We start from the raw sequence: 72,089 nt of genomic DNA, 5'->3' as shown, positions 1-72,089 counted from the left end.
CGGTCACTGGGGAAGACACACAAACACATTAATTAACATCAGGTGCAGTGATTCTGCCACTTACCTTCCCTGACTCTGCCCTCCGGTCACAGACTGACGCTTGACCACGCCCCCGTTGCCACAATATAATTACATACATACAGTATATGTAATATTTCCCAGAATACCAGATGGGTGCTGCTGTATTGAACTGTAAAACACATTTCACTTACACTAGTAAGAACACATTGTTTCAGTGTTTTATTTCAACAGTATTTTGCAGTGTCGCAGTAGTCTATTTGCTGTTATGTATAATTTGTCAGGTCTCTACCCTGTCCATCAATGGAAAGGGACCACTACGACTGACCATTTTTTAGAGCGCTGGACCACATGGTAATGGCACTGATGGTGTGTGTTACTATTAATATGAAAATATTGAGCTAACAGAAATCTTTTAATCAGAAACAGATACTGCTGAGGGCTTGAACGAGCAATTGACAAAACTATACACTGGAGGTAAAATGAGTTTTAATGACTACAAATACAAGGTGGTCCAACAAGGTAGGTTTGTCTAATGCAGTTGTCAGAAGTATATTTAATGGGGAATAGTGATGTCAAGTGTCTTCTTTAAAATTCAGTAATTTGCAAAAGTACTTAAACTAGTTTTTGAAATTATTAAATTAAGCATATAACATTGAAATTCATTCATTCATTCATTCATTCGTTTTCTATACCACTTATCCATTGTGGGTCATGGGTGAGCTGGAGTCAATTCCAGCTGACATTGGGCAAGAGGCAGGGTACACCTTGGACAGGTCTCCAGTCTATCCCAGGGCTAACACAGAGAGACAGACAGTCATTCACACTCTCATTTACACCTATGGGCAATTTAGAGTAGCCAGTTGACCTAATCAGGGCTTGACATTAACTTTTAAACCCACTTGCCCTCGGGGGCAAGTGGGGGTTAATTTCCACTTTCCCCCCAATATTATCACTTTCCCCCTATTTTGCGAGTACTCCTTTTTTTTGTTTTTAGGAAAACCATAGAATAGTTGTGAATTGGAAACATAAAATGAAGATCACACATTGAGTTGAAGTTTGATTATTGATTAAGTTTCTTATTAACTTTGGCTATTGGTTACATTTTACTTTTACTTGTAACGAACAATAAATTTTATCCAAAATAGTTTTTCCTGCCTTAGTCGATTTATTTTCATTTCACATGCATGCAGCTGTTGTAAAGTTCAGTGTGTTTGTGTAGAACTCTCTCAGACTGTAGTTTACTCGATAATGTAGAAATCATAAAATAGAAATCTATAACAAAGTTTGTATGAAGAAAACAATAGGGTGCCAAGACTTTTGAACAGTACTGTGTATAAGAATATTCATGTATCTTTTTTTGTTATATCATTCACCTCTAGGTTTAAAGAAAAAAACCCATGCTGCGTCATGACAGACAGGATAATGTTTGAGTTTAAAATTATTGTTTAGTGTGTAGGTTGTGGGTGTTTTATACAGACCTGGCAACCTGTAACTGAATCAGTGCAGCCAGTTTGTCAGGATGCAGCACAGGTTTTTTTTTTAAACCTAGAGGTGGATGATATATAAATATTTTGCACAGGACTGTGTTCCTCTGATAACAGAAACAAAACTCCAGCTCTCTCTGCTCTTCATCTGTTCTTTCAGGATTTATCGTGCATGTCACTCCTTGTTGAGTTTTTTATGCCCGAGTTGTTTGAAACCAATCTGGGTTTCCTGTGTCAAATAAGGAAGCTGCTTCACCTTTAAGAAGATCAAACACTTTCATGAAGGAGTTAACTCGAATGCGAGCAGAAAAAAAGAAAGAAACGAGATTTTTAAGCAATCTCTTCCATTCTCACTTCCGACTTTCTGTTTTTGTAAAATACATTTTAAATACAATCGTGAAATTTCTCTGGAGTTTCAGGCTGAGCTCCTGTCCTCATGTTCTTTAACCACTCATTTCCTTGTTGTTCTTGAAGCATTTGCTTCTATTTGTTAACATTTTTCTTGATAGCGGGGAGACGGTAATACCTTTTATCTATCTGTCTGTTTGAACAAGCAAAAACAGTGCAAAAGTTAACCATATTGATGACAGATTAAGCCTTGCTTGCATGAAAGATGGTGTCTGTCTGACCCCAGCTGTAATTATCACATGATGTGTGAAGTCAAGCACAAGGGGTCTCTAAACAGTACACGTACTATACTACAACAGTGGGGGTATATAAAATAACTTGCAGAGCAGTAAATGAAACCGAGACTAAAAAAACAGCTAAGACATAATGGCGGATATGTAGTGAGGGACGCTTTTAAGAACTGAAATAAAAGATCAAAAAGCCTCATTTTTGTGGTGATAGTTCATAATATATGCTCATTCCAACTTGCCTGATTGGGCATGTCAGGGACATATCCCACTTGCCCGAATGCATGTTTCACTTGCCCCGGGCTATCGGGCAGTCCTTAATGTTAAGCCCTACTAATCCTCATGCTTTTGGATTGTGGGAGGAAATCAGAGCACTCAGAGGAAACCCACATAGGGACAAGGAGAACATGCAAACTCCACACAGAAAGGCCCCTGGAACCCAGAATCTGCTTGAATTTAATGTAATGTAATATTCATATTCAAAAGCTCATGCTCAGTCATAAGATTTAATAACTTGCAACCCTCCAAATGTTAACTGCAACTCCCAAAATGACACCTTTGAAGTCTGGGTCTGTGCTAGGCATTTCAAACAAAATTCACATTTAGAGGATTAAAGCCCCACACATTCAGTCATAAATCAGATTTCATCTATACAAACATTTCTGATGCCACATGAACCATAATCTTGGAGACTTCGAGACTTTCAGGACATTTGTCATGGGTGGACAAGTAAATGTCACACTTTGATACTGTATTTACATATTTTTACAGGAACAACACATATTACACAAGCCTGGAAAACAGTAGCCTGAAAACTCTGGCAAACCTTGTAATCATGGTGTTTGTGCAAGTGACAGTTTGAATGTGAAGCAGAAGCAGAATAGCCCTGAAATTAGCCGCATATGGGTGGCTTCTATTCAGAGGCTACTGTATGTAGGAGGGGAATTAGGTTAATAGCACAAAAAGAGAGCATTACATAGCACAGAGCCTCAAAGAACCAACTCATAAATGTATATCGGAAACTGGCAACTCAGAATACCCCATAAGAAAAGATTAGGCAATTGAAAGAAATGCTGAACTGTGTAGATTTTAAACTAAAAACAGCTTTCAATAATACCTGAGGGAATGATGTTCAAGCCAGGATTGTAATTCAAATCTATTCCAGTATTTTTACAGTGTGTCACTTAGTCCAAGTATTTTTATAGTATGTCACTTAGATGCCTTCAGAGACTCTGATGCTGGTATACCCATCAGATTCCGGTACGACAGAAGGCTCCTCAACCCCAGGAGACTCAAGGCCATCACCAAGGTGTCCGAGACTGCTATCAGAGGCTTTCTCTTTGAAGACAAATGTGCTCTCAACGCCTGCCTCAAGCAAGAGATGCAGTCTCAGGTGGACAGCTTTGCATCAGCCTGTGACAACTTTGGCCTCACCATCAGCATCAAAAAGACCGAAGTGATGCTCCAACTGACCCCAGGCAAACCGTACCAGGAGCCCAACATTGCAGTGAAGGGTCAGAAACTCCAGGCGGTTGACAGCTTCAGATACCTGGGCAGCACTCTCTCCCGCTCAGCAACTATTGATGCAGAGATCAACAACTAAGTCTCCAAAGCTAGCAGTGCCTTTGGAAGACTGAGAACAAACGTCTGGGACTAAAGAGGGATAAGGCTGACCACCAAGCTCAAAATTTATCAGGCTGTGGTACTCACAACTCTCCTCTATGCCTGCGAGACATGGACTGTGTACAGGAGACACAAGAAGCAGCTGAACCAGTTCCACCTCAGATGTCTCCACAACCTCCTCAAGATCCGCTGGCAGGACAGAGTACCAGAAACCGAGGTCCTGAGTAGAACAGGCATGACCAGTGTCACCACCATCATGCACAAGGCACAGCTCAGATGGGCAGGCCATGTCACTCGCATGCCAGACAACTGTATCCCCAAATGGCTCCTCTACGAGGAACTCAGCCATGGCAAGTGCTCTGCCAGCGGCCAGAGAAAGTGTTTCAAGGACAATCTAAAAGGCTCCTTGAAAGACTTCTCAATTGACACAGAGTCCTGGGAGTCTCTGGCAGCAGACCGATCAGCCTAGCACAGTCTCATCTGGCAAGGAGCCAAAGCAGGAGAAGAGTGACACACCTCCATGGCCATTGAGAAGCGGCAACTTCGCAAGGCGAGAGCTTCCAGCATCCTCAGCGCCCCACCCACCCACTGGTGCCCTACCTGTGGGAGAGGATTCCTCACCCGGATTGGGTTTATCAGCCATTTTCAGGTTCACACCAGATCAACCTCAACCTAATCAATGGACATGGTCATCTTCAAAACCAAAGGACAAACATTAACATAGTGTGCCACTTAGCAACCAGATTTGTTCTGGATTATTTAAAAAAAATACTCTATTTGATTCTTTTCTATTTTCAGCTTCCTGTAAGTCACTCTGATGAAAATACTTTGATTTGAGGAAATGCTTTATTGTAATCAGATTTTAGTTACTGCAAAGGACTATTGCGTCCCATTCAGGGTATATTCCCACCTCTTGCCCAGTATTCCTAGGATAGGCTCCAGATCCACCATGACCCCGACCATGATAAAACACTTACTGAAGAAAGCCAAAAAGATATAATTTTCTATTAAGTAGAGATGGCCTTTCAATTAAGTTCAATTTGAGTTCAAACACGGTACATAAATTAACATGCTTGGCTATGGAGCAAGTTCCCAAAAGAAAGGGAGAGTCAGTAAATATCCCTAATGCCGTCAATATTACAGAGGAGACAGAGTGTCTAGGCAAGGGCATTACTCACAGTGCGGTCAGAGAGACAGTATGGCCACAACAGCAGCTCTACAGTTCGGACTTAATAAAATGTTGAATTTTAATAGGCCCAAATCACTACCTATTTATTTACATGAATACGCGTATACATTTATACAAATCTTATGCACACAATGGTACAAAAGTATGACAAGAGTAATCTGATAAAAGTTTTTTTTTTGAGAATCTTCAACAAAAATCTACATTGGACGTATCCCTTAAAGGTATGAGAAGTCCTCTCATATGACGCAGTTAAAATATTTAAAGGTATGCGCTTCTTCAATCATGTATGACTTTTTTGATTTAACACTGAATCCTTTTCCTGATTTGAACACTAGCTCTTGTTGGTAATCACAATTTATACAATATTTGGGACTACAAGCTGTACTTATAACCTTTAACGTAATAAAACATATCACACACACTGTATATCGCCTTCTTATATTCACCATGACATCATTACATACTTCCTAATGTCTCTATGGCAATGTATGTTTCCTGGCAACTTTCCATACAGGCATAGGATATCGTTTGTCTTGGGAAACAACAGCGTGTCAGAAAGCACATTGTCTAGCACAAATGCTTGTGCACTGACTTATGATTCACAGACAGTGAATCATATGCTGTGCATGTAGCTCTCAGGGGAAAGGGCTTCTAATGGTTTTCTAGCACAAATTTCACTTTTTGCTCATATCTTTGTAACTCTTGATCCACCACATGCTTCTCAGTTGCTGTAGCGTTATCATTAGCTCTGAGGGTTTTTTGCAGTCACACAGCAGATGCTGGTTAGTCTGTGGGAAGCAAATAAGACAATTTCGCAATAAACTGTAAGGCCTAAAATCTGATTCGTTCTACTCCCTCAAGGGAAAATTTTCCCCAAACAGCTGTGCGATTCATTTCTCACATTTTGTCCTAGTTGATAGCATTGCACAGAAGTACTTAAGCATCTACACTGAATGAACTTTGAAATGAATGTAATGACTACAGATTGCATATTATTTCTCTGATACTGAGATAACTGTATGTGCCAAAGCTTCAAATAGAGGACAGAAACCCATGTTATTAGTTGAAACAACTGAGACAAATGCACATTGACAAATGCACAACCTATTTCCAGACCAGTCGCAGCACTCAGGACTATCACACTACTGCCTTGTGACAACTAACAAGGATGCACATGACTGCTTGCTTTGTACACAACGAAGTATTTTGGGATTTGTTATCCTGTATTAGGTCTGGCACAATAAAGACTTATGGCTAACGGCCATACCAATAATTATATAAAAAAAAAAAACAAATACAATGTCTCTTTTTGTTCAACATGATGGTGAAGTGGATAGCTTGCCATCTCACAGCTCCAGGCTCCCTGGTGCAATCCTGAGCTCGGGTTATCGTTTGTGTGTTGGTTTCCTTTAGGTTCTGTGGTTTTATTCAACCTCCCAAGAGCATGTAGGCAGGTGGACTGGCTACACTAAATTGCTCCTAGTTATGAATGAGTGGGTGAATATGTGCACAGTGGGCTGTGATGGACTAGCATACCATCCAGGTTGTATTTCTGCCTCGTGCCTAGAGTTCCTGGGATAGGTTCTGGATCCACTGCAGTCGTGAAAGTCTCATCTCATCTCATTATCTCTAGCCGCTTTATCCTGTTCTACAGGGTCGCAGGCAAGCTGGAGCCTATCCCAGCTGACTATGGGCGAAAGGCGGGGTACACCCTGGACAAGTCGCCAGGTCATCACAGGGCTGACACATAGACACAGACAACCATTCACACTCACATTCACACCTACGGTCAATTTAGAGTCACCAGTTAACCTAACCTGCATGTCTTTGGACTGTGGGGGAAACCGGAGCACCCGGAGGAAACCCACGCGGACACGGGGAGAACATGCAAACTCCGCACAGAAAGGCCCTCGCCGGCCACGGGGCTCGAACCCAGACCTTCTTGCTGTGAGGCGACAGCACTAACCACTACACCACCGTGCCGCCCCAGTCGTGAAAGTGTTACTGTGAATGAATGAATGAATGAATGAATGAATTTTTTGTTGACATTATGTTAGTCCTATTAACCCCATTTCCAGATAAGTTGGGATATTTTCCAAAATGCAATAAAGATAAAAATCTGTGATTTGTTAATTCATGTGAAACTTCATTTAACTGACAAAAGTACAAAGAAAATATTTTCAATAGTTTTACTGACCAACTTAATTGTACTTGTATTTTGTAAATATAAACAAAGTTAGAATTTGATCCCTGCAACACACTCAAAAAAAATTGGGACAGAGGCATTATTACCATTGTTACATCACCTTTCCTTTTAAAAACACTTTTTAATTGTATAGGATCTGAGGATACTAATTGTTGCAGTTTTGCAATTGGAATTTTTGTCCATTCTTGGTTGATACAAGACTTCAGCTGCTCAACAGTCCATGGTTGCCATTGTGTGATTCTTCTTTTCATGATGCACCATACATTCTCAGTAGGAGACAGATTTGGACTGGCAGCGGGTCAGTCAAGCACATGCACTCTGTATCGATGAAGCCAAGCTGTTGTAGCCTGTGCAGAATGAGGCACGGCATTGTCCCGCTGAAATAAGTATAGACTTCCTGGAAAGAGACATTGCCTTGATGAATATGCCTCTATAAAATCCCAATATATGCCCCAATATATCAATGGTACCTTCATGCACATGCAACTCATCCATGCCATGGGCACTGATGCCCCCTATATCATCACAGATACTGGCTTTTGCACCTTTCTCTGACAACAAACTGGATGGTCGTGTTCACCTTTGGCACTGAGAACTCAACGTCCGGTTTTCCCAAAAACTAGCTGAAATGTGGACTCATCTGATGACAGCACACGTTTCCACTGTCTTTTGATCCATCCAAGAGGAGTTTGGGCCCAAAGAAATTGGCAGCATTTCTGCACAGAATTGATGAATGGCTTCCTCTTTGTGTAATACAGTTTCAGGTTGCATTTCTGGATGCAGCAGCAGACTGTGTTAAGTGACAATGGATTTTCCCGAAGTACTCCTGAGCCCATGTGGCTATATTTGTCACATTAGTATGACAGTTTCTCAGGCAGTGCTGCCTGAGGGCTCGAAGGTTACGCACATTCAACAGTGGTTTCCGACCTTGCCCTTTATGCACTGAGATGTCTCTGAATTCCCTGAATCTTTTCACAATATTATGTACTGTAGATTTTGAAAGACCTAAATTCTTGCATTAATTTTTTTTTTTTGGCACAGTGGAGTGAGCCACGACCCATCCTTGCTTGCAAAGACTGAGCCTTTGATGCTGCTCCTTTTATACCCAATCATGATACCAATTAACCTGCTTATTGTGGAACCTTCCAAAATGGAGTTACTTGAATATCCTATCAAGTTTTCAGTCTTATTTTGCCTCTGTCCCAACTTTTTTTAAGTTTGTTACAGGCATCAAATTCTAAGTTCGTTTACATTTACAAAATCCAAGTTGGTCAGTAAAACTACTGAAAATTTATTCTTTGTATTTTGTCAGTTAAATAAAGGTTTACATGAATCGACAAAGCACAGAATTTTGTTTCTATTGCATTTTGGAAAATATCTAAACTTTTCTGGAAATGGGGTTAGTAGAATATAGGCATAATACTAGGGTAATATGGCACATACACCTTAAAATAGAAGAGCTAGGCCCTGGTGAAAAATAAATGTGCCAAGTGTACTAAAATTTAGCATACTTTTGTGTACTTGAAGCCACACTAATCATCAATATACTTCAAGTGTGTTTATGATTAGTTAACTTGAGGCATGCTATTTTGGAACAACTAATTTTGTACTAAATATATTTTAATTGTAATTAAATTATAGAAAAGTGCAACTTGAAGTGTATTTAGTGTGCTTTTATGTGCTAAATTACACATAACTTTCACTTAAAGTATATTTTAGTATAATATATTTCTATAAAGTGTAATATAGTATAATTATTTTAAAGTGTGTTAAAAGTGTTAGCGTGAAAGCGTGATGTTAGTATACTTTTTATATATTTACAAAAAGTACAATTTGTGTAAGTACATTTTCAATATACTATTGAAAATATGAATATACTTTAAATACAATAAAGTACATTTATTTTTCACCAGGGGGAACATTGAACATGTAAATAAATAACATTTCTGTCAGACTTCTTGACTGTAAAAATTGCAAAAGAGAGACATGGCACAAATAAGAAAATATAAAATCCTCTTACTGAAACAAAACAAAGAGGTTAATGAACGCTGAGCAAAACTCCATAAACATGGCCATATATTTGCCATTTAGAAGTATTAGAGACTGTTTAATTTACAATATCACTGTTAAACATAAGTATAGAATTACGGTAAATCACTGCACTCATATCATATGCTATCATATTTTAATTCGTTTTACTTAGTCATGTGGTTTGAACCATGAACACCAAACCTCAAACCTTAATTACAGAGAGAGAGAGAGAGAAAACAACTGATTAAAATATGATAGTATGTATTGAAACGTAAGCAATATATATATATATATATATATATATATATATATATATATATATATATATATATATTTTTTTTTTTTTTTAATTACCAGTGTTGTAGTCAAGTCACTAAACCTTGAGTCTGAGTCCAGTCTCGAGTCCCCAGTGTTCAAGTTCGAGTTAAGTCCAAGTCATTAAAAAAATTTGAATCGAGTCCACTATTGATCCGAGTCGAGTCCGAGACTCCAACTACACCGTTTGACGGTGGCTGTTTTGGCGCCATTAACATTATTTTGTTCCTGAACATGACGTATGAACAGGTGAATGTGTGTTCTCTTTGTCAGCGAGAGCGAAGTATTCTGTCAGAGATGGTTGGGAAACGGATGTAAGTGCAGAAGGTGTGTTTATTAATACAAGTGAAGACGTAAACAATCCGAAATGGCAGGCAAAATCGTAAAACAGTGAAACAGGCAATAGGTCGAGCGAGGCACAAACAGCCTATTGTAGACAAGGCAGAATCAAAAACAAGAAACAGGAAATCAGGGATCAGGAAACCAAACAAGGAAATAAGGCTCGGTAATATGTCAGCAACGCAACTCAATACTTCACAAAGTAAGTGTGTTTTCACAGTTTTTATATCGGCGCACTGATTGTGCCTTCATCCTGTGCAGGTGCGAGTCGTTTATGGCGTGCGCACGAGAGTCCGCTTGGCGTGTGCGCTGTCCAGAGTGTGCCCAAGAGTCTATCTGATGCACGCGCAAAGGTGTTAATGCACGAGTCCGAGTCCAAGTCATCAGTGCTCAAGTCCAAGTCAAATCACAAGTCCTTAAAATTAGGGCACGAGTTGGACTTGAGTACTACAAGCCTGCTATCTGCATATATTTTTATGTAAATGTACCTGTAAAATATAATCGTTGCTCATGTTCAGCTCAAATGATTATGATTCAGCAATTAGGTCATAATTATGACAGGTTTAACTTGTACTAATTTCTTCTTCATTTCATAATACAGATTAAGAGTTCACTTAAAAGGATTTCCAGTATCAAATCTCCCAAACTCCAACTCTCCTTTTAGTTTAAGATTATGCTTAAAAATCACATAAATAGTATGGTCTGACATGATAGATAATAAATTCAGTTGTACAGAAAATTCTTTGAACACGGAGGGAAAAGAAAAATGTAAAATAAGCAAAACAGCCCAACAGTGAAATGTACATTCATGTTGAAATCATTTAAAGTAGTTCTTAGTTTTTCATGGAGGATGGCGACTATATAAACAGATTGAATGAATGTATATATTAGCTCATGGTTGACTTGCAGACAAAAATCTGATCTGCTTTTAGTATGAGTCATTATATACTCACTGAGAAGGGAGGAGCAGCTACAATGCCACGTAAAATGCTGACACATGCAAAGGAGTCACAGGTTCCTGACTTCAGCAGCCAGTACAGCCACAATAAGACCAATTGAGCTGCTGAACTGCAAAATGATGTGTCTTACTAGAGTCCAGTCTTCACCGCATTTAAATCAATTTAAATCATATATCAACATTATCACTGTGTAGGCTGCAACTGTTAGAGAGAAAAAAATCTTCTACATCCTTCTCTGTCTGATGAAAAGCAACCGGCCTCTTTAAAAAATGCTCCTACTGTGCCGAGACTGCTGCCTGCATTGAAATACTCATTTTCTTAGCCGGGAAATGGACTCTTTGGCTGTTCTCCAACTCGGATGAATATTTTTACCTGGGCCTGAAGCTGAGGCATATGGTTTCTGAGGTCCATTACATTACAGTGTGCTGTAAAAGACGAGGAGATCCCAAATGCACAAATTCTAAGGATAATCTGAATCTGGGGGAAAAAAAACTGCAGTAAATTAAAACAAGTGTCACCTCATACAAAAATTATATTCAGCAATTGAAATGGGCAAAAGAAAAAAATGCATGACAATATTTTTTCTTACATTCAGTTAATATACAGTCTGTAGATTTGTACTGCTTTCTGTTTTTTTTTTAAACTCGACTAAGCCTTTGCTCTTTGAATGTCCATGCCTTCTGCACATTTACAAGGTTTAAGAGGAACGGCTTGTACCGTAACTTTAGCATTGCCAGGTTTTAATTATAGTCACTGCAATACTTATTTACACCTACTTCTGTCTCTCTCGAACTGAAGTAGTGTTAATGATTACAGGTTGAGTGGAACCTGAGACATGGAACCTACTACAACACATCCTCTCACTTTATTTTAATTTTTTAAATCACTGTCTACCAACCACCCACCTCACTAAACTGAGAGAGTTTTTTTTTGCAGTGCATCTCACCATTACAGCAAACTGAATCTCTACATACTGTTGCAAACCCTTTTAAACGTTTTCAATTCATACAGTGGTGCTTGAAAGTTTGTGAACCCTTTAGAATTTTCTATATTTCTGCATAAATATGACCAAAAACATCATCAGATTTTCACACAAGTCCTAAAAATAGATAAAGAGAACCCAGTTAAAAAAAATGAGACAAAATATTATACTTGGTCATTTATTTATTGAGGAAAATGATCTAATATTACATATCTGTGAATGGCAAAAGTATGTGAACCTTTGCTTTCAGTATCTGGTGTGACCTCCTTGTGCAGCAATAACTGCAACTAAACATTTCAGGTAACTGTTGATCAGTCCTGCACACCGGCTTGGAGGAATTTTAGCCCATTCCTCCATACAGAACAGCTTCAACTCTGGGATGTTGGTGGGTTTCCTCACATGAACTGCTCGCTTCAGGTCCTTCCACAACATTTCGATTGGATTAAGGTCAGGACTTTGACTTGGCCATTCCAAAACATTAACTTTTATTCTTCTTTAACCATTCTTTGGTAGAACGACTTGTGTGCTTAGGGTCGTTGTCTTGCTGCATGACCAACTTTCTCTTGAGCTTCAGTTCATGGACAGATGTCTTGACATTTTCCTTTAGAATTTGCTGGTATAATTCAGAATTCATGGTTCTATCAATGATGACAAGCTGTCCTGGCCCAGATGCAGCAAAACAGGTCCAAACCATGATACTACCACCACCATGTTTCACAGATGGGATAAGATTCTTATGCTGGAATGCAGTGTTTCCCTTTCTCCAAACATAACACTTCTCATTTAAACCAAAAAGTTCTATTTTGGTCTAATCCGTCCACAAAACATTTTTCCAATAGCCTTCTGGCTTGTCCACGTGATCTTTAGCAAACTGCAGACAAGCAGCAATGTTCTTTTTGGAAAGCAGTGGCTTTTTCCTTGCAACCCTGCCATGCACACCTTTGTTGTTCAGTGTTCTGAACATTACTGAATACGGTGGACTCATGAACATTAACATTAGCCAATGTGAGAGGAGGCTTCAGTTGCTTAGAAGTTACCCTGGGGTCCTTTGTGACCACGCCGACTGTTACACGCCTTGCTCTTGGAGTGATCTTTGTTGGTCAACCACTTCTGGGGAGGGTAACAATGGTCTTGAATTTCCTCCATTTGTACTCATTCTGTTTGACTGTGGATTGGTGGAGTCCAAACTCTTTACAGATGGTTTTGTAACCTTTTCCAGCCTGATGAGCATCAACAACGCTTTTTCTGAGGTCCTCAGAAATCTCCTTTGTTCGTGCCATGATACACTTCCACAAACATGCGTTGTGAAGATCAGACTTTGATAGATCCCTGTTTTTTTAATAAAACAGGGTGCCCACTCACACCTGATTGTCATCCCATTGATTGAAAACAGACTGACTCTAATTTCAGCTTCAAATTAACTGCTAATCCTAAAGGTTCACATACTTTTGCCACTCACAGATATGTAATATTGGATCATTTTCCTCAATAAATAAATGACCAAGTATAATATTTTTGTCTCATTTGTTTAACTGGGTTCTCTCTATCTAATTTTAGGACTTGTGTGAAAATCTGATGTTGTTTTAGTTCATATTTATGCAGAAATATAGAAAATTCTAAAGGGTTCACAAACTTTCAAGCACCACTGTATATGGTGAAATAAATGATGATGATAATCAAACTACCACTACTTCATCTTCAATAAATGCTTTATCCTAGCCAGGGTAATGGTGGATCCACAGCCAATCCCAGGAACACTGGATGTGAAGTGGGAATACACCCTGGATGGGACACCAGTCCATTGCAGGACACCATGAACACACATTCATAGCTGGGGCAATTTCGCATACCCAATCCATCTGTATGTTTTTGAAAGGTGGGAGGAAAACCAACGAACCTTCAGGAAACCAACACTAACATGAGAAAAGCATGCGACTCACCACACAGACAGTAACCTGAGATGAGGTTTGAACTGTGGACCGAGGAGCAGTGATACAGCAACACCACACGCTGCACGACCATGCTGCACACCACTATTTCAATAGAGACATAAATGGATGAACTGAGGAGAACAATATAGAGATAACATGCAGAGTTAAGTTTCAGCATTGTTTGTCTGAAATTGATCTCAGTATGGTGGAATGAACCTTTTTGCCAGGTTCACTCTGAAAGGTCTTCAGGCAGAGCCAGAAGTCAAGTCAAGTTTGTTTCTATGGCACGTTTAACAATAGACATTGTCGCAAAGCAGCTTTACAGAATTTGAATGACTTGAAACATAAGCTAATTTTATCCCTAATCTATCCCCAATGATCAAGCCTGTGGTGACGGTGGCAAGGAAAAACTCCCTCAGACGACATGAGGAAGAAACCTCGAGAGGAACCAGACTCAAAAGGGAACCCATCCTCATTTGGGCGACAACAGACAACATGACTATAACATTAACAGTTTTAACATGAAGTCAGTTTCATTGATGTTATAAACTCTTCACTGACGGAAACTTGAGTGCAAAACTGTTCATGACAACTGCAGTCCTAAAGTTAGCAAGTCAACTGTAGTCCTCAGCCATAAGAGCATTACTGTATGTGTCCAGAGCATCTTCCAAGTGTGACTTTCAAGTGTCCACATGGGGCCGTCCTCCACAGGAGCGATGTGATGTGACTCTGACCAGACATGGAGCATCAGGATGGATCAGGCAGGTCCAAAGTGAGTATATGTAGTGCCGTAGTACTTGAGACTGGTCTTGGTATCAAGACCGATCTCAAGACCACTTTTTGCAGGTTTCAGTCTGGTTTCAGAATCGACTGCATTTTTACTTGGTCTTGTCTTGGCCTTAGACATAGAGGATTTGGAATTTTATTCAAATACTGGTCAAGACCTCAACTGCAGCGATTTCATTAAATTGCCTCTGCATTGCCTGATTTAATTGTTAACATTGTTACTCCGATTGGATGTAAATTTTCCTGCTTCAAATACGACCAATAATGTGACTCATTGCTAATTTAAAATTTTTCTTCCTGTTAACGTCTGTCACCCTCCCCAACCCCGTTCACACACACTGGTCTGCAGGGGCGCCGCCAGAAATTTTGGGCCCCATAAAAGATTAGAATTTTGGGCCCCCCAACTTTGCCCACCCTCGTCACAATTGCACTATTGTCATTATTTGACTTTTGATAGCCCATGGACCTTGAGTTTGTGACTTTATTACATTTTATGTATTAACCTACCAGGGACTAGATGAAAACTGGTCAGTGACTAATTCTGGTGCATTTACAATCACAAATGAAAATTCAAGATTTTACATTTAATTTTGATCAATTATGTACGTATTTCTTCATATGTTGTAACCTCTATCCCTCTTTTGTGTGTGCTGCACTTTCTCCAGCTCCTCAATTTGAAACCAATGGTTTAGAACGTGTGAACATTCCACACACGTAACCATACCAAACACTTGACTGGTGTCCGTTATTAGCAACACTTTAATCTAGCAAACTGTATATGGCGCTCACTCATTAAAAACTTCAATCCTAAAGCATTTATGGGTTGTATTGCTGCTTACCTCCTTCTCCAAAGGGGGGTTCAGTGGTTTGGTAGGGCGGAGGTCCCCCTGAGGCTGAATCTGTGCATATTTAGGGCACCCCATTAGTTATGAAACTGGTTATTAGCACTAGTTATTAGCACCAGCATAACGTAATATTTCATCTTATCACACAAGTCAGTTCAGTTATTAAAATGGAAAAAATGTCACTGTACAAACTGTAAAAGTGTTCTCTTGATAGGCTAATCCAACCACGTTCATACTGTTCATTTACCATTCGCTAATATTTTGAACACACATGTGAGCGATAGCTACCTTTCTTTGGGAAAAACTGAGTGACCAGTTGCCTGCCTCTCCGGTCCCTCTCAGCTTTCAGCTGCCTTTCTTTACGATTTTGACAGCCACTCTTCATATTTAGCGATCATAGACTGTGCGCACTCCACTGCTGGCTGGCTGGCTGCTGCACCGCGACACAGCAGCAAGTAGCGTTGCACTGATCAGCACACAGATTTAACGCATCGCGCTTCTACCAGAACTGGACCGTACCATTTCGCAAAAGGAGGAGGGTTAAATGACAATATGTTGAAGAACTCAAGAAATAGACAACCTTGTTCAATTAGCTCATTTTACCAGATGGAATATTGCATTGTTGTTATTTCAAAAGTCTTATTAAAATCATTAAAAGCATATTATCAGCCCCTTAAAGGGCCCCATGGCAGTGCTGGGCCCCTAGAATTGTTCTAACCTTTCCCCCCCTGGCGGCACCCATGCTGGTCTGATCCTTGTCTAGACTCGGTCTCGCCTTGCCTTGATCTTGGTCTTGACTCGATATCAGCCCTCAAAGTCTTGCTCTTGTCTTGATACACTTTGGTCTTGGTTTTGACTACAGCACTAAGTATATGTGAAGGATAGCTGGTCTGGTGGACAAAAGAAAATCTCGAATGAATGAGACTGGAATTAATGTAACATTATTATGTCATGGCCTAATCTAGGAGGATTTGACATTGGAGATAAAACAGAGTAGGATATAGTCTGAAACCCTTTGGCAAGTAAATATAGTTGTAATATAACACATTTCACATCCTGTGTCTGAAAAAGAGAGACAGGAAATAAGGGGAATGGTCACTGAAAGCTTTGAAAAAGGGTGTGTCTTGCTGAAGGCAGAACATCTAATCAGTGATTAAGGGCGCCTCCTCCTGGCCATTTTCGAAAACAACAACAATACACCATCACAACAGCTGTAGGGCTACGAACTAAACTATATTTTAAACTACATATAGGACACCACCTTTGGGCCTGAATTAATATTTTGACAGAGGTTACTTTTTCATAGACTATGTGGTTTCTACAATACAGCTACTGCTTCCTATCATGTAAATAACGCAATATGACAGCCATATATGATCATAACATTTAGATTGAAGTATATTAGCATCACACATTTTTCTAGTTTAAAATGAAGATTTGAGGCAGATTACATCAGTATGCTGTTTTGTCAGGATAGTCACAATTCATTTAGCCTCTAGCTTATATATATATTTTTTATTAGATCAAGTCAAAAATCGTAATACATACATCAACATACATGAGGAACAAAAATACAAAAAATAAATCACAAAGAGGAATGCAAATCTGCAAGCACGCAGAGAGTCCTGTCTGCTTTCTGGTTGTATAGTCCCATTAAAGTGTTCAAATAGGATTTGATTTCATTGTTAAATGCAATGATTGAGGGTTCCCCCCCACTTACATTTGTGGATGTGGAATTTTCCTAACAGGATAAGAAGATTTATGGTGAAAATGTGATTTTTACAAAAGGCTTCTTTCTCAAAAAAAACCCCAAACATCTTTTTGATTAAGTGCAACACTGCAGGACCATAACACACCACACATGTTCTCTACTTCAGTCCAGAAGTACCTTGTGTAAACGCATTCGTAAAATAAATGGGAAATAGTTTCAGTCATATTCTCACAGAAAACACAGGAGTCTGAAGTATCTCTAAATTTTTTTTAACAAAGAGTTGGTAGGATAGAACATGTGTATTATTTTATAGTATATTTCTTTTACTTTGTTATTTAATATAAAATCATTGACACAACACCAGACCCTGTCCCAATGGATTCCATCAAAGATGCCGTCCCAATAGATTTTGCAACGTGGAATAGCAGGTAGCTGCACTATTCGTCTTAACCATCTATTATTGCATTTTGTATTTTTTATGCTAACACCATTCAGTGATATCTCACTCTGTAGAGTAGACTGCTCGTAGGGAGCTTGAGGGCCTAGTATTCTAAGAAAACCATCAGGAAGTACAGCAAACACAATACTGTATTCTCGAGGATGTATTGGGATGGCAAATTTGTTTAAAAATTCAATATATGTAAGAAATTGGCCTTCGTTATTAATCAATTGAGAAATAAATAAAATGTTATTGGAGACCCACTTTTCAAAGTACATAGATTTATTTTTAAAAGTGATAAGTTTATTTTTCCAAATTAAATGTTTGTGTGGTGAAAAATTACGTTTGTAAGTCAGAAGCCAACAAAGGAGAGCCTGTTTATGAAAGTTAGATAACTTAATAGGGAGGTTATCAACCTGAAAATTGCAACGAAGCAAAAGTTCTATGCCACCGACTTTCTGGAAAATAAGATTTGGTAAAAGGTACCATAACTTGTTTTTGTTTTTTATATAATCTTTAATCCAATTCACTTTGAAAATTGTATTGAACGAATGAAAGTCTAGAGCATTTAACCCTCCCTGATCACATGGGCTACCTAGAACTTGTTTGTTTAAATAATGAGGTTTATTCCTCCAAATAAAATTGAATGAAGTAGCGTCTGGGACATTCCACCGAATGGGTGCCATTTGCTTGTTGTACCACTCCCAAATTAAACTTAATTTGTTATATCTTTTAAACACTGATTATAATAACACACATATTTAACTATTCAAAATGTGTATTGGTCAACATCAGGCTACGTTATTTATTTTTTTTACAAGGTTTGGAAGTCAAAGATGGCTGCATTTTTTTCAGTCCTGTTACCAAAACAGGACTGAGTTTTTAGCCTAGGATTAGCTAATACATAGAATTAAGCCACATGGCGTCATCGCTAATAGCATGACCACACTTAGCACATTATAGTGATTTACCAAAAATCTGTATTTTTAAAATAAACAAATATCATCTAAGAAATAATTTAAGGAACAGGACAGTATGTTGACATTGGCCTTATCAGTCAAAGTTAAAAAATCATCAGATATACAGAAAAGTAAATGAGAGAACTAACTTTTGGTCTTCCCATGGCCTTCAGAAGACACAACTGATGTAACTTCCTGTTGAGCATGTGATTTATGGAATGTTCCAAATTTGTCAGATGGGGTAATATGTTTGGGTAACAGGACTGAGTGAAAACCCAGGGACACAATTAAAATGTGTATTTTAACTAAGATATTGTGGATTTCTTATGAAAAAAAATATATATTTAAACCATGGATAGGATATGGAGTCACACAACAGTGCAAAAGAAATACTGTTTCTGAAGGATTTTAATCATAATATTTCATAGTTAAGTATAAAGTTAGAGTGCGGGGACAGGTAACACATGCTTTTTTCAGTATTTTAGGTAGTTTTTATTAATCCTTACAATTATATATCTTAAATTTGAAATCAGATCAATGTGCAGGACATTCTGCGTAATAAGGAAATGTATTTTAAAGTACATTTTTATGTGCATTTATACATATAATTTTCTAGGGACAGAAATGGCACTGATTCGGTGAATTGGCTCGTCTATTTCTTTGATAATAGATTTTGGGATGTCAAGAACTCTAGCGGGGTAAACTAAACGAGATAAACCTTCTGTTTTAGAAAGTAAAATGCGGCCTTTGATAGAAAGGTCACGCATTAACCATAGGTTAAATCTTCTTTTGATTTTAGGGATAAGAGGGTTAAAGTTACATTTCACTCTTTCTGACTGATCTTTGCAAATGTCAATACCCAGGTAGGTCACTTTGTCTGACACTGGAATACCTTCAAGTTCAGTTAGAGATAAGTCATCTTTTAGAGAGAAGAGAACACATTTTTTGAGATTTAAATGCAAGCCTGATATATCTGAAAATTCCTTGATACATTCAATTCCCTTTTTGACCTGCATTTCATCTTTGAGAAAGATAGCTGTGTCATCAGCTGACAGCATTTTATTTCTCTTCCTGAAATGCTGATACCCTGAAAGGAGTCATTAGATAAATGCAGAGCCAAAATTTGCATAACTAAAGTGAACAAGAATGGTGCTGCAGGGTCTCTGCTTTATTCCTGTAGATATGTTAAATCTCTCTAGCAGCTTATAAATGGGGCTATGATAGTCATCTGCCTCTACGCACTTCCGGTATAGAGCTGGTTAAGGACCGCCCACTTTTTTAAGTGGACTTATGGAAGTAAAATGTCGAATTATCTTCTCCATAAACGTTTTAGAAAATTATTTCAAAGTTTAAAGGGTCAAACCAAAGCAGGAAACACACCATAACCTGAGAAAAACTGCTTCAAAGCAAAATGGAAAAAAAAAAAAAAGGTGTAAGACTGCGGAAATGCCTTTACGGAGAAAAGAACTACCATTCCCATGATGCATTGCGTATGACGTCAGTCAGTTTCCCTGTCGCTTTCAGCCTTACCAACGCACTGTAGTAGATATTTCGCCATTACTAACGTATTAGTATCTCAGAATATTCCGACCTGAAGTCAGAGTTCTCACGGCTCATTTCATAAAGCGAACTTTTCAACAAAAATAGCGGATCTCACAAATCCCACAGCGTGACGTCAGCAACATACCATAGTAACAGCGACGGCCCTGATTGGTGGGAGTCGCTGTGAGCTTCTGGGAAATGTAGTACTGAAACGAAACTCCCAATAATAATAATAATAATAATAAAAATAATAAGTTTGACATCAGACTGATTTGTGGCTCCCATAACAGCATATACACTCATTTACAATACAATACTTTTAACTCATGATTCTATCGGGTTTAAAAAAATTTAAAAATCAAAGAGGAAATTGACTGTAAAAATGAATTGCATTCCCTCCTGTTGAGATACAGGACAGATTTGTGAAAAGCCTGAAGCACTTTCAGTCCATCACCTCAGGGACACAGCAGTACAGTAAAGTGCCCCTAAAACCGGAAGACACGTGCTGATTGGCTGCCATGTAAGTGGCCCCAATATCAGAACAGCAAGTGATAACCTTCCAGATACACCAATTACCCTCAATTATAAAGCCATCAAATCAGCAGGCTAATGGAGACAGAATCTAAACAAATGTCATGAAATACTCATGAAATAAGGGGCATGATGGCGTTTGGTTATTACAGTCGTAACTAAATTCCACTCAAAACAAATGAATTTACTTACAGCAATATAATGAGCTGGGATCCTGCCAAAGCTATTGTTCTTTAAAATGAAATCCAATAATTATGCATTTTCCATAAAGCAGAAAATAACCTCAGTTCTCTCCTCTTACACCAAATCAACACACCGGTCACTCGTGTGCATGTTGATGTACAGCTGCAACCAAAACAATGGCTTATGTGTTGACCACTGGGCACTAGAAATACTCTCTCACACACACACACACACACACACACACACACACACACACACTGAGGATGAGTTTCAGACCCTCTGTCTCTCTTCGATTGAAGGATCACATATCAAGCCTATATCAGGTATTCCCTGTAGATGTGTGATTCTCAGAGCTGGCTGAAGATGCAAGAATTAAAAAAAAAAAAAAGGCAGAAACGTCCAGATATGACTTTTTATTGTATGAGGGTAGTTTTCTGGTATATTTACATGATATGATTTATGGCCCAGAATCCCACTGTACATTAATGGATTCTTTCCTTCCAGCTGTGTATAATGGAAACTATGACTATTACTCAAGCATACATTGTCCTAAAAATTCTGTGGATTACAGTCTGTTCAACATATTGTGTCACAGACGTTAATCCACAGCCTGGCAGTACACTTTATCCTGTCTGTTCTAATAATGAATCTGTGTTTGACACTTCCACTTAGGGATACCTTTTCATCAGCCTTTGAACTTTGTTAGATTTAATATGTATGGTGGCTTGCTGAAACCCTTCACATGGCCAGATTTTGAAATTTTCTACTATATATAGTTTATATATAGTCTTCTTCAGTATTCTACTTTCTACTGAGGAATGGCTAGATTGACACATCACTGCAGAAGGAAGGCATTCTAGGAGTCCTAGGTTGCCTGGAGCATATGGGTGTACTCAAACAAGTCATCAGGGAAGCAAGAGAGGGCAGAGGAGACATGACTATGCTGTGGCTAGATTTGATGAACACATATGGCTGGAGAGTAGATCCCCACCATTACAAAAAAAACAACAACCCCCCCCCCCCCCCCCCCCCAAAAAAAAAAAAAAAAAAACGCAAAGAGCCTGGGAAAGATTTTTAATGGTAGCCTGAAGGACACAGATTCTATCCAAGCTACCTGTGCCAACCTTGAGAGCTGGTTGAAGGCTCACAACAGATCTGGTCTCCCTGGAAATTCAAGGCCTGTCTCTATCAGCATGGGATCATTCCAAGAATCCTCTGGCCCTTGCTGATCTATGATGTCCCCATCTTAGTGATGGAAAGCTTTAAGAGGAAAGTCAGCAGTCACCTTTGTAGGTGGCTGGGATTGCCTCGCAGCTTGAACAGAATCACACTATATGGAAACATGAAAAAACAACAAAAACTGAAGCTCCCTATCAGCTCTGTTAAGGAGGAGTTAACTGTGGTGCAGACATGAGAACATCTACATTCCTCCAGATCAGTTGACCCCAGAGTGGCCAGGACATGCATCGTAGTGAGGACTGGGAGGAAGTGGCACATGGCTGATGCAGTCCTGTCTGCAACACAAGGTCCTCATGGGGAGAGTGATAAAAGAGAGAGATGATCTGGGGAATACAACCGCAGTCTGTTATGACATTACCAGTGGGAAGGACAAATGGAGAAATTATTTTGGTGCAGGAGAAAGTGCGAGCTACAGTGGAGGAAAAGAGAACAAGCAGGACACTGGCCATGAAACATCAAGGTGCCTGGATGAGGTGGGAACAGGCTTTGAAGTGGAGAATTGCCTATGGAAGTGGAACACCCAAAGGATAAAGTTTTTATACCTGGGAGTCTATGATGTGCTCCCAAACTCATCCAACCTGTTCACATGGGGAATAATTGAAACACCTAAATTCAAACCAGGGACCTTGGAAAACATTCATCCATCCATCCATCCATCCATTGTCCATAGCCGCTTATCCTGCGCAGGGTCATGGGCAAGCTGGAGCCTATGTCAGCTGACTATGGGCAAGAGGTGGGGTACACCCTGGACAAGTCGCCAGATCATCACAGGGTTGACACATAGAGACAAACAACCATTCATATCTACTGTATGGTCAATTTAGAGCCACCAATTAGCCTAACCCGCATGTCTTTGGACTGTGGGGGAAACCGGAGCACCTGGAGGAAATCCACACAGACACAGGGAAAACATGCAAACTCCACACAGAAAGGCCCTCGTCGGCCACTGGGCTCAAACCCAGAACCTTCTTGCTGTGAGGCGACAGTGCTAACCACTACACCACCATGCCGCCACCCTGGAAAACATCCTGTCCAATTGTTCCAAGCCATTAGGAAAAGGGCACTTCCACTGGTGCCATGACCAAGTCCTCAAGACTATCTCTGAGGTCATCAGTAAGGGGATCCACACATTGCAGGCAGGTCCATCTGACAGCCAAGAGAATTTGTCAGGCAAGGAGAGCAGCCAAAGCAGAAGCAAAAGCCCTGCCCTGTTGGTCTGCTTACCTCAGCATGGGACTGAATGATGATAGTCGACTTGAAAAGGCAGCTGAAGATTCCACCTCATATCACCCCAACTTCATAGAGGTCAGACATTACTCTGAGCTTAGAGACCACCAAACAGATCATCCTGCTGGAGCTGACTGTGCCTTGGGAGGAGAGGACGAGGGATTCACAGGAGAGGAAGAAGCCAGATATGCAGAATGAGTAGAGAACTGACACAGGAATAGGTGGAGGTTAAGGAGCATGCAAATCAATAGTGGGCTTTGGGTTTTTTCAGGCCAGTCCCTCAGTATGGCCTATACTACTCTGGGCATTACTGGGTTAAGCAGAAGGAGAGCCATCAGTTCTAACTCAGAGGCAGCAGAGAAAGCCTCAAAGTGGCTCTATCTGAAGAGAGGAGGGTAGTGTGGAGGTAGCATGCTACTTGGACACAACTTGGGGCTTAATCACCCCTGGTTGGGTCACCTGGACAACTGGTGTATGATATATTTCAAAAGATACATTCTTCAACTGAAAACTAAAGGACATTCCTAAACTGAAATGTGTTTTCCTTTTGCATGGGTCTCAGACAGAAATTATAGCATTTTTAGTATGATTATTAAATCTGTTCTTTTTTTAAGTGGGGAAAAAAAGGAAAATCTAAAATTTATTTTAAAATGTAATTCCAATTTCACTGAAAGATGCCCGACCTCTACACTTATGACCTCTTCTTTTAATGGAAAATATTAATGCCCCAGATTTTAAAGAATTAGTTTGCAATGTTTGCAACGTGAAATGAGTTACCATTTTGACTTACAGCATCATCCCCATCAGTCTCTGCCTCATCAGCTGAAGTAAAAGTCATGCATTTAAACATGAGCCTCATTGTCTCTTCATGCCACTGAGCTCTGTTCACACTAACATCGGTACAGAAATAATTACTAATGAAATCGGTCAGTTCTGTACTGATGGCTGAAATCTTTGCTTTGAATGTCTTTTTTTTTATTAGGTAATTTCAGCATTTTATAACTTTGCTTGCAGTCATGTGTACAGAGTGTGTCAGTGCTCTGTTTGATGACGTGATGGAAAATTGAGCAACCGATATCTGATCACAAACTGATTTGATTAAGATTACTGACATTTCACTTGACCAAATCCTGAGGAAAACACACTTGGCTGGCAAGGTTGTAGGCAGACTGATTGCATTCACCACAGTGGTTGTTAAAATGGCTCCTTACCTGACATGATCTTTGCAGGTAGGAAGACATGGCAAGGTTATGAAAACATTTCCACATCATTTTTATGTTTTCATAAGGTAGAGATGTCAAAATTTATTTCCTATGCCATTTTATTAAAAAAAAAAAAATATATATATATATATATAACAGTTATTCCACAAAATCAAGCTGTACATGAGCTGATAGTCGACGAGGCACGTAGCAACGAGTTGGCTGTAAGCCATGTATGATGAGATTGAGTGGAATAATTGTTTTATTCTATCCACATTCACTGGATTTTGAGAAACAGAACATTTTTATTTTTTGCAAATTTGATAAATAAAAACTTTGTACAAAACATCCAACAAAATAATTTCCACTTAGAATTTAAACAAACCGGTGAAATGACAGGAGCAATTTGTGAAAAATGCAAGATAAGTCTTGAAAAATAAAAAAGATATATTCTTACCATCACATACTTTTATTCCATATTTTGTTGCTTTTTTTTGTATTTTTTTGGGGTTTTGTTTATGATCTCAGTTGGTTCAGCAACATGTGCTGCCATTTTGTTTTTCTCTACTCATGGTATATGATCTGATAGCCTAGTAGTAGAGTAGCCAATCAGAGCATGCAGTTGCTCATATCCAGTGAATGTGGATAGAATACACACACACACACACACACACACACACACAGTGCGGGAAATAAGGCCGGACTGGTGGACACTGACTGGTAATTTTCACATTTGTCCATCTGTATTTCAAAAGCATCAAACCGGATGGGCCATGAAAAAATTGTAATGCTATGGGTCTAATCTACTCTAATTTTCTTCCAAATGCTACACTGGCATGTCGTATCACGGCCTGTGAAATGGGCGGGCGCGACTTTAAAAATTCATAACTTGGCTACTGATGGTCCTAGCCCCTCCAAACTTTACAGGCACCTCCCTCTCCCCATGACCTTCTGAACCAGCCCAGGCTCAGCCTGATCCAATGCCAGGAGTGAGCGCTGATCATGGAAAGCTTCAGCACAAGCCCTAGCTCCAGCCGCTCGCGCACGCATGCAAATTTAAAATTTCATAACTTGGCCACCGAAGGTCCTAGCCCTGCCAAAATTTACAGGCACCTCCCTCTCCCTGAGTAGCACACTAAATAAGACAATAATAATACACTCAATATTCACTGTTGTTTTTATTGCACAATGCAGGTGAACGAGTGTTTTAGGGTTAACAGTATCTGATTGATCCAGTCAGGTGATTAAGAGTTGAGTTTATATGAAGCTTTGCAGTACAGTATTATGTTAAGTGCCAAACTGCCAATCAGTGGTTATGTTTTTGTTGTTATTATTATTATATACATTTTTTATGCATAATAAGAATGACAGTCATAGTCATATGCTTTGTAGGATGTAGATTTATATTTTAATAGAGTTTTTATTTTCTTCCATTTTCTGAGTTCTAGTCAAGCAGATTTTAGTCTGAATGCCAAATGATGTGACCATGTCTAGTTCTGAGTAATTTTAAAAGGCATTTTGTTCCAAAGTTACTTGGAATCTCGTAATCAAAATTTTGGCTTTATTATATCATAATAGTTGTATTGTTAATTACTAAATTTCTTATAGACTTATTCTAAATATAGTATAAAATAGTCATTGTTGACATCATGTTTCATGAGTGTTATTATAGTACCTGTATACGAGGACCAGTAAGTTGTACCCAACTGGAACATCCTTGCTCCTCCATATTTTTTCCTAGACCTGGAACTGACCTGTGTGTGCTCCTGTTTTCTTGGGTCGAACTTTAAGCGTGTGTTTCTTGAATCTTCTGACATTTTCTTGTAAATTATATTCAGTTTGTAGTGTAATTAGCAACTAATGTCTAGTGTAATTTGATCACAAAAATGTGCCTGGAAATAGCTGAGAAGTCATCTCCAGGCATCTAAAGCCCTTCAGCTTCACCCCGGACCCCCGGGTGCATTGTTCCAGGTCTTTGGCCCATCATTCGGACAGGCTGAAATTTGGACGGACATACAACATTTCAGACTTGTCTGTCCTGTGACAGTCTGTTTTTTCCGTCTATTTTCTTTCATAGGCTAATACAGGGAATGGGGTAGAAGAACATTTTCACGTGCAGCATGCATATGCAACTCGGAGTGACCTATGGTATTTCAAAAAGAGCAAGTATTAAATGGTTTGTCGTGGAATGACACCTTTAAAATATTTTATTTCCCACACTGTGTGTGTGTGTGTGTGTGTGTGTGTGTGTGTGTGTGTGTGTGTGTGTGTGTGTACAGCTGTTTTCCAGAATTCAGCCATAACGACATTTACATACTATTTAAACTGCTTTTGCAAAATATATCATGGTGTATTCTGTTCTGATGCATTTTCTTATGTAAAAACATCTACTTAGCTTGAGACCACATCTCCCCATACTAGGAATACATGATGAACTAGTCCTTGTTTGGACATGGTACTGGTCTCCATGAAGAACAGTATCTTTAATTTACAGCCATCTTTTTGCTTTGAGTGAAACGATTAGTATTACCGTATGTGTAAACAGGTTTTTATCTCATGGTGGGGACACAAGTCTTCACAGGAATAGGAATAGCTGACAGTTGTGACTTTTTGGGGACAGTTGGCAGACTTTTAACACCAGAGAGAAAGCTGCTTTTTAACCGCAGCTTTTTTTTTTTTTAAAGTGTGCTGTCTTGTCCTCTCTCTCTCTCTCTCTCTCTCTCTCTCTCTGACCATTTAAATACCCTTCCATTTCAAATGAAATATGTCTGCATCCAAGTGTTGAGCTTGTCACCTGAGCATAAATCAGGTTTATGCTGTGGACAAAATGTTCTAACATGTCGTTAAATCTGGCAGATGATTTCCTCTTGGTACTGTGTTTTTCTCCTTCTGGAAAGAGCACATCTAACAAAGAGCCTTATTATTTTCAATGACAGGGTCCCTGCAATGATTTACTTCTGACGTACAAAAAAATCTAAAAACATTTTTGCCAAGAATGCTAAATGTCTGGAAACTAACTCTGAGTCCTGAAATACCTTCAGCCAGTCTAAAAGAGCTTTATTCACACCGTCATACTGAAAGCACCAAGGTTGCGTCCTCTCCTCTGGCTATTCGAATGCGTCAGGTAGGAAAATATAGTAGCACAACAACTATCCTGGAATGGTTATCTGCTGTGTGAATGGAAGAGATAAGCATATCTGTGTGGTGTCCTGTGGAAAGAGTGAGTAAGTGGATCAGTGTGTGATGGATTCATACTGAGTCGGTTTCACATAACAAACACCTTGTATGGAAATACAGGCAACCCTCAAGCACTGATTACACTAATACAGCAGGACATCCTCTGCTCAAACTAGAGTCTAATATGTCATCGGGTAGTACCAGATCCTTCTGTCCTTCTGGCACAAGACTACTAGTAATCAATCTTCACTGAATACTGCAGTGATGGATAATTAATGATGAATATCTAGCGGTTGTTTATTTGAGCTATATTCAAAATAATCATAACTCTGACTGTATGAAGAATTAAAAAAACATTAAAAATGAAGGAAGAAAAATCATAAGAAATTAACGTTAGGATCTTTATGCAAAGCCAGTTTAGGAAGGCAGTATAGCTGTGTTTAAAAAAAAATAACTGTGAGAGGAACCAGATGAAGACTGGAATGAAAGAAATTTGCGTCATAACAGGGAGTTGCTTCTCTCTCTCTCTCTCTCTCTCTCTGTTGTCCTGCCCACTCTGTCCCACCCTGGACCCTGTCTCTCTGATATTACTACCATAAGCAACAGTGAACTTTTCACAACTCTTGCTCAGCTGCATCCAGCCACAACACTAACACTACACAGACTGCAGGTAAGTGACAATGATGCCCCAAATATAGACATTCTTCCAGTGTCTATTCATGTTGGGCTACATTTTGAACTCTAATATTTATTTCTTCGTATGTGCTGCCACTTTTGAAAGACAAATAAATACCATGTGTCTGTTGGGATTTTGATAAGTGTCTGTGTGTGCTGTAAAATATGTGGCTGAGCTGAGGCTAAATAAATAAAATGAATAAAATGAGTCACAGTGTTACATAAACATAAAAATATGCCATTGTTTATTTGACAGTTTACTCAGAATATCACTATGTATGTCCATCATATTTCAAGATGAATTGTTTGTTGGTCTAGTGTAGATATTTTACCATGTATATTTGCATTGTATGGATTGTGTGTGTGTGTGTGTGTGTGTGTGTGTGAGTTCAGGATGCCCCTCGGAGGGGGAAACAGGTGTGGCTGTTGCCAGAAGACTGTATACTTTGCAGAGGAAGTCCAGTGCGAGGGGAAGTATTTCCACAAGTCCTGCTTTCTCTGTAGTAAGTCACCAACTTCAGAATTTTGTTTCAATAAGGAAGGGCTTCCAGTCGACTTATTATTGTCTAATCTATTTCAGAAACTCTGAGACATCCGTGCAGAAAGATGACATGTCTTGAATTCCTAGGTTGCATGTGAAGAAGACTAACATGTCTACTTTAACAAGTGTGCCCATATTAGGAATTCAGAAAATGAACGCCATCGTGGTAGTGGATGCCTTATATGGGACTCCAGTGTGTGCTCCTCCTCAATATGTCTGTGTTGTCCACAATATTGAAGCAGTGCATCAACGATATGAACAGAGTGCTGTTGAACTCTCCCTGAACCAAAAAGGCTTTTGCCAGTTATTTCCTGAAATACAGAAATGTTTTCTTAAAGAAAAGAATTGGCACAGACTGGAGGCAAAAGAATGCTTGAATGAGACACACATCACATGCTGTGTTATATAAGTATTTAGGGCAAGTTTTATGTACAGTGAGGCTAACATGCTTTTCATTAAATATCATTAGCACAATGCTTAATCTGTATCTTGTAAAAGGCTGGTTTCTGACTTGACTATGTCAATTTAGACCACCTAAATATAATCATATTACTGCATCTCCGACTTCATGCCTACTGATTCTGATAACATCTCACTAAAGGACATTATAGTGGGCAACTCAGCATCTGTCTCTCTCCTGCGTTTTGTTTCCTCTCAGTGGTGTGCAGAAAGAATTTGGACAGTACCACAGTAGCTGTACATGTGGATGAGATCTACTGCAAATCGTGCTATGGCAAGAAATATGGTCCAAAAGGCTACGGTTATGGTGGTGGTGCTGGAACCTTGAGTATGGACTCAGGTGAAGGACTGGGGATCAAACCTATGGAGTAAGTGGAGGATCTTCTCATGAAAGTTCTGCATGGAAATTTATAAGTGATGAGCTGAGGGTTTTAAATGGACTTACACATTTTTATATGAGCAGTTTTGTTTAAATACTTCTATATGTATTAAATAATTATTTCTCACACAGGCAAGCACCACATCATCCTACCAACAACCCCAATCCCTCCAAGTTTGCACAGAAATTTGGCAGCTCAGATGTGTGTCCTCGCTGTGGCAAATCTGTTTATGCAGCAGAGAAAGTGGTGGGAGGTGGGAATGTAAGTGACGTCTATCCTGTTTTTTTTCTAAATTAATAAATACCTTGATGCACGTTCATTAAAAAAGGAAAGACAGTGTAGAGTGAAGGACAGTCCATTGTTTAGTGCACGAGAATAAACGTCTATCAAATGATGCGAAGTGAGTTTTTTTTGTGTGTATTTTCTTCAAGTCATGGCATAAGAGCTGCTTTAGGTGCGCTAAGTGTGGAAAGAGCCTGGAGTCCACCACACTAGCTGATAAAGATGGAGAGATCTACTGCAAAGGTGAGCATCTGGTGAACTATCAGTCAGAAATACACACTAATCCATATACGGTATAATTTTAGTCATACAGTATGTTGTTTTTTCAACAGTGTGAAGGAAATTATATGTTACTACACTCACCTTCCACTTTACTAGGAACACCCATCCACCTGCTGTTTGATGCCGTTCTCTAATCAGCCAATCCCTTGACAGCAGCACAATGCATAAAATCATGCAGATACAAATCAAGAGCTTCAGTTAATGTTCACTTCAAACATCAGAATGGGAAAAATTATGATCTCAAAGTGTGACTTTCACTGTGGTTTGGCTGTTGGTGCCAGATGGACTCGTTTGAGTATTTCCAAAACTGCTGATCTCCAGGGGTTTTCACACACAACAGTCTCTAGAGTTTACACAGAATGGTGCAAAAAACAAAAAAACATTGAATGAGTGACAGTTCTGTGGGTGGAAATGCCTTGTTGATAAGAGAGGTCAGAGGGAAACGGCCTGATTGGTTTGAGCTGACAGGAAGGATATAGCAACTCATAGCAACTCTTTACAACCATGGTGAGCAGAAAAGCATCTCAGCATGCAACAGCATAAGACCACATTGGGTTCCACTCCTGCCAGCCAAGAACAGGAATCTTAGAGTCAAGAACAAGTTCCTATTAAAGTGGCCAGTGAGTGTATATCAACTCATCCAGCATTTTGTAATCTTGATCTTGGAGTACATTTGTGATTATTATTCAGCTCCAGGACTCTGAATTAGTTCATTAATAACCATGAGGTTAAAATAGCTGTGTTAGAACAGGAAATTAACAGTATTCTGATATTCCTGTACCAGTACTGGAAAACACTATGGTATACCATATGATCCTGTTCTAATAACAGTGTACATGGAATAATATGGATATAAATGGATTACAGACCTGCCAACCTTCATGTATTTTGTATAGGAGCTCTGCATTTTAACATTGGAGTATGTTGCGATGAGGTATCACTTAAAAATTTACCAAAAGAGTCTTCCATTTCCCCCCAACAATAAAAATGACAGGCAAGCCAATCTACATATGAATTTGGAATGAGTGCCAGTTGTGTAGGTGTTTTCAACTCTCTGATATTATTATGTTAATACCCCCTGAAAGCCCTGCCCCCATTTCCCCATCTCTGTTGGTTGGTGCTGTCTTCTCCACTCTCAGTTTCTCACTTGAAAGATGCAGCTTCGTTTTCTGTCAAGGTAAATGGAGAATGTTTTGAATTAATGAATGCAAAATAAAATATCTCAGTGTATCTTTGACTTAGCTAACATTAGACATGTACATATGTAACATGCTTATATTTATTCATGACTACCCCATACCCTCAAACTGGCCCCCATCCTCATCCTGGCAGAATTACACATTATTCCTCTTTGGGGTTGGCAGGTCTGGGATTTAAAATGTATAGGTCAGGTCTGACGATTTAAAATGTATAACTCTATCATTGTTTTTAATCTACAGGTTGCTATGCTAAGAACTTTGGGCCGAAGGGTTTTGGGTTCGGCCAGGGGGCAGGAGCTCTAGCCCATGCCCAATAGGAAAGCAGTACACAAGATCAAGAGGATCTGCTCCATCTCTCTGCTTCGATTTCTGCCTACTACACCTACCACGGAGTCTCACATGCTTGCGATTTGCATGCGGAAATGCTTTTAAAGCTTTAACTACTCATTAAAAGAGCATTATTTTACATGGACTGAATTCCAGAAACAGCATGGTTGCACTTTCAATGATGGGTTTATCAAACAGATGAAGTTTTCATACTGTTTTATATCTACTGGGGTTTAAATGTTCTTAATGAATCTTAAAAATAATGGGAGGTTAACAATCCTTTAAAAGTGCTACAAAAGAGCTAATTTATTAAGGTGACTAAATAAATAGTTTCTGTGGTGAACCAGTAGTGGTTTAAAACACATTACCTTTCTGTGTAATACTACACATATTACTATACATTATAGTTTATGCTTCTTTGGGACCTTTATACATGAAACTAAAAGAAACATGCTGCATGTCTCATAGTGAAGAAAGTAATTGTGGAGAAATGGTTGTGATTACACTAAAATGATCTCTATAGACTGCTATAACCTTCCTACATAGAAGCAAGATGAAATATGTGCAGATGACCTGATTGTTTGTTTACCTCTGACATCATTGAGACATCAAGAAGCAGCGAGTATTGTTAATGAACAATGAGGGGTTATGTCTCTGAGCCTGTCAGCACCCTGACAAGGAGCATGTGGTCATGAACACACAGACTCAGCTGGATGAGCGAATCAGGGAATGAAAGAGTGACAGGTTGTCTCGTGCTAATCTGAAACGAAATACTCCAAATGCAGGTTTAAGGCTTTAAATATACAACAGAAATACATACATCAGTAAAATGTACATCAGTAGCAGACTTGTCTTTTTTAAGTCATGTGTTGTGTGTGGAAAAAAGTGGAGCATGCTTTGCCACCAGAGGGAGTCCTTATGGGTAATGCCCAATGCTCATTTCACTTGTTGCTGGCATATAAAGGCATAAAGGTTGATAGTAAAACTAAATCAAATCAGTATTTGGTGTGGTATTAGTTTTCTCATGTACACCGTCATGCACATTTTGGCTTTCATTCATGTCAGTCTCTACAGGTCCCAGATAGCCTCTATAATTTTTTTTTTTAATGTGCTACATTACTTATTGTTACTTTTGTTAATGACAAACAAAAATCTATCTAACATTTGACTAGAGGTGCAGCGGCGGGGCATAGTAGGAGAGGATGAACATTTGGAAATATAAAGTTTGCTCTTATCAACAACCTGAAAGAAAGATTAGCACTCTGTTCATTATAAGTGGTTATTAACTGTTCGATGACCTTGCTGGACTAATGAGGGGGTTTTCAAGCTAAAAATAAATGTATTTTACCCTTTGGAAATAATGCCATGCCAAAACACAACTGTTTCCATTTGGGATTTACCAGAGAGTGTTAGCTGGTTGGATCAGGTACAAGACACTGTATATACACACACAAACTGAGTGCCTGGAGTCCTGCAGTTTTCAAGAAGCATTAATGAGGAATGTCTGTCGAACTATAAAAGGATATATTGCATAGGTCCTGAAATTAACTCCAACAAAAAGTTATGAGTCTTAGTAACAAAAGATTTATTAGTACACAGAGAGACTGAGGTATGATGAAAAACTATGATTAAAAAAAGGCCAAGCAAATGTCTAAGCAAAAAGGCGTGTCGCAAACAGCAAGCAATAGATAAGCCCGTGCCAGTAAATATAACAGGCGTTTAACACAGTTGAGGGCATTTTATATTCTCTTGAATGAGTAATATCTGATCAACAGTCCACAACAGATGTAAGGTTCTAACTCATATTCCATTACCCTCTCACCTCTCTTGCAGCATTAATGGCAGGGTGCAGTAGCCAAAGGTGATGTGATATGAACTGCCAATCTTCTAGGTAATCTTTGTAGGTTTATCATAGAGGAAATAATACTCACGCACAATGATCAAACAAATGCCCACTCTTCCATGCAGCTACAGTGGCTTGTTAACAAGGGCAGGAGTATCCAAGTATTGTGACAACAGAGAAATAAATCTACAAACAAACACGTATGCAAGATATGTGGCGTTGTACAAGATAGAGGTTAAGTTCAGTGATAGACATCAATCAAAGTCATACATTCAGAAGTCTCCCAGCACACATATATTATACACACAGACACGAGTGGCAGCATCAGCTGGTATGCTGCACTATGTTTAGCCACACCGTTGTATGAAGAGTATTATGTTCCTGTCATCAAGACACAGAGATGTGAGCTGTCTACAGTTAATATTTTAATCAGAGGCAGTGTTATGGGACAGGGTTGGGATGGGGTGACACCGAGATGGAGTGCATCTCTAATAGCACAGTCATTAGTCTCTCTGTGGAACACAAGGCCCTACAGACTTGTTAAGCCAAACCTTGCCAAACTCCTAGATGTGAGATTCTCAACCTTTTTTAGCTACTTTCAGCATAGAGCAATTTAAACAAGTATCATCCAACTTTTTAAATATCCAACATATGAGGCAAATGTATGAACAACTGCATTTACTTGGTTACACTATGGGGTTTTAACCATTTTATCTCAGTATGTACTTGCAGATCCAGGATGAGTTAAGTATTATAACTTTTGTAATAAATGGCAAAACATGGTACTTTTCATAAATATACAACCCTAATTCCAGAAAAGTTGGGACTCTGTGTAAACTGTAAATAAAAAAAAGAATTCGATAATTTACAATTCATGGAAACCCTATATTACATTGAAAATAGTACAAAAACAACATATCAAATGTTGAAACAGAAATTTTATTGTGTTTTGAAAAATATATGCTCATTTTGAATTTAATGTCAGCAACACGTTTCAGAAAAGTTGGGATAGGGGCATGCTTTACCACTGTGTTGCATCATCTCTACTTTTAACAACACTCTGTAAATGTTTGGGAACTGAGGAGGCCAATTGCTGTAGTTTTGAAAGAGAAATGTTGTCCCATTCTTGCCTGATATACAATTTCAGTTGCTCAACAGTTTGGGGTCTCCTTTGTCATATTTTGCACTTCATAATGCACCAAATATTTTAAATGGGAGACAGGTCTGGACTCCAGGCAGGCCAGTTTAGCACCTGGACTCTTTTACTACAGAGCCATGCAGTTTTAATATGAGCAGAAAGCGGTTTGGCATTGTCTTGGTGAAATAAGGAAAGCGTTCCCTGAAAAAGATTTTGTCTGGATGGCAGCATATTGTTCTGAAATGTGTATATATCATTCAGCATTAATGATGCCTTCCCAGATGTACAAACTACCCATGTCATGTGCACTAATGCACCCTCATACCATCACAGATGTTAGCTTTTGAACTGTGCACTGATAACAAGCCGGATGGTCCCTCTCCTCTTTAACCTGGAGGACGTGGTGTCCATGATTTCTAAAAATAATTTATACTTTTGATTCATCAGACCTTGGGACAATTTTCCACTTTGCCTCAGTCCATCGTAAAAGAGCTCAGGCTCAGAGAAGATTCAAAGATTTTTTTATTGTCAATTCACTATATATCCAGGACATATAGGAGAATCAAAATGCCGTTTTTCTCTCACCTTACTTGTAAAAACAGATAAAGATTACAAAAAAATTAAGAAAAACAATATATATATAAATATTTATAAATATAGATAATATAGATAAAAATACACTCTAAAATCAAACAATGTACAAAATAGCAGTAGTGCAAATACAGTACAATATCTAACAGAGAAGGTGCAAGAAGAGTAGCTTATGAGGTGTATATGAACAGTAGTGCAAATGAGCAATAGCAGCAGATACAGCAGTAATGCAAATGATATTGTTTATATCTGGTTTTAACTTGCATTTGTGGATGCAGTAATGAACTGTTTTCACAGACGATGGTTTTCTGAAGTGTTCCTGAGCCCATACAGTGATTTCCACTACAGACATATGTCTGCTTTTAATGCAGTGTCACCTGAAGGCCTTAAGATCACAGGCATCCAATGTCAGTTTTCAGCCTTGTCTCTTGCATACAGAGATTTCTCCAGATTCTCTGAACCTTTTAATGATATTATGTACCACAGATGATCTCATCTCATCTCATTATCTCTAGCCACTTTATCCTGTTCTACAGGGTCGCAGGCAAGCTGGAGCCTATCCCAGCTGACTACGGGCGAAAGGCGGGGTACACCCTGGATGAGTCGCCAGGTCATCACAGGGCTGACACATAGACACAGACAACCATTCACACTCACATTCACACCTATGGTCAATTTAGAGTCACCAGTTAACCTAACCTGCATGTCTTTGGACTGTGGGGGAAACCGGAGCACCCGGAGGAAACCCACGCGGACATGGGGAGAACATGCAAACTCCGCACAGAAAGGCCTTCGCCGGCCACAGGGCTCGAACCCGGACCTTCTTGCTGTGAGGCGACAGCACTAACCACTACACCACCATGCCGCCCACCACAGATGATCTGATCCCCAAATTCTTTGCAATTTTACATTGAGGAACGTTATTCTTAAATTGTTGCACTGTTTACCCACGCAGTCTTTCACAGAGTGGTAAACCCCTTCCCATCTTTACTTCTGAGAGACTCCACTCTCTGGGATGCTCTCTTTATACCCAATCATGTTACTGACCTGCTGCCAATTAACCAAATGAGGCTTTTTTAGCATTACACAACTTTTTCAGTCTTTTGTTTTGTTGTCCCAACTTTTCTGAAACATGTTGCTGACATCAAATTCAAAATGAGCATATATATTTTTCAAAAAACAATAAAATTTCTCAATTTCAACATTTGATATGTTGTGTTTGTGCTATTTTCAATGAATTACAGGGTTTCCATGATTTGCAAATTATTGCATTCTGTTTTTATTTATGTTTTACACAGTGTCTCAACTTTTTTGGAATTGGGGCTGCAATTAACATCCTCACATTTTTCTGTATTTTTATTATTAGAATGTCTATGATAATTTAAAAAAAATACACTATATGGCCAAAAGTATGTGGCCACCCGATTATTAAACCCATATGTTGACCTTCTCAAAACGTTTGCCACAAAGCTGGAAGCACATAATTGTCTAGGATGTCTTTGTATACTTTAGCATTAATATTTCCCTTCAGTGAAATCATGGGGTCTAGCTCAAACCTATTCCATTGTGACAATGCCCCATGCATAATGCGAGGTCCCTAAAGACATTTTTTTGTCTATGTTGGTGTTGAAGTGTTGTATGCCCAAATGACCTGCACAGAGCCCTGATCTCACTTTTGGGATAAACTGAAACATTAATTATCAGCCAGCCTTCTTGCCTGACATTAGTGCTTGACTTCACTAATGCTCTTTTGGCTGAATGGGCAAATACCTTCAACAACGCTCCAAAACCTCGTGGAAATCCTTCCCAGAAGAGTGGAGGCTGTTACAGCAGGAAAGTGAGGAACAACTCTATATTAATGCCCATGGTTTCTGAACGGGATGTGCACTATGCAAATACTGTGTGGGTGTGATAATTGGGCATCAACATACTTTTGGCAATGTCGTGTATTTTTACATCCTAATTTCATGTGACATTGATATCTCTATCAATCTCATGAAACCCCTGTAATGCCACTACAAACCCTGTTTTAAAACCCTCCTATTATGTTACGGGTCAAATTGACCCGTTTTAAAGTTTGAATATCTAGGAAAAATAGTTAAAAGTATTTTTTCAGTATGAAACTTCTTCTGCTTGCCTTAATTAGTGTAATCAACATATAATATGAAAATGGTTCATCTCACATATTTGCAACCACCCCCTGCATGTTTATATCACATAGATACTGTTTGGGTCAGTTTGACCCAGCAGTCAAACTGGAGGTAAAAGGGTGTCAGAAACGTGTCTATTTCTTTCTTTGCAACTGTGAGACATGTTTCACCCCAATCACACACAGGCGCGCACACACACACACCTTGTTCATATTGCAATTGCTTGTTTGTTGTATTGTTGTATTGCGATTTTGTTCATTTCTGGTTCACAAACAGTGCATGTATGTAAAACAAAATTTCAATGTTATGTTTCAATGTTGTGCAAAACTATTGTGTTTTATATGTTGGTCTTTCAAAAGTAATAAAGTGGTGAAACATGAAAAAAAGTTTGAACATGTATTTTATTTTTTTTTTGAAAAATGAGTTAATTTTTGGACCATTACCTGTTAGAGGTAAGGAACACCATTGCACTAAATATTGATAGAATAGTTAGTAATTGAGTTAGTAATGAAATATTAACAATGCTTGTTAGGATTTTTTTGGTTTTGGACATCTTTTGGATAATTAAACATGCACCGGGTCAAACTGACCCGAGAACAGCATTGCTGTTCCTGACAAATGAACATAAAAGGGGGGGTTAAATGAAAACTGCAGCTGAAACATTTTAGTTTTAGTGGTGCAGTTAGGTGGATTTTTCTTTTACCAAAACATTGCCCAACATTGCTCACCTCTGGGCAAACTAGATCATCATGAAAGCAAGTTTACGTATAGGCAAGCACATACAAGATACATATAGTACCAGTCAAAAGTTTGGACACACCTTGTAATTCATTGTTTTTTTCTTTATTTTTATTAATTAAAAGTCACTTCATGTCTTAAAGTAATGATGAATGTCATTTCTCTTTACTTAGTTGAGCGCTTCTTGACATAATATGGATTACTGCAGTTGTGGAATAGGGCTATTTACTGTATGTTTATTATTATTTACTGTTTGATTTCAAACACATTAAGAAGGCAAGAAATTGCACTAATTAACTTTTGACGAGGCATACCTGTTAATTGCAAAGCATTCCAGATGACTACCTCATGAAGCTGGTTAAGATAATACCAATAGTGTGTAACGTGTCATGAAGGTAAACAGTGGCTACTTTGAAGAATCTATAATATAAACAAAAATTTTGTTTTTTCAACACTTTTTTGTTGACCACAAAATTTCATATGTTCAATATGTTATTTCATAGTTTTGATGTCTTCAGTATTGTTCTACAATGTAGAAAACAGTCAAAATACAGAAAAAAACAATGAATGAGTAGGGGTGTCCAAACTTTTGACTGGTACTGTATAGATAGATCCAATAAGACATTCAGTTACAGTAAGAAGTATTATTATAGCATTATTTTAGTTTTCCATACATCTAATTCCATGCTTATTGCTGCTTACAGCGTTTTTAAAATACAAAGTGAAAAAAAAATCCAGACTATCAGTACCACAGATAATAGTGAATTATTGGAAATGAGACAAAGACAGTGATAGACAGAGTGATAGAGCAGGTGCTGGTTATCGTTGACCAACTCCAGAAGCAAAAACATTAGAAACACAAGTGCTGGACAAGAACTGTGTGTGTGTGTGTGTGTGTGTGTGTGTGTGTGTGTGTGTGTGTGTGTGTGTGTGTGCACGCGCACTCTATTAATATCTCCCAGTGAGAAGCAAGGCAAGAACAATAAGAGGTTGGCTTAAAAGAAGGAGATATTGTTCCTGAGCATCATTTTGTGGTACATCCCTTCTTCCATCGCTGTGTTAGAGGTAAGAGCATACCTTTACTTTAACTGTTTTTTTTATTGTCAATACGCTTAAAAATTAATACTCTTAAAAATGATTAATAATTTCTGAATAATTCTGAAAGTTGTATTTTTTCTGTGTCAACTTGTCTTTTTTTCTCTTCTATGTGATACAACAAGCAGCCCTGTCTCATAATAGTCTAAGTTCTGATACTTAAACTTCAAATGATTGATAGCTCCATACCTAATATTTAAAATGCTGAAATTAGAATACTAATATTTCCCAGCTTTATTGCAAAATGCTGTACAAGCACTTTTATTTATACACCGGTCATTTTTAAAACTTAAAATGTAAAAAGAAATCATTTGATATTCCCAAAATTGATTATTTACCACAATATAATTAGCATGTTAGTGCTGTTTGTTCAATGTGGATTCTTAATAGGGTTTCTGTAAAAGTCACAGCTCTTTAAAAGGCCTGATGCAGGTCTATTTATGGCATAGCACTGGTGGAAATAAGCAGGAGAAAGCCGGATTGTTATCTGAAATAGCTGGCATGCCATTAACCCTGACACACACTGTGTCAGCCAACACTTTCTTTATAGGGTGTGTGTGTGTGTGTGTGTGTGTGTGTGTGTGTGTGTGTGTGTGTGTGTGTGTGTGTGTATCACATCAAAGTAGCCCAGAGATGCAGAGCAAAGCGATTTAGTGAGTATAGGTTCATACTGAGCACAAAGTGTATTGCTGTAGAAATGTTTGATAATCAGATATTTGATATTACACAAATGTGTGTCTAATTTTAGTTTGAAAATGAATAATCAATTTACAAGTTACAGCTTTTTCCAAACGAAAGTGTGCTGACATTCAGAACTACTCTTCAACAGTTATTCCAATACACCAATAAACGGGAATTGGTTTTCACTCTGTACTGTATTTTATAATTTACATTGTTAATCGAATTGATTAAAATCAGAAATTATTATCATTTTTACCTTCAAGACCAACTTTAGAAAGTTGCTTGTTAGACTGAGTTGTCTCAGTAATGCTGGCAACTGAAACCTGACCTCTGCTATCAGTCTCAATGGCTAAAGCACTTAATTCTCCCTATGGTGCTGAGCTTTAGTAACAAAAGCTTTTATTTTTGTCCTCTAGGTTGTATCCACATTGTAAAGATGCCTGAGTGAGTTGGGTTTTTTTTTTCTTCCTGTTTTGTTTTCCAGCTCATCTTCTTGTGGTTGCTCACACAGCAAATGAAATCTATTCTTAGTTGGAACTGTAACAGTAGTAAAAGGAACATTTTAGTATCATTTTCTAGTGCAGAAAATTGATTTGTTACCAGTGTTTAATTTAATTTTTTAAATTAATTAATTAATTCCTTTTTTGGGGGGGGTATACTTTTGATTCACATAATCACATTAATCATGATTTAATGACTTTTTTTCACTTTGCAGGTTGGAGGTAAGTGACATGTATATCGTCATGTAATGTAATTCTGTATAAACGCTACAGTGCTACACTTGGTTTACGGTTACTTAGCACAAAAGTCTTTTAGCACAAGCCTTTTAGCACAAATCCAAAGTCTTTTAGCACAACTCTAAGTTCTTTAGCACAAGATCCAAGAACACTTAATTTTTATCATGAATACTTACTGATCATGTTTAAAGATGTTTGATGGATTAGTAAGTTTCTTTTGTTGGTTTACATATTGCAACTGTTGGTTACTAAGGAGATATGATTCTCATTTTTCTCACTGAAATTGGTCTTTTTTCGGTTAAAGACTTTGTAGCTTTATTAGTCGAATACATATGAAAACGGTAATATGTGATATCAAATGGACTTTAAATAATTTGAGTAAGTTTTTGGCAAAACGTATGTTGTCAAGCAGGGCAAGAGACATAATCCCTGGTTAATTAATTTGGCAAATGTGTAATTATTGAGTCAGTTGAATTTGTGATATGATCAGAAGTGACTGAAGTTATCTATGAAGGTGCCCACAATTCAAGGTTTATTATGGCTTAACTACAAATATCCAAAGACACCAAAGAATCGGATTTTCAGTCCATGTTTCAGGGATCAACAACTGATCCTTAACATGCATAGCAACAGAAATTCCAGTTTCCAGTCCCTAAGCAATCATAATAAACCCCTTCCTATATCAAGATGAGTATATCGACAAAGAGGTCGAAGCTATTTTCCTCGACTTATCCAAAGCATTCGTTAAGGTATCTCATGATTTGCTATTGCTAAAATTGGAACTGTGTGGCATCAATGGATCACTGCTTTCTTAGTTTCGAAGCTATCTTACTGACAGGCAACAAAGAGTTGTCATAAGATGGCTGCTATTCAAATTGGCTTCCCGTGACATCCGGCGTACCACAGGGGTCAATCCTTGGCACACTCATGTTCCTTGTGTACGTCAACGATGCTCCTGAGTACGTCTGTTCCAACTCAACCATCACTCTTTTTGCGGATGACTCTAAACTGTATTGTGCAATTGATCAGCCTGGCGCTGAGAATCTTCTTCAAAGTGACCTTGATTGCCTTCTCAAGTGGAGTCAGGACTAGGCAATGGACTTCAATGCAACCAAATACAAAGAGCTGCAGAGTTCCAAGAAGAAAACTCCAATTACTAGCTGGAATTACACCCTTGACAGTCGACCGCTTGAATGCATGTCATCCATCACTGATCTTGGAATTACACTGTCTAACAACATATCCTGGTCAAGGCACATAGAGGGCACTGTTGTGAAAGCTAATAAGACTCTTGGTCTCCTTAAAAAAGTTTGCTGGGACATGCAGAACTCCACCATTAGAAAGCTCCTCTACTGTGTGCTAGTTCGACCAAAGCTTGAATATGGTAGCAGTTTGTGGTCGCCCAATACTAACAAGCACCATGCACTCTTGAAGAATGTTCAGAGAAGAGCAACAGAATTTATATTAAACTATCTCCAAAACATGACTTATAATGAGAGACTGATTAAACTTTACTTATTGCCTTTAGAATATCATAGGGAAATACCTGATTTATTACTTTTTTCAAGTCTAGAAAGGACCTCATGTCTACTGATGTCAATAATTATTTAGCTATGTTTGAGCCACAATATAGAACGTGTAACTATGATCCCAACAATTACAACTTTATATATCTATATAAACAGGATTACTATAGGAATTCATATTTTATCAGAACTGCTGAATTATGGAATTCGTTAGCATCTAGTATTAAAGCAATTGATTCACTTAGTTTATTTAAGTTCACTCTAATTAATACTTATGTATCAAAGCGAGAAACATACGGTACAGTCCTCCAGGTTAGAATTGAGTCAGATATACAGTGGTGCTTGAAAGTTTGTGAACCCTTTAGAATTTTCTATATTTCTGCATAAATGTGACCCAAAACAACATCAGGTTTTCACACAAGTCCTAAAAGTAGATAAAGAGAACCCAGTTAAACAAATGAGACAAACATATTATACTTGATCATTTACTTATTGAGGAAAATGATCCAATATTACGTATCTGTGAGTGGCAAAAGTATGTGAACCTTTGCTTTCAGTATCTGGTGTGACCCCCTTGTGCAGCAATAACTGCAACTAAACATTTCCGCTAACTGTTGATCAGTCCTGCACACCGGCTTGGAGGAATTTTAGCCCATTCCTCCATACAGAACAGCTTCAACTCTGGGATGTTGGTGGGTTTCCTCACATGAACTGCTCGCTTCAGGTCCTTCCACAACATTTCGATTGGATTAAGGTCAGGACTTTGACTTGGCCATTCCAAAACATTAACTTTATTCTTCTTTTACCATTCTTTGGTAGAACGACTTGTGTGCTTAGGGTCGTTGTCTTGCTGCATGACCCACCTTCTCTTGAGATTGAGTTCATGGACAGATGTCCTGACATTTTCCTTTAGAATTCGCTGGTATAATTCAGAATCCATTGTTCCATCAATGATGGCAAGCCGTCCTGGCCCAGATGCAGCAAAACAGGCCCAAACCATGATACTACCACCACCATGTTTCACAGATGGGATAAGGGTCTTATGCTGGAATGCAGTGTTTTCCTTTCTCCAAACATAACACTTCTCATTTAAACCAAAAAGTTCTATTTTGGTCTCATCCGTCCACAAAACATTTTTCCAATAACCTTCTGGCTTGTCCACGTGATCTTTAGCAAACTGCAGACGAGCTGCAATGTTTTTTTTGGAGAGCAGTGGCTTTCTCCTTGCAACCCTGCCATGCACACCATTGTTGTTCAGTGTTCTCCTGATGGTGGACTCATGAACATTAATATTAGCCAGTGTGAGAGAGGCCTTCAGTTGCTTAGAAGTTACCCTGGGGTGCTTTGCGACCTCGCCGACTATTACACGCCTTGCCCTTGGAGTGATCTTTGTTGCTCGACCACTCCTGGGGAGGGTAACAATGGTCTTGAATTTCCTCCATTTATACACAATCTGTCTGACTGTGGATTGGTGGAGTCCAAACTCTTTAGAGATGGTTTTGTAACCTTTTCCAGCCTGATGAGCATCAACAACGCTTTTTCTGAGGTCCTCAGAAATCTCCTTTGTTCGTGCCATGATACACTTCCACAAACATGCATTGTGAAGATCAGACTTTGATAGATCCCTGTTCTTTAAATAAAACAGGGTGCCCACTCACACCTGATTGTCATCCCATTGATTGAAAACACCTGACTCTAATTTCACCTTCAAATTAACTGCTAATCCTAGAGGTTCACATACTTTTGCCACTCACAGATATGTAATATTGGATCATTTTCCTCAATAAATAAATGACCAAATTTAAACTTTTTTTTCTCATTTGTTTAACTGGGTTCTCTTTATCTACTTTTAGGACTTGTGTGAAAATCTGATGACGTTTTAGGTCATATTTATGCAGAAATATAGAAAATTCTAAAGGGTTCACAAACTTTCAAGCACCACTGTATATCATATAATCCTTCTATTTTAAGTAAAAATTCTGAGACTGTGTAACCCATTGCATGTCGGTGCCTGCTTAAACTTTCTCAGTGTGATAATCTGCCTCCACAAGTGATTTTTTTGCATTTCTCATCTCATCTCATTATCTCTAGCCGCTTTATCCTTCTACAGGGTCGCAGGCAAGCTGGAGCCTATCCCAGCTGACTATGGGCGAAAGGCAGGGTACACCCTGGACAAGTACTCAGGGATGTGTAGCCTCAGTTATGGGAACTCATTTATATCAGTATGCACAAAATAGCAAGTATACTGAATTATGTAATAAATATCAAAGTATCAACACTAAGTTTAGCAAATACACTTTTCAGAAAAAAGGAAAAACTAATGCTGGATCTCCACAGTGTATTGTGATTAGTTTGGCGGTCTTTCACAATTGAAAAAGAGAAGATGCTGGGATAGTTTACAGTTCAACTTCAGAATTGTTTCATTTGGTCATTCCATGAATGGAAGAGGTGAAAAATGACCAGGAAACTGTGGGTGGCATGGTGTTTAGCACTGTGGCTTCACTGTAAGAAGGTTCTAGGTTCAAACCTCATGGTCAGCTGGGGCCTTTCTGTGTCTCATCTCATCTCATTATCTCTAGCCGCTTTATCCTGTTCTACAGGGTCGCAGGCAAGCTGGAGCCTATCCCAGCTGACTACGGGTGAAAGGCGGGGTACACCCTGGACAAGTCGCCAGGTCATCACAGGGCTGACACATAGACACAGACAACCATTCACACTCACATTCACACCTACGGTCAATTTAGAGTCGCCAGTTAACCTAACCTGCATGCCTTTGGACTGTGGGGGAAACCGGAGCACCCGGAGGAAACCCATGCGGACACGGGGAGAACATGCAAACTCCGCACAGAAAGGCCCTCGCCGGCCCCAGGGCTCGAACCCAGGACCTTCTTGCTGTGAGGCGACAGCACTAACCACTACACCACCGTGCCGCCCCTTTTTTTGCATTTATTGTCATTATTGCTTTTATTTATGTAATGTATTCCTAAAGTTTTTCTGTAGTTTTAGATTGTCTATTTTATCTTTTATTAAGTAGAGGTTAGGTCGCAATTGGGACAAGAGTTCTGTTCCTTTCCACTGTCACCCCCTTCTTTTTACTTTAGCAATTTATTATGTGCAAGTGTTAAATTATTGTTATTGTAGTTCGTTAGTATTGTGTTGTATGATTTTGTGACAAATTCATTAAACTAAACTAAATTTTTTTCGATTATTGTGACCATAATCCAGAGTTGTGCTAAAAGACATTAGATTTGTGCTAACAAAAAAAACCTTCTGTGTTAAATAACCGGATACCGTTACACTTATAGAGATTTGTACCCTTATCAAAAGGAAGTATACTTCAAGTTCATTTTATTAAGTATACTTAAGTAAAGTTAAAGTATATTCTCTTAAGTATGCTTTTGTGTGCCAAGTATACTGATATAAATGTACTTACAGTATACTTGTAAGTAAACTAATCTAATACTTCTTGGGACTAAATTGGCCCACTTTTAGTTTATAAAAAGTATACTTTAAGTCTAAGAGAAGTAAACTTTGAGTATACAACTAGTATTTTTTTTATTTTGTACTGCAAGTATACCACAAATAAACTTATACACTAATAGTTTACTAGTTCTATACTTGTAGTCCACTCTTTAGTTTACAAAAGCATACTTCATAGTATACTGGAAATATACTACGAGTTTACGTGTTTTATACTTCTAGTCCACTTTTTAGTTTACTAAAGTATACTTTGTAGTATACTGGAAGTATACTATTGGTTTACTCGTTACACACTTCTAGTCCACTTTTTAGTTTATAAAAGTATATTTTATAGCATATTGGAAATAAACTATTAGTTACTGGTTATATACAACTAGTCCACTTTTTAGTTTTGAAGTTTACTGCAATTACCCTTCTAGGTATACTATTAGTTTTCTACCCCTAACCCTTACCTCATGCACAATACCAGTAGACGACTTAAGTGTTTTGTACCTTAAGGTACGATGAAGTTATAAAGGTAAGAATTCACAAAATAACAACAGATACTCAGGATTAAGAACATATTCATTTTCTTTAAAAATTAAAAATTTACTACAGGGCAAGTACACTTAAACATAAGGCACAAACATTTTAATACTTTATTACACTTTTGTTAAGTATATCTTGATCAAAAGTTTAAGTACAAGCTTAAAGTGCATATCACGGATAAATTCAGGAGCAAGATCAATGTAATTCTCCTATTTTATATTAAACTTTGGTCAAATATCTGTCACATTTTGCATTTTGTGCAAGTTTTTACCTTGCGCAATACCAGAAAAATTCAGTTGAAATCAAGCCATTTGAGGCGAATTGGTCCGCCTCTGAAAAAACTTGGCATTTGGATTTCCCGGCAAACATTGATTTTCGTGACATCACGTGCGGGACGCCTTCTTCTGAATCCTACATCAGCGCTGGTTTGTTTATGAGAAAATGACCTGGTGCTTTTCTGCAAATTTCTTCAACGTTGTCACGTAATTATTAAAATGGTTAACAGATGTATCGTAGGAGGGTGTACAGTAGCAACACCAATCTTGATGGGATTAGTACTCATCGTTTTCCGAAAGACCAGACAATGAGAGAGAAATGGGAGCGCTTTGTGCGAGGCACCCAGAAAAATTGGCTACATGCTACAGACTATAGCATTATTTGTGGTGCTCACTTCACAAGGCCTGACAACTTTGAGAACTATTTGCAGTGGGAAATGGGCTTCGCAAGGCAACTTGATCTGAAAAAAGACGCAGTTCCATCCAGCGCTCAGGTGACAATTCCATATTTCAATGCAAAATCACTAGCTGCTAAACTTGGTCTACACAGACTGTGCACTGAAACCGTGCAAAGCTCTCGCAGCCTGCTGGCGCTTCTGCAGGTGACGTCATGAATCTAGCTCCAGACTCCCTTGGGATTTTTCCAGATGCGTTTTGTTATTTTATTTTTTTCTGCTGTAGACAGATGGCCTTGTGCAAAATTACCCTTCTGCATGAGTGTGTAAAGGGGCATACTTTCATATAAAAAAAAATGAAATTGGTCCAGGATATGCACTTTAATATACTTAGACTTTTCTATATACTTTTCAGTATAAGCCAAGTATACTTATGTATAACTTTATTAAGTATATCTATGATAAGTAAATAAAAAGTAAACTGAAAGCATACCCTCTTATTTTTAGTTTAAAAGAAGTATACTAGAAGCACACTTGAATAAACCTCTTTTTTGTAAGGGTAGTCCTTTTACACAAGTTTTTTTTTTCCTAAACAAGCAATGAAATATACTTTAAAGAAAATATAGTAAAATAATATTGAAAAATTACTGAAACTCGTTTATTTCTTTTTTTAAAAAATGTGAAGGATAACGTTCATGACCATCATCTGTGCTTTTTCCACCTATTTCCTTACTTTGTTTGTGTAGCATGATAAACACATCCTGCAGTATTCTTGCACTGGTTTGACTAAACCAGTGCTGAAATTTTGATTTATCCAGCAATGTGCTTTTGTTTAATGCCCACTAGAAAAAGTCCAAGATTTCAGCCTCACGCAAACTAATGCTAAAGGTATGTATGTGCAGCTGATCATAGAGAAGCATGATTATGAAGTAATGTAGAAATGAATAGAGATGTATTATATCACTTACCAAGACTCATTCAACACAAAAAGCACGGCCTCTGGTGTGTTGTCTCTGTATGTGTATGGGTGTAGAGCATGATGGTTGCTAAAGCTAAAGAGATGTTGGAGCAGGAGGTGATGGAGAAGGAGGAGGAGAAGCAGCGGTATCTGGCAGAGAAAGCCCCACCTCTACAAACTGGTGGAATGTCTTTTGCAGAGCTCCAGGTATGCCTCACATACATGCAAGATCAAGCATTAAACTGGATCCAAACAACCTAGTACTTTTATATCCTCTATATTTCAAAGCTGCTTCAAAGATTCCCTCAAGCATCCATTTTAAAACTAATGAGTTTGTGTTGCATTTTTCTCCTCCACTGACAGGAACTGTGCCAAGAACTCCATGCCAAGATAAACATCGTGGATGAGGAGCGCTATGATATTGAAGCAAAAGTGCTGCATAACACCGGAGAGGTTAAAACTCTCATTGATTCATGTTTTAAGAGAAAATGAGTGCAAAACAATTGCTTGATCCTTGCTATAAATTTCGGTGGCCTTCCTTTATACAGATAAAAGATCTAAACATTAAGGTCTTAGATTTGAGAGGGAAGTTTAAGCGGCCCAATCTGAGAAGGGTGAGAGTGTCAGCAGATGCCATCCTGCGCTCTCTTTTGGGCTCCAAACACAAGGTGTCATTAGACCTGAGGGCAAACCTCAAATCAGTCAAGAAAGAGGACACAGAGAAGGTGGGGTAGTGATCTGAGAACTTCTGTGCATCTTGTCTCAAACAAAGATTGTATAAAAACAGAAAGTGGCAAGCTGACGTGTGTGTGTGTGTGTGTGTGTGTGTGTGTGTGTGTGTGTGTGTGTGTGTGTGTGCTGCAGGAAAAGACAGTAGAGGTTAGTGACTGGCGGAAAAATGTGGAGGCCATGTCTGGAATGGAAGGCCGCAAGAAAATGTTCGATGCTGCCAAGGGACCTGTGCAGTGATCAAGTGAGTGATCAACCAAGCTTGTGACTTTCTAACAGACACCACAAGATAATTCTACGACAAGTGAAGTGTATATCACACAGATTTGATATACACCAATAAAAGCAGCAACACACTGAAGCCTAATGAAAACACTCAAATAATTAGAATGCAACCTTATAAACCACATCGAAAAGAATTATATTTGGAAAGTAAAGACAAATTTACTTCTTTCAATATTTCTCTTGATTTGGCATGTCACTACAGTGATGTGGTTGCTCTGACATCCATCAGAGTTTCTAGGGAACATTACAGTAGTGGTTTCCCTCTATTGGATTATTATTATAGAGGTTTTCTCCTCTCAACCCTTCACACCTATGGACAATTTAGAGTAACCAGTTAACCTAACCTGCATGTCTTTGGACTGTGGGGGAAACCGGAGCACCCAGAGAAAACCCACGCAGACAGCAAGAACATGCAAACTCCACACAGAAAGGCCCCCGTTGGCTGCAAACCCAGAACCCTCTTGCTGTGAGGCAACAGTGCTAACCACTACACCACCATGCTGCCTCTTTAACTAGAACCCAGACTAAACATTTGTATTATCCATCCATCTATACCGCTTATCAGTCATAGTCACAGAGGAAGCTGGAGCCAATCGCAGCTAACTTTAGGCGAGAGGTGGAGTTCACCCTGGGCAGGTCACCAGTCTATTGCAGGACTAACACAGAGATGAACAAATATTTACATTCACATTCACACTCACACCTAGGGCGGCACGGTGGTGTAGTGGTTATCGCTGTCGCCTCACAGCAAGAAGGTCCTGGGTTTGAGCCCAGCAGCCGGCTTTCTCCTTTCTGTGTGGAGTTTGCATGTTCTCCCCTTGTCTGCGTGGGTTTCCTCCGGGTGCTCTGGTTTCCCCCACAGTACAAAGACATGCAGGTTAGGCTAACTGGTGACTCTAAATTAGGTGCGAGTGTGAGTGTGAATGGTTGTTTGTCTCTATGTGTCAGCCCTGTGATGATCTGGTGACTTGTCCAGGGTGTACCCCGCCTCTCGCCCATAGTCAGCTGGGATAGGCTCCAGCTTGCCTGCGACCCTGTAGAACAGGATAAGTGGCTACAGATAATGGATGGATGGACATTCACACCTATAGGCAATTTGCAGTAGCCAGGTGACCTAACCTGCATGTCTTTGGATTGTGGGAGGAAACCGAAGCACCCAAAGGAAACCCACGCAGACACCACGAGAACATGCAAACTCCACACAGAAAGGAATGACCAGATACCTTCTGTGTCATCAACTGGAGCCTTTCTGTGTGGAGTTTACATATTCTCCTCATGCCTGTGTGGGTTTCCTCCGGGTGCTCCGGTTTCCTCCCACAATCCAAAGACATGCAGATTAGGTCAACTGGCTACTGTAAATTGCCTATAGGTGTGAATGTGAGTATTTGTTCATCTCCGTGTTAGTCCTGCAATGGTATCTGGTCATTTAGCACAAAAGCACAAATCTGGTCATTTAGCACAAGTCTAAAGTCTTTTTGCACAATTGCTGTATCAAATCAAAAGATGCCTGAGAGTTAAGCGTTTGGGTTTAAAAATAAGCCCGATCATTGAAGCAGTGAAAACACACACACACACACACACACACACACACACACACACACACACACACACACACACACAGTGAGCACACTCACCCAGACTCTGGGAGCCTTTTGCTGCCTATAAACTCTATAAAGGTGCTATATAAATTGAGCATATTATCATTAGTATTATTGCTGGCCACTCTGTGTGTGTGTTTTCATCCATCCATTATCTGTAACTGCTTATCCTGTGCAGGGTCGCAGGCAAGCTAGAGCCTATCCCAGCTGACTATGGGTGAGAGGCGGGGTACACCCTGGACAAGTTGCCAGGTCATCGCAGGGCTGACACATAGCCCATGTTTACATTAGACCGTATCAGCGGATCATCAGATTAATGTTTTTAAAACGATTAGTGTGCACACAGCAACACCAATACACGATTTGCGTGCACATAGCAACGCCAATACACGGATACGCTCGGCTCCGCAGGCATCCTGCGCTCCAAATCACTCCGCCCTGAACAGTGAGTGCCCTCTGGAGGGTGCGCACTCTGGCCCTGCGCAGCTCACACAGCGCGCGAGTGAAGTGCACAAGCCACGATTCAGGACTGAGCCGCTGTGTGTGTGATCCCAGCGCATATCACTTACTACTTGCAAGTGGAAGGATGGCAAGCCTAAAGACAATCATAACTACACAATGGGCAGTATTTGCATCAGTATTTGCAGTATTTTCATACTTTTATACTCTTTAATGAAAGGTGATACAAGGCGGAAGTCCGCGCCGTTTTTCAGCAGTCGCGTCACATGACCAACGCCAGCAAATCAGGAAGGTGGATGTCACAGTGACGTTGTCCAATGAGACGCCAGCTAGAGCTCAGCACAGCGTATCCGCGTATTCTGAATGTTTACACAGCACCGGAGCGGACACGATCTGGATTGAATACGTGGACGCTGGCGGATTCCCGTTTCCCGGCGTTTCCAGGCGGTTTAATGTAAACGGACAGTGCATCCACGAAGAAAACGAGACAGATACAGTCTAATGTAAACGTAGCCATAGAGACAAATAACCATTCCATTCACACTCACACTCACATTCACACCTACGGTCAATTTAGAGCCACTAATCAGCCTAACCTTTGGACTGTGGGGGAAACCGGAGCACCCGGAGGAAACCCACGCAGACACAGGAAGAACATGCAAACTCCACACAGAAAGGCCCCTGTCAGCCTCTGGGCTTGAACCCAGAACCTTCTTGCTGTGAGGCAACAGTGCTAACCACTACACCCCTATGCTGCCACATGTATGTTTTCAAAAAAATTATTTTTCCTTCTATTTTTATGTGACATGCTTTTGTTTGTTTTTATTCACAGAGAAAAGTGATCTTTTTAGATGGCAAGAATCGTGTTGCTATGACAATGACCATTGTTTACTAGTGTCTGTGCAGTCTGTTGATTTGTGGGTTTTGTTGCCAGTAAAAATCACCTGGTTACAGAAGACTTCTGATTAGATTTTTAGAATTAGAAGCCTTTATTTGTCACAAATATATGTTTGGAGGGAGGATTGGTGACTAATATGCGGGTTACATCAAATGGTGGTTTCAAAATGGAGGAGTGGCGAAATACAATCGCTCATATTCAATCAGAATCTCAGCAAGTTCCATAAAAAATCCATGAAACATCTTTAAACATGATCAGTAGGCATTTATAATAAAGATTAAACATTCTTAGAACTTGTGTGAAAGGATTTTAGAGTTGTGTTAAAAGACTTTTGTGCTACATAACCATAAACCACACAGAAAGGCGGGGCAGCACGGTGGTGTAGTGGTTAGCGCTGTTGCCTCACAGCAAGAAGGTCCGGGTTCGATCCCCGTGGCCGGCGAGGGCCTTTCTGTGTGGAGTTTGCATGTTCTCCCCGTGTCCGCGTGGGTTTCCTCCGGGTGCTCCGGTTTCCCCCACAGTCCAAAGACATGCAGGTTAGGTTAACTGGTGACTCTAAATTGACCGTAGGTGTGAATGTGAGTGTGAATGGTTGTCTGTGTCTATGTGTCAGCCCTGTGATGACCTGGCGACTTGTCCAGGGTGTACCCCGCCTTTCACCCGTAGTCAGCTGGGATAGGCTCCAGCTTGCCTGCGACCCTGTAGAAGGATAAAGCGGCTAGAGATAATGAGATGAGATGAGACACAGAAAGGCCCCAGCTGACCATGAGGTTTGAACCTAGAACCTTCTTACAGTGAAGCCACAGTGCTAAACACCATGCCACCCACAGTTTCCTGGTCATTTTTCACCTCTTCCATTCATGGAATGACCAAATGAAACAATTCTGAAGTTGAACTGTAAACTATCCCAGCATCTTCTCTTTTTCAATTGTGAAAGACCGCCAAACTAATCGCAATACACTGTGGAGATCCAGCATTAGTTTTTCCTTTTTTCTGAAAAGTGTATTTGCTAAACTTAGTGTTGATACTTTGATATTTATTACATAATTCAGTATACTTGCTATTTTGTGCATACTGATATAAATGAGTTCCCATAACTGAGGCTACACATCCCTGAGTGCTAACCTCATGATTTCACCTACAGTATAGTTAATAAACAAGTAAATGCAAAGTCAGTATCTTCATTTATCAGTGATATTTTTGTCGCTATCATTTCAGGACCTATAAAGCTGATTACCAGCAGGCCAATGGTAAAGACAATAATCTAAATGTGCAGGTGGTATACCGTGCCTTGCAAAAGTATTCATCCCCCTTGGCATGTGTCCTGTTTTGTTGCATTACAAGCTAGAATTAAAATGAATTTTAATTCTAAATTTTAAACCAACCTGTTCTGGAAGGATCCTGACTCTGCAACACTACTAAGCAAGCAACATGAAAACCAAGGAGCCTCCAAACAGGTCAGAGACAAAGTTGTGAAGAAGTATAGATCAGGGTTGGGTTCTAAAAAATATCCCAAACTTTGAATATCCCAGGGAGCAACATTAAATCCATTATAGCAAAATGGAAAGAATATGGCACCACTACAAACCTGACAAGAGAAGGCCGCCCACAAAAACTCACAGACTGGGCAAGGAGGGCATTAATCAGAGCAAACCAGCAAAGATAACACTGAAGGAGCTGCAAAGATCCACAGCGGAGATGGGAGTATCTGTCCATAGGACCACTTTAAGCTGTACACCCCACAGAGCAGGGCTTTATGGAAGAGTGGCCAGAAAAAAGCCATTGCTTAAGAAAACACGTTTGGAGTTTGCCCAACAGCATGTGGCAAACTCCCCAAACACATGGAAGAAAATTCTCTGGTCAAATGAGACAAAAATTGAACTTTTTGGCCATCATGAGAAATGCCGTGTATGCCAACACCCTGAAAACACCATTCCTACAGTGAAGCATGGTGATGGCAGCATCATGCTGTGGGGATGTTTTTCATCTGCAGGGACAGGAAAGCTGGTCAGGACTGAAGGAAAGATGGATGGCACTAAATACAGGGCAATTCTGGAGGAAAACCTGTTGGAGTCAGCCAGAGGTTTCAGACTGGGATGAAGGCTCACGGTCCAGCAAGACAATGACCCTAAACATACTGCTAAAGCTACACTGGAGTGGTTCAAAGGGAAACATTTAAATGTCTTGGAATTGCCTAGTCAAAGCCCAGACCTCAATCCAATTGAGAATCTGTGACATAACTTGAAGATTGCTGTACACCCACGCAACCCATCTAACTTGAAGGAGTTGGAGCAGTTTTGCCTTGAGGAATGGGCAAAACTCCCAGTGGCTAGATGTGCTAAGCTAATAGAGACATACCCCAAGAGACTCGCAGCTGTAATTGCAGCAAAAGGTCCCTCTATAAAGTATTGACTTTGAGGGGGGTGAATACCTATGCACACTCCAGATTTCTGTTTTTTCATCTTAATTATTGTTTGTGTCACAATACAAAAACAATGTGCACCTTTAAAGTGGGAGGCATGTTGTGTAAATCAAATGATGCTAACCCCCCCAAAAATCCATTTTAATACCAGCTTGTAATGCGACAAAACAGGACAAACACTAAGAGGGATAAATACTTTTGCAAGGCACTCTAGTTGCACGTTTCACATTGCAAGCTCATTTCAAAATTTAAGTCAATTTTAAGTCAAACCGTCAATTTTAAATAAAAGTATGCAATATTTGTTTTCATTTCTGGTTGAATTTATATATGCAATCATTTAATAACTTTCAGCAAAGACTACACCTTACCCTAATATTCCCATAAAATTTAAAACTGTGTTGATCACAGGACATTAAGTCCTATTTGTAAAGAAGGTTTCATAAGATTCATTTTATTTGCTTAAAACAGAGTGTAATGTTCACAAGGCCACACTGCATCATTATAAATATACTTGAGATTATAAAATGTAAAGTAATATTATTTTGTTAATTTGAAGGTATGGTAAGAATTGATGAAACAGAGAAGAGGCAACAGAAAGGGGGTAAAGGAGAAAAGAACAAAGTGATTCTGATATAGAGGGAACAACTGTATAATATCAATCTGAAAAGTAGTTTTAATAAAATAATAATACAAAATAGAGATGCAAACTTATCATGTCCTAACATTTTGATTTAGGCTGATGTCAAGCCTGAAAATATTTAATGTCTTGTCTTTAAATAACAGTGACTTTGCAGAGAGCATGATATAATCTTGACTATGTAAAATTCCTAATCTGCAGTAGCTCCTTGGACAGATAACCTGGTTGATATTGACACTTGATTGTTTTAGACTACATTAAGCCTTGATATCAGACCCAAAGTACCTTGACCAGTTTAGCACATACAGTAGATAGCTTTGGACACACCCTCTAATTACCATATAAGGAGCGAAGAGGTTAGAAATATTACATGAGTAAGCATGTGTTGAAGTCAAATGGAAAAAGTGAGAAAATGAAAAGTAAAAAAGTATAAAAAGTATAAATGATGAATGAAGGTGGAAAATAAAGTTATTATTCATTTATTTTCCTGACAATTTGAGACTTAAAGCTAGACGGCCTTTCGATTTCATAAAATCGGTGAAATTTAATTACCTCTGAAATTTGGTCATTGTGATATTTGTTTATTTTTGCAATATCTAAAATAAAAAAATAAAAAAATAAAAGCACAACCAGGCTATTCTGTGGCTGGGAAGTTATTTAATTTGAGGGGATTCCTGAGCAAATTATGTGCATGAAATCGCTCGCTCAGTGCAGTCAAGCAGACAGAGGAAATCCGTGTGTGCATGCACAGGTTTACCTTCTTCTTCTCCTCCTTCTTCTTTTGGGTTTTATGGCAGCTGGCATCCAGTGTTGCATTACTGCCATCTACAGGTTTACCTTGACCGTGCACTGAGAGTTACATCATTCTGTCACTAAACAAACAACTGATCACACCGAGGTGCTCGGTGACCGCCAATATTTATTAGTTTGGTCCTGCATTTCCTTTCCTTCGCAACATAATGTCTTTACTTCTTGCTTTCTGGTACTGTAGTCAGTCTTTCACATTTCATTCGCACACTCGTGTCTTCCATTGTTCTCTCCTGTTTCAAATTTGTATCCCACAGTGCCTTGCATGAATGAGGAAAGCCCACCACGTGATGCATGATGTAGTACACTGGCATGCAAAAGTTTGGGCACCCTAAAATATCTGTTACTGTGAATAGTTAAGTGAGCAGAAGATGAACTGATCACCAAAAGGCATAAAGGTAAAGGCGACACATTTCTTTTCAGCGTTTTCTGCAAGATTTGTGTATTATTTTTGTTTTGTACAACTGGAGAGTGAAAAAAGGAAAGGAACACCATGCGAAAGTTTGGGCGTCCCAATACATTTGAGTTCTCAGGTAACTTTTACCAAGGTTCCAGACCTTAATTAGCTTATTGAGCTGTGGCTTGTTCAAATTCTTCATTAGGAAAGTCAGATGATGCAGATTTCAAAGCTGTATAAATTCTCTGACTCGTCAAACTTGTCCCTAAAATCAACAGCCATGGGCTCTAAGCAACTCCCTCGCATTCTGAATAATAAAATAATTGATGCTCACAAACCAGGAGAAGGCTACAAGAATGTAGCAAAGTGTTTTCAGGTAGCTGTTTCCTCAGATTGTAATGTTATTAAGAAATGGCAGTTAACAGAAACAGTGGAGATCAAGGTGAGGTCTGGAAGATGAAGAAAACTTTCTGAAAGAACTGCTCATTAGATTGCTAGAAAGGCAAATAAAACCCCTGTTTGACTGTGTAACAGTCCATGTAGGTGGGTGGAGCACAGAAGGACGGCAGGACAGAACTGTTTAACAAAACTCTCTTTTATTTGCACTTTTCAGATGCAAACACACACTCAGACACACGCACACACATCAGCCGTCTGGTTGTGGAGAGAGTCCCTCTGCTCTCACTCTCTCTCCTTAAGAAGGGTGCGGTCACTGGGAAGACACACAAACACATCAATTAACAACAGGTGTAGTGATTCTGCCACTTAACTTCCCTGACTCCGCCCTCCTGTCACAGACCGATGCTAGACCACGCCCCCGCTGCCACATACCCCCACCGCCCGACTCAGGCCGGGCAGCCGTCCGGCCCGCAGCCGACTCCCCCCCCCCCCTTGACGGGAGAGGAAGTCCGCCATGACCATCTGCGCCCCCGGCCTGTGGATCACCTTGAAGTTAAAGGGTTGGAGTGCCAGATACCAACGGGTGATCCGCGCATTGGCATCCTTCATGCGGTGGAGCCACTGGAGGGGCGCGTGGTCCGAACAGAGGGTGAAAGGGCATCCCAGCAGGTAGTACCGGAGGGCGAGGACCACCCACTTGATCGCCAGGCACTCCTTCTCGATGGTACTGTAGCGCCCCTCACGCACCGACAGCTTGCGGCTAATGTACAAGACGGGGCGATCCTCCCCCTCCACCTGCTGGGACAAAACGGCCCCCAGCCCTCTGTCCGACGCATCCGTCTGCAACATAAAGGGGAGAGAAAAGTCAGGGGAGTGTAAAAGTGGCCCCCCACACAGTGCAGCCTTAACCTTAGAAAAAGCCCGCTGGCATTGCTCCGTCCACTGGACCGGATCTGGTGCCCCCTTTTTAGTCAGATCAGTCAGCGGGCTGGTGACGTCCGAATAATTAGGTATAAACCTACGATAATAGCCAGCCAGCCCCAGAAACTGTCTCACCCCCTTTTTGGTCTTGGGCCTCGGGCAGGCCGCAATCGCTGCAGTCTTGTTAATTTGGGGACACATCTGCCCGTTGCCCAAGTGGAAGCCCAGATACCGTACTTCCACCCGCCCAATCGCACACTTCTTCGGGTTGGCCGTGAGACCCGCCCGCCTTAGCGATCTAAGGACGGCCCTCAGGTGTTGTAGGTGCCGCAGCCAGTCATTACTATAAATAATGATATCGTCTAAGTACGCGGCCGCATAGGTGGCGTGGGGGCGGAGGACCCTGTCCATCAGCCGCTGAAACGTAGCAGGCGCCCCAAACAGCCCAAAAGGAAGTGTGACAAATTGGTGTAAGCCGAACGGTGTGGAAAAGGCCGTTTTTTCACGGGATAATGGAGTCAAGGGGATCTGCCAATAACCCTTTGTTAAATCCAGTGTCGAGTAAAAACGAGCCGTGCCTAGCCGATCGAGCAACTCATCAATACGAGGCATTGGGTACGCATCGAATTTAGACACCATGTTGACTTTTCTATAGTCCACACAGAACCGGACCGACCCATCGGCCTTGGGTACCAAGACCACTGGGCTGCTCCAGTCACTGTGGGACTCCTCGATGATGCCCATTTCGAGCATGGCCTCAAGTTCTTCCCGAACCACCTTTTTCTTGTGTTCGGGTAACCTGTAAGGGCGGCTACGCACTACCACCCCCGGGGGCGTCTCAATGTGGTGCTCTATGAGGTTAGTGCGGCCGGGCAGGGGTGAGAACACGTCCGAAAACTCGGTCTGCAACTGGGCAGCCTCCATGAGTTGGGTCGGGGAGAGGTGGTCTCCACAGGGTTCCTAATGTTCCTTTTTGAACCTCCGGCCCCAGCTCCGCCTTCTCTGGAACCGCCGACACCAACGCCACGGGGACCTCCTCGTTCCAGAGTTTGAGTAGGTTGAGGTGGTAAATCTGTAGCGCCCCACCCCTGTCCATTCACTTCACCTCATAGTCGACGTCCCCGACTCGCCGTGTGACCTCAAAGGGTCCTTGCCACTTAGCGACTAATTTAGAGCTCGATGTGGGCAACAGTACGAGTACTTTCTCTCCCGGTGCAAACTCTCTAAGGCGCGTACCCTTGTCGTACAGGCGGGTTTGCCGTTCTTGGGCCTGCCGCAAATTCTCCTGGGTTAGTTGTGTGAGTGTGTGGAGTTTTGCGCGCAGGTCAATAACGTATTGAATTTCATTTTTGCTTGGTGAAGGTCCCTCCTCCCAATTTTCTCGCAGCATGTCTAAAATGCCGCGTGGCTTACGCCCATACCGGTATAATAATTCAAATGGGGAGAACCCCGTGGAGGCTTGGGGGACCTCTCGCACTGCAAAGAGCAAGGGTTCGAGCCATTTATCCCAGTTACGTGCGTCCTCACTTACAAATTTCTTAATTATGTTTTTAAGGGTGCGATTAAACCGTTCCACTAAGCCGTCCGTTTGTGGGTGATAAACGCTGGTGCGAATCGGCTTAATACCTAATAACCCATACAGTTCATTCAGTGTTCGTGACATAAACGAGGTGCCTTGATCAGTCAGAATCTCTTTCGGGATTCCAACTCGGGAGATGACGCGGAAGAGCGCCTCCGCAATACTGCGTGCTGAGATATTGCGAAGAGGCACTGCTTCTGGGTATCGTGTTGCATAGTCCACCAGAACTAATATAAAGTGGTACCCTCGTGTTGACCGATCTAATGGCCTGACGAGATCCATCCCAATTCTTTCGAACGGGGTCTCAATTAACGGTAGAGGGCGCAAAGGCGCTTTTGGAATGGCTGCTGGATTTACTAACTGGCATTCGCGGCATGCTGTACACCACCTACAGACATCGCCGCGAATCCCCGACCAATAGAATCGGGCCATTATTCGGGCTAGTGTTTTATCCTGCCCTAAGTGTCCAGCCATGGGATTAAACTGAGCCGCCTGGAATACCAATTCCCTGCGGCTCTTCGGAATTAAAAGCTGCGTGACTCGCTCTTTCGTTTGAGTGTCCTGCGTCACTCGGTATAATCTATCCTTCATAATCGCGAAGTAGGGGAAGGACGGGGTGGCGTTCGGCTGGAGCGTTTGACCATCGATTACTCTCACTTGGTCAAAAGCATGCCGCAGAGTCTCGTCTCGCGATTGCTCTAATGGGAAATCCGCAAGGGATTCCCCAATAGAGAGAGGAGGAGCCGGCGGCTCCTCACTCTGGCGCGGAGATGACGTAGACGGCTCTGTGACAGCTGCTCCCACCAAAGCGACACTGGGACCTCCCCCTGTCAAATGGCAGGACCCACTCTTGACTAAGTGTGTCATTAAACCCCGAAATCCCGGCCAATCAGTCCCCAAAATTAAAGAGTGGGTAAGGTAAGGATTAACCGCCGCCTTCACTATAAATTTTTCCCCTCTGAAAATAATGTGGACCACCTGGTCGATGAGTCCCTCGGCGTCGCAGCTGTCAGCCCTCAACCACTGCCAGCAGGCGTCCCGGAGTTGCTGGCCAAACGCGAATGGCCGGCCGACTTCCTCCAAGCGCAGAGCGCGGAAACGCTGATGTTGTTGCTCCGGGGTGCGTCCCACCCGCTGGAGGACGGCCCGGCGAAGGTCCACGTAGGCCAGCCGGCGGTCGGCGGGGAGCTGTAGCGCGGCCAGCTGCGCCTCTCCCGTTAGCAGGGGGAGGAGGCGCGCCGCGCGCTGTTCCACCGGCCACCCCGAGGTCTCTGCTACCTGCTCAAAGAGCGTGAAGAATGCCTCAGGGTCATCCTGCGGGCCCATCTTTGTGAGGGTGAGGGGGGAAGGGCCCGCGGCGGTGGAGTTGGTGGACCCCGCCGACGCGAGGAGGTGCCGGAACGCCCTCCTCGGAATCTTCCTGTTGCGCCAGCACCAGGGCCTCGAACTGTTGTTCTTGCTCTTTTCGGAGGGCGAGCAGCGCCTGGTGCTGGCTCTGTTGGGCCGTGGCGAGGGCGTGGATCAGGTCGGCGAAGGTGGAGGACTCCATGGGGCTGTTGTCTTCTGTGCTCGGGTCCCGGGTTTCGGCACCACTGTAACAGTCCATGTAGGTGGGTGGAGCACAGAAGGACGGCAGGACAGAACTGTTTAACAAAACTCTCTTTTATTTGCACTTTTCAGATGCAAACACACACTCAGACACACGCACACACATCAGCCATCTGGTTGTGGAGAGAGTCCCTCTGCTCTTTCTCTCCTTAAGAAGGGCGCGGTCACTGGGAAGACACACAAACACATCAGTTAACAACAGGTGTAGTGATTCTGCCACTTAACTTCCCTGACTCCGCCCTCCTGTCACAGACCAATGCTAGACCACGCCCCCGCTGCCACAGACTGCAAAAGACCTTCAGAAAGATTTAGCAGACCCTGGAGTGGTGGTGCACTGTTCTACTATGCAGTGACACCTGAACAAATATGACCTTCATGGAAGAGTCATCAGAAGAAAACCATTCCTGTGTCCTAGACACAAAATTCAGTGTCTGAAGTTTGCAAATGAACATCTAAATAAGCCTGATGCATTTTGGAAACAAGTCCTGTGGACTGATGAAATCAAAATAGAACTTTTTGGCCACAATGTGCAAAGGTATGTTTGGAGAAAAAAGGGTGCCAAATGCCAGGAAAAGAACACCTCTCCAACTCTGAAGCATGGGTGTGGATCGATCATGCTTTGGGGTTGTGTTGCAGCCAGTGGCACAGGGCACATTTCATTGGTCGAGGGAAGCATGGATTCGAATAAATACCAGCAAATTCTGGAAGCAAACATCACACCATCTGTAAACAAGTTGAAGTTAAAAAGAGGATGGGTCCTACAATAAGAAGATGATCCAAAACACACCTCAAAATCTACAATGGAATACCTCAAGAGGCACAAGCTGAAGGTTTTGCCCTGGCCCTCACAGTCCCCTGACCTAAACATCATTGAAAATCTGTGGATAGATCTCAAAAGAGCAGTGCATGCAAGACAGCCCAAGAAACTTGTAGAACTGGAAGCCTTTTGCAAGGACAAATGTGTGAAAATTCCCCAGGTAAGAACTGAAAGATTATTAGCTGGCTACAAAAAGTGTTTACAAGCTGTGATACTTGCCAAAGGGGGTGTTACTAGGTACTAACCATACAGGGTACCCAAACTTTTGCTTCGGGCCCTTTCCCTTTTTTGTCATTTTGAAAATGTAAAAGATGAAAATAAAAAATTGTTTTTGCTTAAAATATAAAGGGAATGAGTCGTTTTTAACTTTATGCCTTTTGGAGATCATTTCATCTTCAACTTCAAGTCAAGTCAAGTCAAGTCAGGTTTATTTCATCCATAAACATGGAAATTACAGTGCACATACCCATCCCATGCTCATAAAAACATTAGCATAAATATACACATCTCCTTTAAGAAACCATAAGGCCATAATAAATAAATAAATAAATAAATTTAATACACTATAGAAAAGTACGCTTAAAGTGCCTGTTGTGCTGTCTAATAGCCTGAGGAATGAAAGAGAGAGCATACCGATTTGTCCTTGTCACAGGGGGCTTTAACCTACCACTACGCTCCATAACCCTCCCTGTCAAGTTCTCATGTAGAGGATGAGTAGGGTCCCCAATTATTTTCTTCCTCATACTTGCTAGGCGGTCCTCATATATTTTATCAACAGTATTTGACTCTCCCATCATTTTTCCAACCCTCCTAGTCACTCTGTCAATCCTGGCCTTTTCAGTTGCCCCAGCATTCCCACCCCATCCCACCACACAGTAACTCCACACGCTACATATTACTGCCATAAAAAACATCCTCACAACAGCTAAATTTACCTTGAAAGACTGCAGCTTTCTCAGGCAATATATGCGTGGGCTTAGTTTTTCCATCACTAAACTTAGATGGTCAGACCATGTAAGCTTGTCATTAAAAACTACATGAACTACATGACTTGCTTAACTGTTCACAGTAACAGCAAACAGGGGTGCCCAAACTTTTGCATACCACTGTATCTTGAATTGGGTCATGGTGAAGCAGGAAAAAATAGTGGAGACTTTAGGACCACGTGACCCTAAATTCATTAACTGTTCTATTTTAAAAAAAAAACTAATTAAATTGGAAGTCTGTGATTCGAATTCAGTAGCTTTTGGATCACTAAACAAAAATAATTGGGTGTCAGGGAAAATTCTTTTTATGACCTCATCTTGAAAACTATGAAAGGCAGTACAGCTTTAAGGAAAGTATAAAGTATGTTTTTGTTTCTTGATTAACTTTTGAATTAGCTTTTCTAGTCAGTGATATTTCTGACTTATTAGAAAGTCTATTATTGACCTTTGTGTTTTGGTGCTTCCAGAATAACCAACACTTTTTTTTTTCTTTTAGCAGGATATGGGCTCAATTGAGAGGTGAAGAGGTGGCATTGCTGACTTCTGCTTAATCAATTCAAGTCAAAGATTACAATCTACATTATAGGTTATTGTTGGCATACTGCACATCATCTATACTACATACAGTACCAGTCAAAAGTTTGGACACACTTACTCATTCATAGTAATGAGTAAGTATGCCCAAATTTTTGACTGGTACTGTATAAATTGTCCGTATACATATAACTTAACGTACATGTATGCCCAATACTCAAGTACTGTAACATGCAGGATGTTACATCAGATTATGTGTTTGTTTTGCCATTGTCAGAAATTTCTCCAAATGGTCACTGCTATGCCTCATTGTCAAATCTCTTAATAAGTTCAAAGTGAATTGATAACATTCTCTTAGGTTTGGCGGAAACCAACAAATGTCCATCAAAATATAAATCAGTAATTATAAAAATGATTCACATTTAAATAACCACAACCCTGGATTATAAGACCATAAACACATTTTTGATTGATAATGACCTCCTCAATAAATGAAATTTAATTTCTACAAACATTCTTCTTGTGTATTTCTTGTTGTGTGTCTACTCTGTATACACTACCAGTCAAAAGTTTGGATACACTCACAAGATAAAAAGAGTGTGCACAAGGTATAAAATATCACCTTACAGGCTGAAAGTGTTGTTAATCCCCTAAAAATCTGAAGCAAATAAAATCTTACTTTATTGATAGAATAATGCCGCTTTTCCACTACAAACGCGGCTGAGTCGTGCCGTGCCGAGTCGAGCTGAGTCGGGCTGAGCGGGGCTATTGAAGTTGCATTTTGACTACAACCGCGCTGAACCGTGCTGGCTGGAAGTGGGTGGACACATTGGGTGGAGTTAGCGAAAGTGGGTGGACGTCACGTGATGTCGTTAAGCAGCGCAAACAGTGACATCAGTGACAGTGGCGGAACAAGTCAGAGCCGGGCCGGGGGCGGGGCAAATGACCGGGCCCTTTATTAAAGCTTATCATAACATCATTTTAGGCTACAAAATGTCCGCAACTGCGGTGTTTACCAATTTCAACACTACCGGGTGCAACTATGTTATTTAGTACATCAAGTCCTTCAAACGAACATGTAACTCAGAAACAAAAAACATTAGGATCCTGTACATGGCTCATAATAAAACATCAATAGCCTATACTGCGCACATTATTTGAAGGGCATACGAATGAGTGCTCAGAGTGGTGACAGGAAGAGTCAGAAATAAAAGGAGGGCGGTGCAAACCTCACTGAATGCACTGTGTTTACCAATTTCAACACTACGGGGTGCAACTATGTTATTTTGTACATTAAGTCCTTCAAACGAACATGTAACTCAAACAAAAAAACATTCGGCGACATACTGTACATGGCTCATAATAAAACATCAATAGCCTACTGCGCGCATTATTTGAAGGGCATACGACGAGCCTTGCGCTCCGCGAACTCGTCCACGATGCTCTGTATGTCACTGATTCAGTGAGCTTTTAAGCGGTAGTCTCACGACCCGAATAGTAAACAATAAACATGGAGGACATGGAGTCGTTAGTATTGCTGGTCTTGATGCTGTGGCTTGTTGTCACCGACAACGCGGACAGATACTGGCAAGAGCGTATAGATGAGGCGAGGCGCATAAGGCTTCAGAAATTCTCGTAATTCATAATTATTCTTCTTCCGGGTTTGCGGTGTTTACAGATCCCAGCGTGCTCGCGGGGCGTGTGTGGGCATGTGAGGACACTCCTCCTCACCAATCAGTGCACAGGGGAGTGTCTGCTCACGCCCCCAACCTCAGTCAGCACGGTTTGGCTCGCTTCAGCCCCACTCCAAAACGGTGCGAGTTTTAGGGGCTAAGCAGGGCTGAAACGAGCTGAGTCGTGCTGGTTTTTGGTAGTCGAAACGCGAGCCGTGTCGGGCTGAAGCGAGCTGAAGTGAGCTGAAAAAGGGTAGTGGAAAAGGGCCATAAGTGTGCTATAAAGCTCCATTGCTTACTTCATACTGAAGCATCTGGTGGGTGAAGAATAATGGAGCAGTTTACAGCTCATTCATACCATATTTACTATTCAAACAACTACCCCATAGGAAATGTGTCACATAATGCAAACAATAAATAGGGATTAAACATATAATACAAAACCTGCTACTAAAACACTCACAGAAGAGAGCCAAGAGTTCTAATCCTGACAGTAAACAATATTATGTTTGTAAAGACCTGGATGAAAATCTGTGATATGTGAAGTCATTGTGGCATAATCCTTTGTTACTTTTTTTAAAGCTTAAAGAATACATGTCAGACATTAAATATCAGATAGGGTCATATGAATTTGGCAAGGCATTTCTGTTCTGTCTCACTGAATAAAATTCATTTTAGAAAATATTTTAATAATTGAAAAATTACAATAAAATCAGACTCCCATATTTCATATTATTTATCTCACCAGGCTATTGTCCAGTTGTCACAAAATTAGGCAGCAGGCGGAGGATGCAAATGCAGTTAGGAATTTTGTTAAAACTTACAGGCAAATCCACATCGTCAGGCAAAATCAGGAACAGTAAACAGGCAAGAGTCAGGCGATCAGCAGAAGAAGAAGATAGAAGAACAACTTTATTCATCACACGTACACTTGTGAAATTCCTCTTTGCAATTAACCCATCTGAAGCAGTGAACACACTATATTCTATCCACATTCACTGGATATGAGCAATATGATTGGCTACTCTACTACTAGGCTATCAGCTCATATACAGTTAGGTCCATAAATATTTGGACAGAGGCAACATTTTTCTAATTTTGGTTCTGTACATTACCACAATGAATTGTGAACAAAACAATTCAGATGCAGTTGAAGTTCAGACTTTCAGCTTTAATTCAGTGGGTTGAACAAAATGATTGCATAAAAATGTGAGGAACTAAAGCATTTTTTAAAACACAATCCCTTCATTTCAGGGGCTCAAAAGTAATTGGACAAATTAAATAATTGTAAATAAAATGTTCATTTCTAATACTTGGTTGAAAACCCTTTGTTGGCAATGACTGCCTGAAGTCTTGAACTCATGGACATCACCAGACGCTGTGTTTCCTCCTTTTAAATGCTCTGCCAGGCCTTTACTGCAGCAGTTTTCAGTTGTTGTTTGTTTGTGGGCCTTTCTGTCTGAAGTTTAGTCTTTAACAAGTGAAATGCATGCTCAATTGGGTTGAGATCAGGTGACTGACTTGGCCATTCAAGAATATTCTACTTCTTTGCTTTAATAAACTCCTGGGTTGCTTTGGCTTTATGTTTTGGGTCATTGTCCATCTGTATTATGAAACGCCGACCAATCAGTTTGGCTGGATTTGAGCACACAGTATGTCTCTGAATACCTCAGAATTCATCCGGCTGCTTCTGTCCTGTGTCACATCATCAGTGAACACTAGTGACCCAGTGCCACTGGCAGCCATGCATGCCCAAGCCATCACACTGCCTCCGCCGTGTTTTACAGATGATGTGGTATGCTTTGGATCATGAGCTGTACCACGCCTTCGCCATACTTTTTTCTTTCCATCATTCTGGTCGAGGTTGATCTTGGTTTCGTCTGTCCAAAAAATGTTCTTCCAGAACTGTGCTGACTTTTTTAGATGTTTTTCAGCAAAGTCCAATCTAGCCTTTTTATTCTTGAGGCTTATGAGTGGCTTGCACCATGCAGTGAACCCTCTGTATTTACTTTCATGCAGTCTTCTCTTTATGGTAGATTTGGATATTGATATGCCTACCTCCTGGAGAGTGTTGTTCACTTGGTTGGCTGTTGTGAAGGGGTTTCTCTTCACCATGGAAATTATTCTGCGATCATCCACCACTGTTGTCTTCTGTGGGCGTCCAGGTCTTTTTGCATTGATGAGTTCACCAGTGCTTTCTTTCTTTCTCAGGATGCACCAAACTGTAGATTTTGCCACTCCTAATATTGTAGCAATTTCTCGGATGGTTTTTTTCTGTTTTCGCAGCTTAAGGATGGCTTGTTTCACCTGCATGGAGAGCTCCTTTGACCGCATGTTTTCTTCACAGCAAAATCTTCCAAATGCAAGCACCACACCTCAAATCAACTCCAGGCCTTTTATCTGCTTAATTGAGAATGACATAACGAAGGAATTGCCCACACCTGCCCATGAAATAGCCTTTGACTCAATTGTCCAATTACTTTTGGTCCCTTTAAAAACAGGGTGGCACATGTTAAGGAGCTGAAACTCCTAAACCCTTCATCCAATTTTAATGTGGATACCCTCAAATGAAAGCTGAAAGTCTGGACTTTATGTCCATGTCCATTATATAACTATAACTTGAATATGTTTCAGTAAACAGGTAAAAAAATCAAAATTTGTGTCAGTGTCCAAATATATATGGACCTAACTGTACCATGAGTAGAGAAAAACTAAATGGTGGAGTGTGTTGCTGAACCAACCGAGGACGAAATAAAAGCTCTGCTCAAAAATAAAATCTCAGAAAATACAAGACAAAAAGCAACAAATTATGGGAAAAAAGTATTTGATGGTCAGAATATATCTTTTATTATTTTTCAATAATAATAATTATTATTATTATAATTATTATAGCATTTTCACAAATTACTACTGTAATTTCGCTGTTTTGTTTACATTCTAAGTGGAAATGATTTTGTCGGACATTTTGTATAAAGATTTTATTTATCGAATTTGCAAAAAATAAAAACAAAAATGCTCTGTTTCTCAAAATCCAGTGAATGTGGATAGAATAAAACAGTTATTCCAGAAAATCGAGTCGTCCATGACTTATAGCCAACTCGGCAGTACACGTCTCGTCGGCTATCAGCTCGTGTACTACTTGATTTCGTGGAATAACTGTGTTTATATATATATATATATATATATATATATATATATATATATATATATATATATATATAGGATATGACACAGTTGCCTGAAGATATAAAGTTTATCTTCGAGTGGTGAATGTATATATCACGAGTGAGCGAAGTGAATGAATTTATTTTTAACACGGGAAGATAAACTTCATTTCTTTACACAACCATGTAATGTTCTTTATATTATATGGACACATCCACAATAACAACAACAAAAATGCAAGTTAATCAAAATAATTTTAATTTTGATCCGATTCACCATTTTGACAGTGCACGTCTAGTCACTGGGAAAACACTGGTAGTGACGTCATTGGAGTGAAATATTGGGAAATATGTCACTCAGATCTGCAATGTATTTTATCTCATCTCATCTCATCTGTAGCCGCTTTATCCTGTTCTACAGGGTCGCAGGCAAGCTGGAGCCTATCCCAGCTGACTACGGGCGAAAGGCGGGGTACACCCTGGACAAGTCGCCAGGTCATCACAGGGCTGACACATAGACACAGACAACCATTCACACTCACATTCACACCTACGGTCAATTTAGAGTCACCAGTTAACCTAACCTGCATGTCTTTGGACTGTGGGGGAAACCGGAGCACCCCAAACATGTGATTTTCTTCTTATTATATAAACACATTCATAAACAAAAAGTACCCAAATTTATCAAAACAATTCATCGAGTTCCTCACGACTGAGGATATTGGAAAACATGTTACTCAATATCTCAGTTGAACTTTGTATGAAAAACACAAATGGCATATTTCCCAGTAAAACACTCATGTCTATATAATAAATATACTTACTGTATAAGATACTTATAAGATACAAAAATGCCTCCAAAAATAAAATAACAAAATTTAAATTTTCTACATTTTATAAAGAGCAGTAAACACTAATTAAAGGAAACAAAGTCAATATTTGGTGTGATGATACTTTGCTTCAAAAAAAAGCAAGCTCAGGTACAATGTGTGTAATTTTAAAATGAAATGAACTGGTAAGTTTTCTTGAAAATCTTGCAGAACCAGTTACAGATCTTCTGGAGACTTTGACTGTTACTTATTTTTGTAGGAAAACCCAGCAGCCTTCATTGTTTTACTGTCTGAAAAGTGATCTCTTACTAACATTTTTCTTGAACATTTAAGTTTGTGCTGGAAAGCTACACTCTTAAAACGAATGTGTCGGAAATCAACACATCTTTTGTGCAAGTTTAATTTCAACAAGAGTTGTGTTATATTTCAGAAATGTTTAACACCAAAATTGCACAAATAACAAATAATGTGTTAAAATGAACAAAAGTTCTGTTGTCCCAATCTGGACATAGAGATGTGTTAAAAAACAACGCAAGTTGTGTTATTTTCAACACATATGTTTTAAGAGTGTAATGTTTGGAAATCTAAAATGTTTTTGTACTCAACAATGTACAAGCTATAAAATAAATATTTGTAACAAAGTTTCTACTAAAAAAAATAGGTTGCTTAAGACTTTTGCACAGTAATGTATATAAGCAAAGAGATGAGGCTGGGACATGATCTTGTTACAGCCACTGAACCTACACAGGCCGATACAGTACAGTATATGCTGTTTGCAGTGTTCATATGGACACATATGTATGTACTGTACGGTATATAAGCAAGTGATCATATTTGCTAAAACTGACCCGAATGAGGAGCTCATATGCTGTTTCTGCAGTGTGATGATAGATGGCACTGTGGACAAACTGTCACAGTGAAAAATATTATGAAATGCACAAGTTACACCCTTGTAACAATTAAAATATGTTTGAAAGGTGTTGCAGTTAGTTCAGTGAATAATTGTTTTGAGGGATTTTATCTTTTCCATCTGAAAGTGTTCATAAATCAGAGGATGGGAATTTTTAATCCCATCCTCTGATTTATGAGGATGGGATTTGGTACACGTTAAATGATGATGATGAAGATGATGACTATTATTATTATTATTATTATTATTATTAGTAGTAGTAGTAGTAGTAGAGTGGCGGTTACAGTTATTGACAGTCCATAATTATTGACACCTTTTCAGATTTACCAATAAAAAAACAATTTTACAAAGGTAAGTTTCAGTTATAACAGTAAATTAATCAACCTGAAGACCCCCCTCGCCCTTTGAGCTTGTCGTCTGATGACAGCTCGTTACCTGAGATGGAATTTTTTTCAGCACAGTCAGCAATCTGAGGAAAACCCGGACGTTATCATCAAAGGTAAGCATGGTGGAAAGATCATGGACATGTTTTTACTGATCAAATTCACTGATATTTCATGATCTCTTTGTTGAAATCTACTTTGTTTCTTACTCTTTCATTTGACAGTTGCCATTTTGTATCTAAACACATGTTTGAGAATCACCTGAGGTGTCGATAATAGCGATCACTTTCACCGGTGCCCACCATTATCGACACCCTCTGGAATTAAGTGACATTTACAACTGTTATGGATCGATCTTTGTGTAAAGTTGTTGAAGTAGATGAAGTACTTTAAAAAAAAAGTGCTGTGATTTATAATATTTTTTTCTGATTCATAACAGAATGGAATGTTTATAGAGTATTTGGGATCCAATTGTAATAAATAGAATTAGACCAGAATTAAATTCCTAGCATATAAAAAATTTACATGCTTGAAATATTCAGATTTTTCTATTCCATTCAGAATTTTTTTTTGCAGTTTATTGTAAATATCTACCACATATTACAATATCAGTAGACATTTTATATTTTTAGATGTACTGTAAATTTAAAATCTCAATTTAAAAAAAAAGACCTTTGACCTGGACTTTCATGTGGTTACAATGTCGATTGCCTGTTGACATTTATTGGTAAACTACAAAACTAGAAATTAATACCACCAACAACGAATGATTAACAAAATCCTTAGAAAGTGGAACAAAAAGATTTTCTGACAGGTTAAACATTATCAGTTCATTTGTTTACAAACATTAGAATTACTTCCTCATTTACGTTCAGCACCGACATCCATATATTTATATAAAAGATATTTTGTACTAAATATAGGTCTATGTAAAACACATTCTAAATAAAAGCTATGTTTTGTTAACTTAATACCACTTACTGATTTAAAAAAAAAAAAATAATAATAATCATCTGGATGTCGATAATTGTGGAACGGTGTCACATGATCTGATACGCTAAGTAATCGGGAATCAACTCATTTTTTTCCAGTGGAAGTTTGAGTAATTATTCATGCACAATTTATGTACTGAAAGACTTTTCCACTTTTGCAAATGGCCAAAAGATCGTTAAGGTGTTGATAATTGTAGCTGATGCTCTAGTAGATTATTATTATTATTATTATTATTATTATTATTATTATTATTATTGTTGTTGTTGTTGTTGTTGTTGATGATGACAATCCATCACCTATCCTATTCAGATGGGAATCGTGATTTCCAAAGAGCAATTTATTACTACAAACTACTAATAAGGTCAACCTGGCGACTTGTCCAGTATCCCGCCTCTCACCCATAGTCAGGGATAGGCTCCAGTTTGCCTGCGACCCTATAGAACAGGATAAGCGGCTACAGATAATGGATGGATACTAATAAGGTCATATATAACCTTATTTGCTAATAAAACAGTTTAAATATAGGCTGTGACGTGCAAAAATTGTGGGAACAGTTCAATGCTGTACTTAAAACAAACAAAACACTGAGAACATTTATTTGTTATTTGTTTAACTTTGTATTTGTTTTCTTATTGTGCTGAGCAATACTTTGCTCAAGTACACATCCATTAGTTTCAAAGTGGGCTGAGCCTGTACACAGTACACTGAGTTTAGTATGTATCCACAATGGCCCAGCACATCTAAATTATTTTACAGAGATGGTGACTCTACATAAATCAAACAAGTCTTTGCTGTAGATATCTGGTAGCTATTATTATTATTATTATTATTATTATTATTATTATTATTATTAATAGTAGTAGTAGTAGTAGTAGTAGTAGTAGAGGAAGAAGAAGAAGAAGAAGAAGAAGAAGAAGAAGAAGAAGAAGAGAAATAATATAAAGCACATTTTAAAAATCTTGGAAAATACTCATGTCAAAGAGCATTTTTAGGGTAAGTGAAATATATATAAGAACAGATGCCATAATGCATATGTCCAAATTAAATGTAAACAGAATTAAAGTAACCTTTTGGTAGCATGTTTTGCATTGTATTAAAACATTTTCATTTATCTATATACAACATACAATAATTTACACAGTTTAATGGAGCACTATTTCATGATTTTCCTGTTTGAAGATTCTGATACAATTGGCCAATTTAATGAACGCGTTTAGTAAGTGT

At 39.7% G+C, this 72,089-nt stretch overlaps 2 protein-coding genes and 1 long non-coding RNA gene across 4 annotated transcripts; 2 read left to right on the top strand and 1 right to left on the bottom strand.

Moving 5' to 3' along the window:
- The first annotated feature begins 28,119 nt into the window (after positions 1 to 28,119).
- csrp1b (cysteine and glycine-rich protein 1b) lies at positions 28,120 to 32,702 on the top strand. Of its 2 annotated transcripts, XM_060919335.1 has the most exons (6): positions 28,120 to 28,226; positions 28,625 to 28,734; positions 29,431 to 29,599; positions 29,743 to 29,872; positions 30,043 to 30,136; positions 31,615 to 32,702. In XM_060919335.1, the coding sequence occupies exons 2-6, from the start codon at positions 28,626 to 28,628 to the stop codon at positions 31,689 to 31,691; spliced, it is 579 nt and encodes a 192-aa protein (XP_060775318.1). In that variant the 5' UTR covers positions 28,120 to 28,226; position 28,625; the 3' UTR covers positions 31,692 to 32,702. The 2 variants fall into 2 exon arrangements, with proteins under 2 accessions (XP_060775318.1, XP_060775319.1); XM_060919336.1 differs by lacking the exon at positions 28,120 to 28,226 and having other exon boundaries at positions 28,245 to 28,734.
- LOC132885066 (uncharacterized) lies at positions 28,460 to 34,369 on the bottom strand. The gene is made up of 2 exons (XR_009654545.1): positions 30,257 to 34,369; positions 28,460 to 29,083 (listed from the first exon to the last, which is right to left on the bottom strand). It is a non-coding gene; the product is annotated as an uncharacterized LOC132885066 (long non-coding RNA).
- Positions 34,370 to 47,728: 13,359 nt separating this feature from the next.
- tnni1b (troponin I type 1b (skeletal, slow)) lies at positions 47,729 to 63,354 on the top strand. Its single transcript, XM_060918241.1, has 6 exons — positions 47,729 to 47,766; positions 47,912 to 48,043; positions 48,200 to 48,289; positions 48,385 to 48,561; positions 48,701 to 48,809; positions 62,875 to 63,354. Exons 1-5 carry the CDS (start codon positions 47,758 to 47,760, stop codon positions 48,803 to 48,805), a joined length of 513 nt encoding a protein of 170 aa, XP_060774224.1. The 5' UTR covers positions 47,729 to 47,757; the 3' UTR covers positions 48,806 to 48,809; positions 62,875 to 63,354.
- The last annotated feature ends 8,735 nt before the right edge of the window (positions 63,355 to 72,089 follow it).

The sequence above is a fragment of the Neoarius graeffei genome, chromosome 4 (genome assembly GCF_027579695.1).
Source record: "Neoarius graeffei isolate fNeoGra1 chromosome 4, fNeoGra1.pri, whole genome shotgun sequence".
Classification (NCBI taxonomy): Eukaryota; Metazoa; Chordata; class Actinopteri; order Siluriformes; family Ariidae; genus Neoarius; species Neoarius graeffei.
This window is presented reverse-complemented; position numbering and strand designations above follow the sequence as displayed.

Coding starts and splice junctions, on each gene's coding strand:
- csrp1b (XM_060919335.1), top strand. CDS start 28,626: ATGCCCCTCGGAGGGGGAAACAGGTGTGGCTGTTGCCAGAAGACTGTA. Junction 28,735..29,430: donor CAAGTCCTGCTTTCTCTGTA/GTAAGTCACCAA, acceptor GTTTCCTCTCAG/TGGTGTGCAGAAAGAATTTG. Junction 29,600..29,742: donor CTGGGGATCAAACCTATGGA/GTAAGTGGAGGA, acceptor TTTCTCACACAG/GCAAGCACCACATCATCCTA.
- tnni1b (XM_060918241.1), top strand. Junction 48,290..48,384: donor TGCTGCATAACACCGGAGAG/GTTAAAACTCTC, acceptor TCCTTTATACAG/ATAAAAGATCTAAACATTAA. Junction 48,562..48,700: donor AGAAAGAGGACACAGAGAAG/GTGGGGTAGTGA, acceptor TGTGTGCTGCAG/GAAAAGACAGTAGAGGTTAG.